The sequence below is a fragment of the Cynocephalus volans genome, chromosome 11 (assembly GCF_027409185.1).
Source record: "Cynocephalus volans isolate mCynVol1 chromosome 11, mCynVol1.pri, whole genome shotgun sequence".
NCBI lineage: Eukaryota > Metazoa > Chordata > Mammalia > Dermoptera > Cynocephalidae > Cynocephalus > Cynocephalus volans.
The window spans coordinates 92112849-92173796 of NC_084470.1; the positions used below are offsets into that span (position 1 = coordinate 92112849).

General features: G+C 49.4%; 5 protein-coding genes across 15 annotated transcripts; 4 read left to right on the plus strand and 1 right to left on the minus strand.

The window, feature by feature from the left end:
* The first annotated feature begins 1793 nt into the window (after window positions 1–1793).
* JAGN1 (jagunal homolog 1) lies at window positions 1794–4965 on the plus strand. Its single transcript, XM_063115074.1, has 2 exons — window positions 1794–2029; window positions 4017–4965. The coding sequence occupies exons 1-2, from the start codon at window positions 1941–1943 to the stop codon at window positions 4477–4479; spliced, it is 552 nt and encodes a 183-aa protein (XP_062971144.1). The 5' UTR covers window positions 1794–1940; the 3' UTR covers window positions 4480–4965.
* Window positions 4966–11408: 6443 nt separating this feature from the next.
* IL17RE (interleukin 17 receptor E) lies at window positions 11409–23054 on the plus strand. Its single transcript, XM_063114834.1, has 15 exons — window positions 11409–11537; window positions 11873–11892; window positions 12481–12599; window positions 13383–13480; window positions 13739–13898; window positions 13993–14132; window positions 15521–15589; window positions 16680–16746; window positions 18098–18273; window positions 18359–18406; window positions 18490–18535; window positions 18667–18821; window positions 20590–20658; window positions 21229–21280; window positions 21884–23054. The coding sequence occupies exons 1-15, from the start codon at window positions 11409–11411 to the stop codon at window positions 22474–22476; spliced, it is 1941 nt and encodes a 646-aa protein (XP_062970904.1). The 3' UTR covers window positions 22477–23054.
* An 843-nt stretch (window positions 23055–23897) lies between these two features.
* IL17RC (interleukin 17 receptor C) lies at window positions 23898–37671 on the plus strand. 10 transcript variants are annotated; one of them, XM_063113764.1, is made up of 19 exons: window positions 23898–24181; window positions 24469–24490; window positions 24680–24832; window positions 25080–25154; window positions 25244–25353; window positions 27091–27202; window positions 27544–27588; window positions 29739–29878; window positions 30095–30154; window positions 32662–32716; window positions 32788–32969; window positions 33067–33117; window positions 34043–34088; window positions 34247–34368; window positions 34639–34698; window positions 35159–35207; window positions 36681–36776; window positions 36893–36931; window positions 37017–37671. In XM_063113764.1, exons 1-19 carry the CDS (start codon window positions 24077–24079, stop codon window positions 37649–37651), a joined length of 2157 nt encoding a protein of 718 aa, XP_062969834.1. In that variant the 5' UTR covers window positions 23898–24076; the 3' UTR covers window positions 37652–37671. The 10 variants fall into 10 exon arrangements, with proteins under 10 accessions (XP_062969834.1, XP_062969835.1, XP_062969836.1 ...); XM_063113765.1 differs by having other exon boundaries at window positions 37020–37671; XM_063113766.1 differs by lacking the exon at window positions 36893–36931.
* A 186-nt stretch (window positions 37672–37857) lies between these two features.
* On the plus strand, window positions 37858–46696 carry CRELD1 (cysteine rich with EGF like domains 1). 2 transcript variants are annotated; one of them, XM_063114263.1, is made up of 11 exons: window positions 37858–37978; window positions 38478–38670; window positions 38903–38985; window positions 42108–42218; window positions 42562–42653; window positions 43127–43303; window positions 43388–43483; window positions 44524–44607; window positions 44786–44862; window positions 45097–45231; window positions 46049–46134. In XM_063114263.1, the coding sequence occupies exons 2-10, from the start codon at window positions 38497–38499 to the stop codon at window positions 45214–45216; spliced, it is 1014 nt and encodes a 337-aa protein (XP_062970333.1). In that variant the 5' UTR covers window positions 37858–37978; window positions 38478–38496; the 3' UTR covers window positions 45217–45231; window positions 46049–46134. The 2 variants fall into 2 exon arrangements, with proteins under 2 accessions (XP_062970333.1, XP_062970332.1); XM_063114262.1 differs by having other exon boundaries at window positions 37859–37978; window positions 44786–44881; window positions 46049–46696.
* Window positions 46697–47540: 844 nt separating this feature from the next.
* PRRT3 (proline rich transmembrane protein 3) lies at window positions 47541–51494 on the minus strand. Its single transcript, XM_063113483.1, has 3 exons — window positions 50474–51494; window positions 50117–50272; window positions 47541–49309 (listed from the first exon to the last, which is right to left on the minus strand). The coding sequence occupies exons 1-3, from the start codon at window positions 51492–51494 to the stop codon at window positions 47541–47543; spliced, it is 2946 nt and encodes a 981-aa protein (XP_062969553.1).
* Window positions 51495–60948: the final 9454 nt, after the last annotated feature.

A 60948-nucleotide genomic window follows, 5' to 3' on the forward strand; every position in this document is an offset into this window, starting at 1 on the left:
GAATCTTAAGCCCTACGGTCACCTTGGTTTAAGTACTTATTGCTCTGTTGCTGTGTGACCTTGGACAAGCCACTTCCCCTCTCTGACCCTGAGTTTTCCCTTCCGTAAGGTAATAACAAAAGTAATCGCCTCCAATAATATTAGGAGGAAGGAGTTCATGTGCATGAACATGCCTAGCATATATTAGGTGCTCAATAAATGTTGCTAATTTCTTGCTTGTCTTTCCCAGATCCCAGACATATAAACTCTCTTCCAAGTGTGAGCCCCTTGCTGGTTGTATGTGCTCTTGTTGCCCACCTCCAGAAAAATCCCAAGTAACTCACATCTGTTCCTCTCTCTCCACTGCCATTTCCCTGGCAGTAGCCTTCGCTTGATTCCTCTGCTTCACCTGGCCCCCTCCAACCCATTATACTTACAACTACTAGACCTGTCCTTTAAAAATGCTAAACTGTGTCAGGTTCCTGGTTAAACCCTTTAGTGACTCCCTAATACCCCTGTGATAAAGTGTTAACTATTATGGCCTTCAAATGCTCCAGTCACTGCGAAGTTTGTTTAGTTCTTGTGACAGCCAAGCACTCTCTGGAATCTGGGCCTTCACACCTGCAGTTCCCTCTGCCTGAAAAACTCTTTCCATCCCACCTCTTTACTCCAGCTAATTCCTACTGAGGCCTCATGTCTCTGCTTAAATGCTGCCACTCTGAGAGACTTTCCTAACCTTTGAGGTGGGGGAGAGGTGCCTGCCTTTGCTCCCTCACTTTCCTGTACTTTCGCCTCATGGCACTGACCATCCTACTTCATAGCTTCCTGGGTGTAAAGTCTTCCCCTCACTAGGCTGTGATCCCTCAGGAGACAGGGACCATGTCTGTTTCATTTCTATCTTCCCTCCCCAGGTCATAGCATAGTATCCTGGTGCATAGTAGATGCTCAGTACACGATCCCCCCCCCCCTTTTTTCAGATAGCATAACTTTTTAAACTTTTGTTTTATTTATTTTTTATTGTGGTAAAATGTACCTAACACAAAATTTACCAGTTTAATCATTTTAAGTATATAGTTCAGAAGCATTAAGTACATTCACGTTGTTGTGCAACTATCCTTACCATCCATCTCCAGAACTTTTTTCATCTTCCCAAACTAAAATTCCTTAATCATTAAACAATAATCCCCATTCTCCCCACTCCCCTTCCGCTCTTGGCAACAACCATTCTACTTTCTGTCCCTACGGATAACATAACGTTTTATTTGGAAATAATTTCTTTTTCTTTCATGGCCTTGACATTTTCTGGACAACCTGTAGAGTATACGTCAGTTTGGGTTTATACGTCAGTTCTTCACGATCAGATTCAGTTTATGTATTTTTGGCAGGAATATCACAGAAGTGATGCTGTGTCCTTAGTGAGAGGCACGAAGTGTCAGTTTGTCTCATTATTGGTCAAATTAACCTTGATTACTTGGTTAAGAATGTGTGCTCCAGGTTTCCTCTCTGTAGTTATCGTTTTCTCTTTGCAATGACTGTGATCTATGGAAAGAAGCTTTTGAGACTGTGGATATGTGCTCTTTTCCAAACATCTGTCTCTTCCTTCTGTGAGGCGGGGACTGCAGCATCTTAAACTCATATTGGAGCTTAAGAAAGTGAAAGAGCTCGGGAGGCCTTGGGGCAGACCGCAAAAAGATGGCAAGAAAGGGCATTGACTCATCTCCTGCGCGCGGCACTCCAGGAGGGGTGGAGCAGGGCCAAGAGAAAGCGAGGGCGCGTGCGCGAGGGGAGTGACCACAGAGTAGGTCCTCCCCGAGACAGAGAGGCCGGAAGTTCTCTTCCCTGAGCGGCGCGGCTGTCGGGTGGCTGAGCTGAGACATCGCGAACGGGGTCGGCTGGTGGCTTGGCACGGTTGTCGCGACAGCGAGTTGGCTTGAGGGGCTCTGGGGTTCTGGGCGGGGACAATGGCGTCTCGGGCAGGCCCGCGAGCGGCCGGCACCGACGGTAGCGACTTTCAGCACCGAGAGCGCGTCGCCATGCACTACCAGATGAGGTATGAAGTGAGGCGAGGAGCACGGGAGGCCTTCTCCATGGATGGAGCCTGCGGGGCCTGGGGAGCGACGTTGGGGTCGGCGTTAGGGTCTCACTCCCCAGCCAGCTCCCGCGTACCCGTTGAGTCCCCTCCTCCCGTGACGGCCTTGGGCCTGTCCCCAATCTCGGGAAGCCCCGTCGCCCCCGCGACCCGTTGATCGCCCTGAGGCTTGAGGGGGTTACAGCCCCGCGTGGGCTCCGGAGTCACATCGCTGCTGGCCCCTCTGTGTGACCTTAGAGACCTAATTTTGAATTGAGCCTCAGTTTCCTCATTAGCAGAGGGAGGAAATAATCTACCTTTTAGGTTTTGATGAAGAATTAGCTAAAAATTCGTGTAAAAGGGGTAGTTTAAGTCTTACCACATAATACATGTTAGCTGTTATATGTTTTTGGGGGCCGTTTAGGGAAATGTGGGCGGTAAAATTCTTTCCCTGCCTAAAATGATTTTTTTTTTTTTTTTTTTTTTTTTTAAAGATGACCGGTAAGGGGATCTTAACCCTTGGCTTGGTGTCGTCAGCACCGCGCTCATCCAGTGAGCTAACCGGCCATCCCTATATAGGATCCGAACCCGTGGCCTTGGTGTTATCAGCACCGCACTCTCCCAAGTGAGCCACGGGCGGGCCCTAAAATGAATTTTATAAACACCCACGTAACGGGTATTTCTACATTCGTTTATTCGTTCGACAAATACTGAGATTCTACCCATCACGCATTGTGTTGGGCACCGAGGATATAATAGTGAGCAAAAGCAGACCTGGTCTTTGTATGCATGTTATACCTTCAATAAAAAAGTTCTTAGAAAGAAAAAAAAAAAAAAAAACACAAAAAACAAGCGCGGTGTTGTAACACTAGGATCAAGTGTTCGGATCCCCGAACCGACCAGCCACACACACAAAAAAAAAGAAAAAAGAAAAAAAAAAACTGGTACCTCCTTCATGGAGTTTGAAGCCTAGAAGTAACTAATTATTTTTTTCTACTTTTTTGCATTTTCTGTAATAAATATTTAAAAATAAAAATTAAAAACGATTTTCCTTCCTTAAGTCTATTGAACTCTCCCAGAATGTTCTTCACATCTTTCTCTACAGAGTTTTGAAACATGATAAGCTCCTTAGACCCTCACTTCATTCTCATCCTAGGCTCCTGCCTAAGGATGCCTCACAACCCAAGCAAGTGTTTTCATGCCTGCCCAGAGCAGAAACATTGCCCTCGGGGGTAGGAGGAGGATACAGGTGGAACCTGAGAGAATGAATTAGAACTGTAAGAGGACTATGTGCTTCTTTTAGGTGAAAAATCTAATCTAGCTAGAGAATATGGGCAGCCTGAGCTGGTTTCCTTACTGCCAAAAGAAAGTCATCTTTCTAAACACAGTTCTGAGTTACTCTTCTGCCTGTAAACGTTTTTTTGTTTTTGTTTTTCGGGGTGTTTTTTTGTTGTTTTTTGGCTGCTGGCCGGTCAAGGGTTCGAACTCTGGACCTTCTTCTGCCTTTCAACTTAATTTCATAGTCTTTGCAACTTTGTATTCCATTATGCCCCTCCCCCCCTGCAGTGTATTCTTGCCATACTCAACCACTTGCTTTCTCAGAACATAAATGCTCATTCCTTTCCGCCCGCATGCTATTGCCTCTGCCTAGAGTGCCTATCTCCACCTGTCCATCAGAGCCTTGCTCAAATATCACCCTCCTCTAGATAGCCTTCTCCGATATCTCATCTTAAGCAGAATTGATTCCTCCTTCCTGGGATCCCATATATATTGGAACATATATTTACTAGAGCTTTTTCACTTCATTTGCTAATTATTTTTTCCTTCTCTGTTTCTGTGCCTAGCCTCTAGGCAGAGACTATATCTTACTCAAATTTGTATCCCAGTGTCCAGTACAGTAGCCTGGCATATAGGTGATTGAAAGAAAAATCTGAATGAAAGGTACTTCTCCCTCTGCTCTGCCCCACAGTGTGACCCTCAAGTATGAAATCAAGAAGCTGATCTACGTGCATCTGGTCATGTGGCTGCTGCTGGTTGCCAAGATGAGCGTGGGACACCTGAGGCTCTTGTCGCATGACCAGGTGGCCATGCCCTATCAGTGGGAGTACCCGTATTTGCTAAGTATTGTGCCTTCTCTCTTGGGCCTGCTCTCCTTCCCCCGCAACAACATTAGCTACCTTGTGCTCTCCATGATCAGCATGGGGCTCTTTTCCATTGCACCCCTCATTTATGGCAGCATGGAGATGTTCCCTGCTGCACAGCAGCTCTACCGCCATGGCAAGGCCTACCGTTTCCTCTTTGGTTTTTCTGCCGTCTCTGTCATGTACCTGGTGTTGGTGCTGGCAGTCCAAGTGCATGCCTGGCAGTTATACTACAGCAAGAAGCTCCTAGACTCTTGGTTCACCAGCACACAGGAAAAGAAGCGTAAATGAAGCCTGCCTTTTGGACTGCTCTACAGAGTGAAGCCTGGGCCTTCCAATGAATGGAGTGAGAGGGGTAGAGGAGCTTTTCTAAAATCACCTTTGGTGATTTTGGCAACTGTTATGTTGGCACCTAGTGCAGACTAGGTCCAAGTTATGGAAAGCCCCTCCTGTTGCCATCCACTGAGATGGCAAAACTATATTTAATTTATTCCTGTTGCCAGAACTGGGTAATTAACAGACATGAAGCAAACTTCAGCTGGTTGAAGTTGAGGCTCTTTGGGGCTCTTCAAGACTGAGTATTATTCTTGCCTCCTCTTGGTCCTTCTTCCCACTTCCATCCATCACCCCTTAGCCACAACACAGAAGGAGATAGGGAAAAAATCAAATTCTACTTCAATCTGTAGGTCATAGGGCAGGAAACATTTGGGAAGCTGCTCCCCCTGCAGGCTGTCGTTTCTACTGCAAAGCATTTTAATTAAAAAGAACCTCAATAAAGACTGCCCTGTCCACTGTGTACCTTCTGTTTGGGATTTAATAGAGTGTGAAAGGTATGTTGCTTGAGTGGCCTTAGATACTAAGAGATGGGTAAAAGCTCCCTGAGAAACCTGGCAGTGACCAGAGAGAAGTAGAATGGGTATGGGGAACCTAACTCAAAGTTGCAATTCTGCAGCTGCATAGCAAGAATATGGGCCAGACATTTAATCTCTCCATCTATAAAAGGTTCATTCTCATTTATCTAGCTTGGGTTATGTCCTCTTAGTTAGATGTTCATGTTTATCAGTGTTAACTGAGTGTCAGTTATGTGTCTCATACTATATAATGTAATCCAGAAGAATTTTTTTTTTTTTGGTGTGGTTTTTTTTTTTTTTTTTGTCTTTTTCGTGACCGGCACTCAGCCAGTGAGTGCACTGGCCATTCCTATATAGGATCCGAACCCGCGGCGGGAGCGCCGCTGTGCTCCCAAGCGCTGCACTCTCCCGAGTGCGCCACGGGGCCGGCCCAATCCAGAAGAATTTTAAAGTATCTCTGTTTGTAGGGAGCTTACAATCTAGGGGAAACAAGCTGTACCTGCTATACATGTGAAATAACCAATGAACATAGTATCTAAAGATGTGGAGCAAATAAGTTAAAAATAGAAGCGAGGGGCCGGCCCATGGCTCACTTGGGAGAATGTGATGCTGGTAACACCAAGGCCACGGGTTTGGATCCCTATATAGGGATGGCCGGTTAGCTCACTTGGGAGAGTGTGGTGCTGACAACACCAAGTCAAGGGTTAGGATCCCATTATTGGTCATCTTTTTAAAAAAAAAAATAGAAGTGAGAAAGATTTGTGATTGAACTAAAGGCCCTTCCTTTCATTCCTAAAAGTCAGACACACAGTAAATATTTATTGCATGAAAATTATGTGTCCCTTTGCACTTGCCTTTATTGTCTGTGGATGATACCCAAATCTATAACTAGAGAGCTCTGCCCTCTCCAGAGTTGTAGTCATTCTTTTGTTCTATAAATATTGTGTATGTACTCAGTCACTATTAGGTACTGGCAGTACTTCTAACTGCAGAACCTCTTCCTCTAGATGTCCTTTATCATCTCAAACTTTACCTTGCCTTCTGCCTCACTCATCGCTCTTCCTGCATCCCTGTGTTTGAATATACCAACAGCACAGTTCTGAATTATCATCCATTCCATGATCATGTCCCTAACATAAGCCATTATTTTTGGAGCAACCTAGATGCCTTAATCTCTTTTCAAGGTTTCCAAAGCGGTCCCAATCCTCCAGTTCTGCATGATTTCTCAATACTGTCACTCACTGTCTTAGTCAACTGAACCTCGTAGATCCCCAGATAGGTTCTAGGGTTTCCCAGTTTCCTTCACTTAAAAATTTCCCCTTTCAAGGGCCGGCCTATGGCTCACTTGCTGATAACACCAAGGCCACGGGTTTGGATCCCTATATAGGGATGGCCGGTTGGCTCACTTGGGAGAGCGTGATGCTGACAACACCAAGTTAAGGGTTAAGATCCCCTTACCGGTCTTTTTTTTTTAATGACTGGTAACCCTTGACTTGGTGTTGTCAGCAGCACGCTCTCCCAAGTGAGCTATGGCCAGCCCTGCATTACTGGTCATCTTTAATTAAAATTTTAAAAAATTCCCCTTTCTACTTTTACATTCCTTTATTACTTAACCTTTAAGACCCAGTTCATATGGTGATTCTAGAGCCTTTTGGTTCTTTCAAGGAGCAAGAGTTCTTTCTCTAAATTTTTATTTTACTGCTTTTATTGACAGAATTTTAAATTTGCATGTCTTTTCCACACCCCTTGCTCAGTACCTAACACATAGTATGCACTCTGAATTTATTGAATGAAGTAACTTGCCCTACTGTAGACTAAAGTCAGGGTGTATTTCACAGAGAATAAAACTAGACTGAAGCAGGGGTAGAATTTGGAGAGCAGAGAGAGGCAGAAATGGTGTGGGTAATGTAGTTACAGTGTGCACCAGACACAAATCGCTCATTTTCTTTTTATTTTTTTGGTGCCTGGCCAGTACGGGGACCTGAACCCTTGACATTGGTGTTACCACTACCACGCTCTAACCAACCAAGCTAACAACCCAGGCCTTAGATTGCTCATTTTCAGAGAATTGGGATTTACTTAAATATTGGTTTTTAAAAAGTTTGAAAGTTTTTTGGTTATTAGAATGGTACTTTATGGTCTTAGAGTACCTTTAAAGACCCATTATGGAAATGATTATCAGCAATGCAAAAACAAACAAACAAACCAGAAACAACCATTTGGTTTGTGTTAGTTTTCTGCTTGTTAGGTTGTTGAGATTCTGCTTTTCTGGACTTTTCCTATCATTTTTTCCTGCCTCATGTTGTAATGTTCCCTGAAGCAAACAAGATCCCCTTGTTGGACCTTGATTTAGTGGAAGTAAGACTGTATTTGGATCAGAAGACTGGGGTTCAAGCACTAACGCACCTACTAATCATAGGACTAAGATCAACCCTGCCTATTCAAAGATTGTTTTGAAGATCAAATAAGGTAAAGTATTGTGAAAGCACTTTGTGAACTATATAACACTATATAAATGTGAATGATGGTTATTATTCCCTGATCTTTACAGGACTAGAAAGTGTAGGAGTTGGAGGGACTCTTAGAGATCACCTAGTCCATGAAAAAGGCAGTGTGGTATAGTGGAATGAACATGGTTTTTGATATTAGTACGACCAGGGTTGGAATTCCAGCCAGATGTTTTACTAACTTTTGCCTTGAGCAAGACACTTGATCTGACACATGGGCATCATTGTAGCTACCTCCCAGGGCGTTGTGAGGCTTAAATAAATAATGTGTATGAACAGTCTCGCACGTAGCAGGGGCTTAATAAATATCAAAATGCTTTCCTTTGATGAGCAGTGTTGGCTTCCCCTCTCAGATTGGGAGTCTCCCTGCCTTTTCTCTTAGGAACTATTTCTTGCCTCAGAATTCTAGAAGTTAAAAGATAGCCAGAAAGGAGGATCTTGAATGTTATAACCACTAAGGAATGATAAATGTTGGGGTGATAGATATGCTAATGATTCTGATCAGATTATTATATAATATGCATGTATTGAAACAAGCTGTACCCCATAAATATGTACAATAAAAACAACAAGAACAACAAAAGAATTCAGGACGTTGATCCCTTCTGGAGGAGTAGAAATAAGGAAGAGACACTTGCCCACTCTTGGTTTACACTGGTCTAATTGGTTGGACCTTCCTGCTCAGGGTGCCCTGACAGTAGGCATAATCATCCCAATGGACCTTAGGAATTAGCCATTACGGGAATATTCTGGAGCTGCTGCTCCATGGTCTGACTGGAATTCATGCACAGGTAGGGACATGACAAGAAAAACAGTTGCCCAAGACCCCCCAGAGTACTCTGTACCTGAGCATGTTCAGGGGCCTGCCAGAACCTCTTGAGCTTCTGGGTTGGTCCCCAAGTAAAGGTTATTAGAGCATGAAGTCTTAGCTCATTCAGATACAAACCCCAGGAGAGAAAGGCCTCAGCCAAGAGGACAGGGCCTCTGCTGAAGTTCCCAGACACACCTGTGTTGCCTTTACTCCAGTTGGCACCTCCTATTCCAGCCGCAGAGTTATTTACTCCTCCCTTGTTGATGTGAAACACTTCCCACTCTCCTAGAAGTCTGACCACTGATAACTCACTATCATAAGACCTACTTTCCTTTGTTCTTTCCAAACATTTCAATTTCCTTCTCTACATTATTAACCCTGCCAACTATATCACACTGCTAAATCAAGTACCTTCTGTGGACTACAGGGTTCAGAAATCCTCTAACTTCCTACAGATCTCCTCAAGTGGTATGTTCTGGCAGAGAGAGCCCCAGGAAGACAAAGTGGTGAGTCCCCAGCTCTCTATCTCTTAGCTGTGTGTTTGGATGAGTTACCTAATCTTCCTGAGTGTTTCCCAGTCTATAAAGTGGGTTAATAAGATTGACCTCAAGGGTTGTAGTACTTATAAAATGAGACAGATCTCCATACTGGACAGCCACCTAAAAAAAAAGAGTAGGCAAAGCATATGGCCCACAGCCTGATAGGAGTTCAGCAAATGTTGCTCTCTCTCATCCCCTCCCCTTCCCCAGGGTGTGCTAGAATTCACCTCTGCGCTTTTTACCTTAAATCCTTCTTGGAACAGGCTCCCCAATAAATAAGTAAATGAGCAAGACAATAAATAAAATGCAGACCTCCTTTTCTCTCTTTTTCTTTCTTCCTTATCTTCATTCCTTTTTCTTTTCCATGTGCTCCTTTTCTTCCTTTTCCTCTCTCCCTCCCCCACCTCTCCTCCCCATCCTTCCCTTTCTTTCCTTCTTTCCTTCCTTTTGTCTTCATTCCTTTTTCTTGTCTCCATTTCTTTCTTTTCTGCTTCTCTTTCCATATCTTAACCAGGGCCAAGGAGCATTTAACCAAATATTTTCACTGTGAGAGTCAGATCAGAGGATATGGGGTCGAAAAGGAAGAGTATTCATTCCAGAATAGAACGAAGTTTCTCACTTCATGCCCCCAGCACTAAAAAACCCATTATTTATGTAGATCTAAACCACTGTCAGTTAGGTAGAATTTTGGGGAAGCCTCCCTAACCCATTGTGGGATGGCCAGACCACTCTCTCCTCCCTTTAGATCTTACTGATTTGTTTGCAGAGATGGACTCCAGGGCCAAAAGACAGTATTGCGTCAGACAGACCCTTCTGGATACCAAAAGCAGAGGAAGATGAAGCAGTGGAAGGGGGGACCATAGGATAATAGAGAATTGATCTGCAAGGGCCTAGCAGAAATGGAGCTCCCTGGGCTACAGACTTTGACCTTGACCAAATCACTTTTTCCCTTTGCTTCCTTATCTCTCTCTTTATGAAATGAAAACAATAATTCTCACCTTTTTCACAAGGTGCTTAGGATCAAATATGAAAGTGCTCTGTGAAATGTGAAACAGATATCCTACTTAGATGCAATGTATAATAATTTGCATTTATTCAATTACAGAGCACCTATTTCATGACATCCACTGCAAGGCACTGGAGAAACAACAAATAAAGGATTTTTTGGCGGTTGGCCTGTACTGGGATCCAACCTGCAACTTTGGTGTTGTAAAGCTGCACTTTAACCGACTGAGTTAACCAGCCAGCTCTGGTCTTTATCTTTTAATGAACTCAAAAGCTAAAGAGTATTTTTAGGATAATGGGTAGGATGGGGTCTTCAAACAGTGGACCTCAAGACTTAGGAATTGAATTGGCCAAAAGAAGGCTGTGATCAGGCTACTGAAAGGTGGTACAGATTGAGCTGCAGAGGGACAATAACAATCTCAAGATGCTTTGACCTGGTAGGTGTGCCCCAAACTTTCTTTCCACTGTGTGTGTCACCAAGGTGAGAGCTGAAGCAGCTTAAATGCTCCATGAGGGGGAGGAAGCTGTGGGATGATGGGGAGGTTTCCACAAAGACTGGAGCCTCGTCAGCCTTTCTCCAGCACCGGAAACCACAGGAAACCAGGTCAGTGCGTGGGGCTCGCTCCCTCTGCTCCAGGGCTCGACTGTAAGCTCTGGGGCTTCCTGATCAGGGTGTACTGATTAGTGGGTCCTTGAAACTGGAGGCCCCTTTGGCATAGAGCCCTTTGCCCAGAAGTGCTGGAACTCTTGCTAATGGGTAGAGGGAAAAAGCTGGGCTTTCTCCTGAGAGTCAGCCAGGTCGGGAGCCAGGGTACAAACGGGACCATGTGAGGTTTATGTGTGTTCTGTAGTGCCTTTCCCTCAACCCCTAACCCTAAATGGTACCTAAGTCACCTCTGTCTCCAGGACCCAGGACCTAGTGTGAAGCAGTACTTTATTCCTGGGTTTTTGTTTTTGTTTTTGGGTTTTTTTTTAGCACTTTTTATTTAAACCCTGGACCTTGGTGTTATCAGCCCTATGCTCTAACCAACCGAGCTAACCAGCCAGCCCAGTAGTGCTTAGTATTTCTGTTAATTCTCTAAGTGAGGGATGAAGCACGTGTTTACTGGAGACCCAAGTTCAAGTGTGTTCATGGGCGGGTCGGATCTGCAGGGTGTTTCAGGAGTAGGAGGGGTTAAGAAATGGGTGCACCTCCCAACCTTGTACTGGCCCCTTTCCTGTTATTTCTCTGCCACAGCAGGAGCCCCTTGTCTTGAGGGGGTGGGGGGGTGTCAGTAGGGTTTCCTAGGGGACAAGCGTCCCTCAGTCCCTCTGCTTGGAGGGAAAGGAATGTGGCCTGGCCGGCTGGTTAGGATCAAGGAGGAGCTTTGGGGCAGGGCGGGGTCAGGGTAGGCTGAGGCGAGGGCTTCTGCTGGTACTGTGTTCCCTGCTGCTACAAGGCAAGGCCCTGCCGCCCGCCTTCAGGCTGTGCAGGCATGTTCTGGGTGCCCTGATCCCACAGAAACCTATGGGGAGCCCCAGACCAGCAGCCCTGCCCCTGCCTCTCATGCTGTTCCTCGGTCTCTCTGCCTCCGCTGGGATTGGCGGCCCCTCCCTGTTCTGCTGGAGAACTTGCTGTCTGCTGGCCTCCCACATGGTAAGGTGCCTCTGCTGGGGGGGACACCTGCTTGGCACAGGTGTAATGCTCCCTACTCCCCTACCTGCCCTTTCCTACCTCCCCAGTTCCTGTGTTTTGGTGGCAGCCTCAGTGTGTCCTCTACATAGTCTCAAAGGGGTAGCATGGGACCTGGTGTGCTAAGGGCCTCAGCAGGGTGGAACTGAGAAGAAAAGAGCCAGAGTAGATGGCTGTTAGCTATGGGTCTGAGAATTAGGTGATTTGAGGCCAAGACCCCAGGAAGAATGCTCCTTATGGGAGTCCCTACTAATAACACTTCTCTCTCTTCTTTTCTCTACTGGGCCCTGTGCCTTCAGGATGACAGTTTCACTGGTGAGTCTCATTTCCCACCTGACTCCTCTTCCCCAGATCCCTTTTTGTTTCAGATCCCTAGTGAGCTCTCCATTCCAATTTTTGGTTCCCAGCCTGGGAAGTAGCACAGTATCAAGGAAACAGTAAAGCGTTTGTAATTAGGACAAGCCTGCTTTATATTGCAGTTCTGCCACAGACTCCATGTGTGGCCTCAGACAGTGTACTTAACCACCCAATTGACCCTCAGCTTCTGAGGAGCATAGGAGTGTGGTAAAAATGATTGTACGAGGAAGACAGTGTTGCCTCTGACCTGTGGGGAGGATTAAATAAGACACATGGGTAAATCAGTAAACACCCCATAAATGTTGCTTATTCATATTTTATGGTACATTCTAGTTTACAAGGCATTTTTCCACACATTATTTTACTTGATTTTTACAACAGCCCCACTTTATAAATGAGGAATCTGACACTTAGAGAGGGCCTATAACTTACCCAAGGTTACACTTCCAGGATGTAAGTGGCAGAGCTCAGCCACAAATCCAACTTGTCTGAGGTAGGAGGAACCTCTTTAGATACTATCATTTGGTTTCCTTTCTATTTTCACAGAAAGTTCTACCTGTATTCCTTGCCGCACCCAGTTGGCCCTCCTCCTCTCCACAAAGCTTTGGTATGCTCAGGTCTGGCACTGTCCCTGCTGTTTGTGCCTGCATCTGGTGCCAGATCTCTCAGGTATGAGAAACAGCCCTTTGGGCCATTCTCAGTGGAGATGTGAATTAGGGACATTTTTAAGGGTGCTACCTAGGCTGAGGCTTGTCATACTAGAACAGATATTTGTACTGTTTTCAACCTCAACAAGGACTTAGAACATCCTAAAATAACACAACATGACTGATATTCATGAGGGCAATTGTATGATTTTGTGAAGGTGCTAATCTTTTTAACTGGTACCAATTCTTGGGATTAAAATTTTTGAGTTCTATGATCTTATTGTTTGTTATTACTTTCTATTTGTAAAGTAGGATCTCCTTTCTTATTCAACTCGATATTTTCATTGTCCAGCTCAGTGTCTGGTATGTACTAAATACCCATACTGTGTAAGAATTGGCAGTTTCTGGGCCGAGCCCGTGGCGCATTTGGTAGAGTGCTGCACTAGGAGCGCGGCGACGCTCCCGCCGCGGGTTCGGATCCTATATAGGACTGACCGGTGCACTCACTGGCTGAGTGCCGGTCACGAAAAAACGACAAAAAAAAAAAAAAAAAAAGAATTGGCAGTTTCTAATTTTTCACTATTAGAAATAATGCTGCAATGAACATCCTTGTATATATAGCTTTTCCACTACATAAGAAATTATTCCTTTTTTTTTTAATTGCATTGTAATTTTCAGGACTAAAGAAGTTTGACATCATTATCCTCCTTGATTTAAAATGACTTACTGTTCAACACTGGGTCACATCTCCAGGTAGGAGAGGGCCGATGAGGGCTGGATAGTAAGTGTATCCTCCCCTGTGCAGGCCTTCAGTGGGGCTGGTTCCACCTCCTGGTGCAGAAATCCAAAAAGTCTTACAAGTTCAAGTTCTGTAGGAGACACAAGATGCCAGCATCTGCTCAGGTACTCTCCTTGCCAGTTCTAGCCCTACCTGTGCCTCACAGCTCTCTTCTTTCTGGCCACTAATTTTGTTCTCCAGCTTTGTGAGAGAGATGGAAAGCGTAGAGATGAAGTAGACTATTCTGTCCATTACATGGTTAGGGAAGCTGAGGCCAAAAGAGGCTGAGCAACTTGCCTGTGATACCTCAGGTTCCAGAGTCAGAAACAGAAGACAGCTTTCCTGATTCCTGGCCTGAAGCCAACCTTGTTCTCTGCCTACAGAGGAAGATGCTGGGTTGCTGTTGCCCATTTCAGAAGGGCCATCACATTTCCATCCCCTCCCCAGACATCTCCCACAAGGGGCGGCGCTCCAAAAGGACCCAACCTTTGGATCCAGAGGCAGTGGAAAGTCTCCCCAGACTGGGCTCACAAACGCATGGAGGTAGGCATGGGGTATGACAGGAGATGGGTTCGGCTAAGTAGTGGTACCGGAATTAAGGCCAAGAGACAAGACCACTGATTCCCCTTCTCCCCAGGGCCCAAGTTCTCCTTTGATTTGCTGCCTGAGGCACAGACTATTCGTGTGACCATTCCTCCAGGCCCCGAGGTCAGTGTGCGTCTTTGTCACCAGTGGGCACTGGAGTGCGAAGAGCTGAGCAGTCCCTTCGATGCCCAGGTATGGAGTGTCATCCCCCTGTAAAAAGCCAGATCACAAAGTCCTGGAGCAAAAAAGGCTTACCCATTGTACAAATGGAGAGGCTGAGGCCCAGAAAAGGAAGGTGATTGTCTAAGATCTCCTCACACAGTGAGGTGCTTAGCATTAAAACTTCTTTGGGCTGGCCAGTTAGCTCAGTTGGTTAGAGGGCAGCCTTGTAACACCAAGGTCAAGGGTTCGGTTTCCCCCTACCAACCAGCCACCAAAAAAAAAAAAGACTTCTTTGTTGTTTTTTTTTTAAAGATGACTGGTAAGAGGATCTTAACCCTTGGCTTGGTGTTGTCAGCACCACACTCAGCCGGTGAGCTAACCGGCCATCCCTATATAGGATCTAAACCCGTGGCCTCCCAATGAGCCATGGGCCAGCCCTAAAGACTTCCTTGAATAGACTGAAAAGGCAGGGGCCTTCTTACCTGGGAGGAGAGAAAAGGGAGGGGTAGGCAGACACCTGGAGCAACCATGAATGACGAGCAGAGAAATAGGTATGGTATTTGCCTCCAGTGAGAGGACCCTCAGTATGATTCAGGTTGCATTAAGCCTTTTCACCACCATTCAGGTTGCATTAGAAGTTTCCCCAAGGGCCAGCCGTGGCTCAGTTGGGGAAGTGTGGTGCTGGTAACACCACGGCCACGGGTTCGGATGCCTATATAGGGATGGCCGGTTAGCTCACTTGGAGAGCGTGGTGCTGACAATACCAAGTCAGGGGTTAAGATCCCTTTACCAGTTATCTTTAAAAAAAAAAAAAAAAAAGGAGTCTCGCCAAGAGGTTATTCCCCCTGAGAAAATAATAAAGTGGTCACATCTGTCTCAGTACCCTTCCATCTTCCATCTCCCTTCTTTTGTTCCTGCCCCTCAGAGAATGAGAGGTCTCTCATTCTCCCAGATCAGGCCCTAACATTCCACCTCAACCTCCAGTTGTCATGGATGCCATTGTATACAGTTGGGACCATTTGCAAAGACTGATGCTATACCCCTGAGGCCTTTAGCTTTCTTGATTTACAAAATAGTGATGATACCTCACAAAATCACCATGATGCTAGCATTTAATTAATTGAGTAATGCTTCTAGAACCTAGCACCCTGCTTGACATACAGTAAGGGCTCAATAAACATATTCTTTTCACTGTCTCTGCCCCCCCCACCCCTGACACACACACACCTAGAGCACCTAGAGCGAATGGTCAGACTACAGAGAAGAGACTCTGTGAAAAGAAATTTCTTGGTGAAAGAAATATGTCTCATATAAAAGAAAAGCTAGGGTGTGGTGGCCAAGGTCCCAGCTTCCTCCTGCCTTGTCTGTGGTGCTCTTTCTCAGGCATCTTTTCTCTCCCTTTGCTGCTTCATCAACAGAAGATCGTGTCTGGGGGCCACACTGCAGACCTGCCTTATGAATTCCTTCTGCCCTGTTTGTGCATAGAGGTGAGTGGAGGAAAAGGGGTACATTGTCCATGGCTCTGCTCCTTGGTCCCCCAGATAGCGCAGTTGGTCAGATATATCTCCAGCAAGTCCAGTTTGAAAAGGACTGGGTGTTACCAAGATGCTTGGGAAGACTGGTGCCAGCTTGCCTGTGAGCCACGCACTGGGTCAGAGGTGGAAGGGTCCTGCTGAACACAGGACTTTCTTAGGATGATTTCAACCTCAGCCCCACCCAAACCCAGCTTTCCCTGGCCCAGACCCGGCCTCAGCCCACAGTCAGAAAAGACAGCCACCATCACTGTGTGGTCTGGGGGGGCAAGGCATGGGTGTGTGGCCACTGCAAGGTTCCATATGCTCACAAATGTCCTCTCTAGCCCTCCGTGACAGTCTGCCTCCTCTCCTTGCAAGACTGAGATGCCTAGCAGAAAATCTTCTTTGTTTTTATTTTTATTTTTATTTTTTTAAAGATGACCAGTAAGGGGATCTTAACCCTTGACTTGGTGTTGTCAGCACCACGCTTTCCCAAGTGAGCTAACCGGCCCTCGCTATATAGGGATCTGAACCCATGGCCTTGGTGTTCTCAGCACCACACTCTCCCAAGTGAGCCACAGGCCGGCCCCAGAAAATCTTCTTTGGACTAGACAGAAAATGCAGGGGCCCTGTCACCTGGGCGACCAAAGGGAGGGTGTGAGCAGAGACCTGGAGCAACAAGCAATTGCCAGAGTGTACAGCAGTTGGGCATCTGGGCAGTCCAGAGTGAGGAGCCAACACAGCACTGGGTGTCTTGGGAATGGCTGAGAGCAGAGGCCAGGGAAGACTGAGGTTGACACTGTTAACCTCCTGATTTCCCTCTTCCTGAGGATAGTTCTCTCCAGAGAGAAGAGGAGGCAGCCTCTCACTTGCTGCGCTCTCTCCTGCACTTTGGAGTTCCTCCCCACCTGTGCCCCCACCTCTCATTGCTCCCCTCCCCAGTGCCCTGTCAGCTCTGGCAGCATGCATCACAGTACTATGAAGCCAGAATGAGTTTTAGGTCTGAGTGACATAGGAAAAGCCATTCCTCTGACCCTCCTCACCTGCTTCCCTGTCCCCCCAGGCATCCTACCTGCAAGAGGACACCATAAGGCACAAAAAGTGTCCGTTCCAGAGCTGGCCTGAAGCCTGTGAGTGCTGTTTATATGCACTCTCGTGCATTGCACACACATCCTCCATTTGTGTCTCTGTCTCTTTCTTACACACATACACACACACTTCACACCTGTATTGGAGGAAGCCCCCAGAAGGTAAGCATACACTTTCCCTGGAGTCAGGGGTTGGGGCGAGAAGGCTGTCACATCTGCCAGTCAGCCTGCCAATAAATCAGAGAGTTCTGAGCATTGTAGCATTGTGAGAGGTTCAGAAATATGAGACCCAAGGGCCGGCCCGTGGCTCACTTGGGAGAGTGTGGTGCTGATAACACCAAGGCCACGGGTTCGGATCCTATATAGGGATGGCCGGTTAGCTCACTTGGGAGAGCCTGTTGCACGGGTTCGGATCCTATATAGGGATGGCCGGTTAGCTCACTTGGGAGAGCCTGGTGCTGACAACACCAAGTCAAGGGTTAAGATCCCCTTACCGGTCATCTTTTTTTTAAAAAAAAAAAAAAAGAAAAGAAATATGAGACCCAGCAGGTGGCATCCTAAGAAGATGGGCCAGAAGACCTGGGTCCACATCCTGGCTCTGCCACTGACTCTTCTCTGAGCCTCACTCTCCTCATCTGTAAAATCATGATACCTGCCCTGCCTTCAAACTGTTTGTGAGGCTTGAATTAAATATTACATGTGAAAGTGGTCTGTGGTGTCTAAAGTGCTGTACACACATTGTTGTGCTCAAGGAGAGATAGAACACTCAGACACAAGAGGTGAATAGCATAAAGCAGCCTGCAGTACAGGGCAGAGTTATAGTTAAGGACTAGGCTGTAGGGCATGGACTCAAGAAAGGAAGAAGCCCATGAAGGCTGTTGTGAGCAGATACGGTTTCTTAGAGGCAGTGGCACATGAGCTGGGCTCGGAAAATAGGGGCTGGCCAATTAGCTCAGTTGGTCAGAGTGTAGCCTTATAACACCAAGGTCACAGGTTTGGATCCCTATAACAGCCAGCCACCAAAAAAAAAAAGAAAGAAAGAAAGAAAGAAAGAAAGAAAGAAAGAAAGAAAGAAAAGGAAAATAGGCAGGATTTAGAAAGGAAAGATGGGAGAGGAAGGCATGCCTGGTTCTGAGAGGAGCCTAAGCAAAGATATGAAGATTTTGAGTTTGGGGAAGGAGCTGGTCAGAATGGAGGCCCAGGAAAGGGAGAACAAAGAGGTAATAAAAACAGGACTGGAGAAGGGATGCTCATTTATTGCATACATATTCAGGCCAGGAACCATGCTGGGTACTTTCACAAGTGTCATCTCCTGATTCCCTGGGGATGGGGGTGACAAGGTGGGGCCAAAGCAGGGCTGAGGCCTCACCCACTGACCCTGCTGCCTGCCCAGATGGCTCAGACTTCTGGAAGTCAGTGCACTTTGCTGACTACAGCCAGCACGATCAGATGGTCATGGTCCCGACACTCCGCTGTCCCCTGAAGCTGGAGGCCTCCCTCTGCCAGAGGCAGGACAGGCACACCCTCTGTGAAGACCTCCCCAATGCCACAGCTCGAGAGTCAGAGGGGGTGAGGACAAGCTCCCCCAGGACTGGGTTGGGCAGGTCTGGGGCCCAGGAACCTTCTCCCTGACTAACTCCCCTCTCCTCCACAGTGGTATGTTTTGGAGAAGGTGGACTTGCACCCCCAGCTGTGCTTCAAGGTACAACCATGGGTGAGAGTGGACGGTAGGGATTAGTAGATTGTGCCTGGAGCTTGCTGACTTGCCATTCCTGTATTTCTCAGTTCTCTTTTAGAAACAGTAGCCATGTTGAATGCCCACGCCAGACTGGTGAGCCAATAAGTGACCTTTGCTGGGACTCCCCCTATTTCACCCTTACCCACAGTGACTAAGTCAAACTCCAGCCCAGCCCTGACTTCCCTGTCAACTGCAGCCCAGTTCCTATCACCTCCCACAAACAGAATCTCTCACATCCTGGAACGTGAGCATGGATACCCAGGCCCAGCAGCTGATCCTTCACTTCTCCTCCAGGATACATGCCACCTTCAGTGCTGCCTGGAGCCATCCAGGCTTGACGCAGGACACCTTGGTGGCCCCCGTGTACAGTGTCAGCCAGGTATGGCCTAGCCAAGGTTTGGCCCCCATTAGGTCCTATTGCTCACAGTATAGCCCCAATCTCTTTATCACCTCATTGAGACAGATCCTGGGCAGGTGGAGGCAGGCAAATCCCTGACTTCTATCATCTGGCTAACTTATTTACTTGATCAGCCTTTGTTCAATTGGCTCCTCTGTCAGTTAGTAGGGTTCTTGATGGAGCAGTTTCTAATCATTCCAGTTTCTAAACTCACAGGGATAAAAGAGGGAGGGACTGGCCCTCCCCGATTCAGCTGTTCTCTAGCTTACCCAAACTCCTGCCACATTTTATATCAATGCCTACCCTTGAACCCAGCTCTTCTCTACTACTACTTTCCTGCCTCCACAAGGCAGCTGTGCAGAAGTTCTCTATCTCAGGAGGCAGAGCCCCTGGAAGCTGAAGTACTCTTTGCTCAATACTGTAAACTACTGACAGATTTAACTCTATTTTGTGCACTAAGAACAGTTTGATTAGCAGACTCTCTTCCATGTAACTGATATAAAAACCACAATCAAACGCAGCTCCAAGCTGACTAAGCATGACTAAGCTCTTTCTAGTTCTTTGCTAAATGCTCACTTGCAGCTTGCTTATTTGTTTTGCATCCTGTGAGGGCTCCCAAGCAGACAGGTGGTAGCAAACACTTAAGATTTAAGACCAAGTCATGCTTAAGGGTTAAGACGAAGTCATGTGGGATAACCTAAAATTGAGACCTAAATTCATTTTGGTGAGCTGAGAGCCACTATATCAGCACCTACTCACAAGCTGGCTGGAGAATCGGGTCTGAGACAGATGCAGGGTAGGGCGTAGAGGGTCAAGCGTGTTCTCTAAGGATGGAGACTATAGTCAACTCCCTAACCAGCACCCAGAACACAGGGTGGGTGGGCTGGCTGATTGGCTCAGTTGGTTAGAGTGTGGTACTGACAACACCAAGGTCCACAGTTCAATCCCTGTACCGGCCAGCTGCCCACCCTCTATCCCCCAAAAAAGAACACAGGGTGGAGTCACATCCTCCCTGTAAACAGATGGAAATCAGTTCTGTGCAATTCAGCATGCATATATGGAGTGCCTACTCTGTGCCCACCCTGTATTAGGCCCTGGGAGATACAAGAAAAGTATATAACAAAGTCTCTGCCTTTAAGGAGTTCACAGTCAAATAATAGCTACTACAAAATGAATATACTCTACAGTTTATTATAAAGGGTGTTCACATGCCTATTCCCATTTGATGTTCTCAATAACAGTAAAATAAAAATGATTGTCCTCCATCTACAAAGGAAGAAACTGAGACTCAGGGAGGAGAGGTAACCTGTCTCCATGCAAAGATCACACAGGTAGGAACTACAAAGGCAATAGTTAAGTCTGAACCTAGGTCTCCTGACTCCACAATTTACATTCTTTCTAGTGGACTAGAGAGTGGAGGAGAGTGAAGGGAAGCAGCGCACAATTAGTCTCCCTGGTTTGTGAGCTGCTGGAAGACAGACAGTCTGTGCCCATCTTCTTTCCTCAGGGCTTGGCACAGAGTAGGCGCTCAGTGTGTTTGTTGATGAGCGCCTAACTGCAACAGGAGTAGAGATCTGGGAAAGATCAGTGAGGGCTGGAGTGGTTGGGAAGTTTTGTCAGAGGTGGCTCTCGGCCTTAAGCCTTGAGGGCAGTGGGGGGACAGAAACAACAGCATGTGCAAAGACTCAGAGGCTGGACAGAGCCAGCTTTGCCTACGTGAGGACAGTCATTCTGTTCTTTGTTCCTACAGACCCAGGGCTCAAGCCCAGTGACATTAGACCTCTTCATTCCTTTCCTGAGGCCAGGGGGCTGTGTCCTGGTAAGGAATCCTACCTTCACTCTGCATACATTCCCCTGCCATCTACTCCACAGGTGGCACACCCAGAAAATCCAGTCTGCAAAAATGTTTGGTTTGGCCAGCAGTGTTTTATTTCTTTCTCTCTCTCTTTCTTTTATTTTTTTCTTCAGCCAGCACAATGTTTAAAATTGGAATTAGTTGCCACCATTTACATATACTTTTTAAAAAGCTGGCTTTCTGGCTTCTCTTGAAAAATCAGAAAACCTAGTGCTCTGTGTCTACATTTTGACATGGTAACAATGGCCCGGAGCTCAGTGGTGTCTGATTGTATCAGCCAGAGGCTGTGTTCTCCAGGTCCTCACAGCAGCCCTGGCCAACTTCATGAGTTTACTTTTTGAGTTTGGCTCCTGTCACACTTGAGTTTGCCACCCTTGACCTGTGCCAGGCCGGGAGCTGGACCAGAACAAATCCTGAGTTGGAGGAACTCCCTAGCCAATGGTGACTCCCCTTCTTCACTCCCATGCTTCATTCAACTCCCCTTGGGATGAGGGGATGCCCTGGCTCACAGAGGTGGGGGGTCTGTACTCTCAGGTGTGGAGGTCAGATGTCCAGTTCGCCAGGAAGCACCTCTTATGTCCGGATGGTGAGTTCTTGGGCTGGAGGGAGGTAAGAGGGAGCTTGGGCACTGAGGAGCTGGGTTTGGCCTCACCCTGCTTGGCTCAGTCTCTCATAGACACCTTGGGCTTTTGATCCTGGCACTGCTGGTCCTCACCACCCTTCTGGGCGTTGTTCTGGTCCTCACCTGCTGGCACCCATTGTCAGGTAAGGTCACTGGGGGTAACCTGGGTATTCAGACCTGCCCAGCTCCTAGGTTAGTTGCCCCCTTCCCTTCCCCTGCCTAAGTTCTCTGCAACTGCACCCAGTCTCTGCTACCTAAGGGGGTGAGCCTCACGCCCCCTAGTGGGCAGGAATGGTTAAGGCAGTGCTAAAGACCCTCAGTGCTCGTTGTCACTGTACCAACGTTCTGGGTGAGGGGCTAATGGGGCGGAAATCCAGCCTGCACTGCACCGCACTTGTCAAGGCTGGCGCCCTGGCCCTTGCTCTGGAAGAGGCTCCCTTATTAGCCCACAGGCACCCTGTAGGTAGGGCCTAAAGACCAGTGCAGATATGGGGCGGGCGGGAGGCGGGGACGGCACCCTAAGGTGTAGCACAGAGCCGAGAAAGAGAGGGCTGGGCTGTCACTTAGTCCCCTACCCTGTTCATATGTTGCTCCCGTGCCCAGGCCGGGGCCGAGCGCGGCCGGTGCTGCTCCTACACGCGGCGGACTCAGAGGCGCAGCGGCGCCTGGTGGGAGCGCTGGCTGAACTGCTGCGGGCCGCGCTGGGCGGCGGGCAAGACGTGATCGTGGACCTGTGGGAGGGGACGCGCGTGGCGCGCGTGGGCCCGCTGCCGTGGCTCTGGGCGGCGCGGGAGCGCGTGGCGCGGGAGCGGGGCACGGTACTGCTGCTGTGGAGCGGCTCCGGCCCCAGCTCGGCCCGCGGCCCCGACCCCTGCTCCGTACCCGCGCGCGCCCTGCTCCGCGCTGCCCCGCGCCCGCTGCTGCTGCTGGCCTACTTCAGTCGCCTCTGCGCCAAGGGCGACATCCCCCCGTCGCTGCGCGCCCTGCCGCGCTACCGCCTCCTGCGCGACCTGCCGCGCCTGCTGCGGGCTCTGGACGCACGGCCTTCCACCAAAGCCACCCACTGGGGCTGCCTCGGGACTCAGTCGTGCATGCGGGGCCGCCTGGAGCTGTGCCGCCGGCTTGAACTCGAGGCCGCCAAACTTGCAGACCAAGGCTGAGCGGAGCTGCACTGCAGTCCCGGATGTCTACGCCTCAGAACGTAGGGGCCTTCTTCCTACCCTGGAATTGTTATGATGCCCGCTTAGGACTACTGGCCTAAAAGCCTTATTCCCTGCCTCCCAGCCCGGGAGTCCCAGCTCAGTACCCACGCATGTCCGGCCTACTCTTTATGCTTACCCTGCTTCTCAGGATCTCTAGAAAGAGAGTTATTCCTTATTGAGAGCCCCTCTAACCGCCCCCACCCCGACCCCCGCCGCGTTCTGATGGAGGAAGGGCGATCTTCTTCCCACTTCCTCTCTCCAAGAAACTCCAGAAAGAGAGCAGTCTGCACATTCTCCAGCCCAGGCTGGGGAGGTTGGGGCAGGAGTGGAGCTATGTCAGTCCTGAAGGAGGGTGGTTCCAGGGGCATTGGGAGAAAACCCCCCTGGGAGCCAGGGATCTCCCTTTCCCAGACCCAGGCTCTGCCCAGAGGGGTAGGGAGGGAGGACTCAGGACCCAGGAAAAGAGCGTTTGGCGCTGGGTGGCCAGGACAGAGGAGGAGCAGGAGAACAAGATCCAGAAAGATGAATAAAGGAGAATATGGTAGATAAACTAAGAAACACAATGTGCTTCTCTAGTGTGGCTGTGAGTTGGGGGGAGGGTCAGCACTATGCTGCCTGGGGTTTGGGGGTTGTTACACAGCAGTTTGTGGGCCCAAATCCTGCATGTCCATACCCGAAGCTGCATCCCTCACATTCTCACAAGCATATGCCTCTGAAAAGCAAAGGAGGACCCTGCAATCTCCTTGACCCTCACTGTGATTCTTCCAAGAGAAGAAAGGAAAACACAGAGATTCAAATTTAAGTACTTTGTCCATTGTCACACAATCAGCCCACAGCAACAGCACAAATGGGACCCCTGTCTGCTGGGCTCTGGGACCTGGGTTCCTTCCCCCTCATACCACACTTGAGCCTAGGCCAGGCAATGGTGAGAAGCCCACTTTCTGGTGCCTTTTGGCCCTGTCTGAGAGCTCCTGTCCCACAAAGGGTCACTGAGGCCCAGAGAAGTATGTGAAGGGATCTTGGGTGCCCAGTAAGAGGGGACCCAGTGGGTCCCAGGATCCCAGGGTCTGTGTCTAAGGGTCACGTGGAAGCAGAAATGCCCCCGGATTGCCCAGTCCCTGGGATGCACTTAGTCGGAGCCTTCCTCCTTAGGGACTCCCAGGGTAAGAGCTCCCTTACTCAGGCCAGAGCCTTCTCCAGGGGCCCCTCCCAGCCAGGTGTCAGCAGAGGAGGAGGAGAGGCAAGAAGGAGGAGGTGAGGCCACCACCCCAGTCCGAATCTGCTGGCTCCTAGGCCTGGTATTTGTGGGAGGGATAGGGTGGGGGCGGGAACAGCCAGCTGCCTGCTGGGAGCCAAAACGAAAGCACTCCGGCTGGAACTGGGACGGGAGTAAGGAGTGAGCAAGCTATCCAGCGCTGGGACCCCGGAGGCTGCCTAGGAATTCTGGCCCCTGCCATCCACAGACCCGGGGCTGAGTGGAGGCAGGGGTGGAGTGTCTGCCCCCCCCTTGGGGGGGCAGGACAGGGCCTCAGGCCTGGGTGCTACTGGCACCTGGAAGATGCCTGTGCCGTGGTTCTTGCTGTCCTTGGCGCTGGGCCGAAGCCCTGTGGTCCTCTCTCTAGAAAGGCTTATGGGGCTTCAGGACACTGTCCGCTGCTCTCGGGTGAGTCTAGGGCCCTGGAAGGATTGGGGAAAGCTCAGGGTTCAGTCTGTGGCTCATCAAAGCCATAGCCTGGCTTCTGTCACTGCTGCCACAGTCAGAACCGCCCCAGCTGGTCTGTCTGGTGCTTGGGGGTGGGGGTGGGGGTGAAGGGGCAAGAGACAGGACTGTCTTCTTCTGGGAAGGGGTTGGAATGGGGAGCCCCAGACAGAGGTGGGCAGGAGGTCAGGAAGTGAAGGGAGCTTAGATTTGAGGGCATCAACTTTGACTCTTCGTGCCTTCCTTCCCAGGACCTCTCCTGCCACCTCTGGGGTGAGTATCCCTACTTGTAGAGAGAAAACAACTTCCAAGGTTGGTGGAAGCAAGGGGAGCTGTCCCAGTCCCATGCCCTCCCCACCCACCCTTGGCCCAGGAAAAGCCAAGCTCCTTGGCCCTCTGGGAGTGTAAGGTGACACCTAACTCTGGGTTCTGAACAGCTCCCACCCTACCCTTCACACACAGAAGGTGACATGCTCTGCCTGCCTGGGAGTATCGTGTCCACTGTAGGCCCCGTGCTGGTCCCTACACGCCTGCAGACAGAGCTGGTGCTGAGGTGCCACCAGAAGACAGACTGTGACCTCTGTGTGCGTGTGGCTGTCCACTTGGCTGTGCATGGTGAGTGAGTCATCCTGTGACTGTGCATACCCACATGCAAGGATGTCTGGGGGCAAGAGGACTGGGGAATCTGCTGAGCATCCTCAGTGTTCTCTTGGAGGACGTGGCTGAAGGACCACCCCAGACCAGCTTGATCTCTCCAGGCCTTGCCGCTGCTTCCCAGCCCTGGGCTTTCTAGAAGGAAGCCGAACCCAAAGCCAGCCCAGAGCAGCGGGCCTGACCTGGGCCTTGCTTCATGTCCTTCCAGGGCACTGGAAAGAGCCTGAAGATGAGGAAAAGTTTGGAGGAGCAGCTGACCCAGAGCTTGAGGAGCCTAGGAATGGTGAGGAGAAACCGGCTGGCCCAACTGCCCCTCCCCAGGGCCTTGCCCATGCCCCTGGGCCTGACCAGCCCCTGCCCTGTTGCTCACAGTCTCTCTCCAGGCCCAAGTCGTGCTCTCCTTCCAGGCCTACCCTAGTACCCGCTGCATCCTGCTGGAGGTCCAAGTGCCTGCTACCCTTGTGCAGCCTGGCCAGTCTGTGGTATGCAAAATAATAATAACAGTAATAAATAACCACCTTCTAAATATGAAATCTATGAAACACTTTCACATGCATTATCTAAGTCCTGATTCTGATAAGAGCTGTGGGCAAGTCCTTTCAGCTCTTTTTTTTTTTTTCCAAAAAGGTGACTAGTAAGGGGATCTTAACCCTTGACTTGGTGTTGTCAGCACCACGCTCTCCCTAGTTAGCCACGGGCCAGCCCCTTTCAGCTCTTTATGCCTCAGTTTTTCTGTCTGTAAAATGGGGACAAAAATAGTCCTACCTCATATGTTTGACTTTGTGAGAAACCACCAAGCAATTTCTGGGGTGGTTCTACTCTTCTTTTTTTTTTTTAATTTTATTTTGTCGATATACAATGTGGTTGATTATTGTGGCCCATTACCGAACCTCCCTCCCTCCTCCCTCTCCACCCTCCCATCCAACAATGTCCTTTCTGTATGCTTGTCATGTCAACTTCAAGGAATTGTAATTGTTATGTCTTCTTCTCCCCTCCGGTTTTTTTTTTTTCTTTTGTGTGTGTGTGTGTGTGTGTGTGTGTGTGAATTTATTTATTTATTTTTATCTCCCACCAATAAGTGAGAACATGTGGTATTTCTCTTTCTGTGCCTGACTTGTTTCACTTAATATAATTCTCTCCACTCCTATCAGCTGTGTATGAGAATTCCAGTTACTTCCTATCTTTACTAACACTTGGTGTTGTCATTTTAAATTTTAACCATCCTACTATGTAGTAGTGGTTTATCATCATAGTTTTAATCATACATCCTTGATGACTGATGAAATTGAGTGCTTTTTCACATGCTCATTGGCTATTTGCATCTTTTTTTGGGGGGGTGGCTGGCTGGTTTGTCATTGGCTATTTGTGTAACTTCCTTTGTGAAATGTCTGTTAAAGTTTTTTGACCACCTTAAAAAAAAAAAAAAAAAGAATAGTCCTACCTCATTTGGCTGTTCTGAGAACTAAATAAGTTGATACCTGTAAAACACCTGGTGTAATGCCCAGTGCCAAAGGGTCTCAAAAAATTTAATTTTTCCTTTCTTTTACAATCCTCAAAACTACCCCACAAACTAGGCAATATTTTTCCCTCATTTTTCAGATAGAGAAAGTTGAGGCTTGGAGAGGAGCAGTCTGTGGGCTGGATTCACTTCTCTGGACTCTTGGACTAGTGTTCTTCCTATCATACATGGTATTCACCATGGTGCAGGCTATTGGGGCTTCTCCCTGCCTCAGGAGGCCACATGTAGTTGGGGCCAAATCACTCAACCCTTTGACTTCTCCTCCAGCCACCAGCCCACAGCCAATATTCTCTTATCTGGAAAACTGTAAACTAGGAGAACATCTGCTTGGCTCACCCTACAAGGCAATCGTGAGGACCACTGAGGCAGTGGGAGTAAAAACCATTTCTGTGGGGAGGGGTGTTCCACATTTGTGTTGGGGTGTCTTATCCCCTTAGATTTGGCCAGGTGATCCAGGACAGCAGAGGTAGGGGCAAGGGCTCAAAAAGCTGGGGCCTATTCCTGCCCTGCTGACACCCTTCCTGAGGATGTTTACTTTAGAATGGAGGACCCTTGAAGGAAACTTTAATGGTAGTAAAAATACACTCATTGGTTGCGGAAGAAGGGTGGTGCACAGAGTGGTCCTCGCAGAGAAGCCCACAGCCCTTGGCCTGGATTCTGAGCCCTCCGGCACCACCTTGCCCCACCGCTCTTCTCACAGGGCTCTGTAGTATACGACTGCTTCGAGGCTGCTCTGGGCAGTGAGGTGCGAATCTGGTCCTACACGCAGCCCAGGTACCAGAAGGAACTCAACATCACACAGCAGCTGCCTGGTGAGTGGCCCCAGAGCCTCAGGGCCCCTAAGTCCTGGCCTCCCTAGTCTCTGTCCCCTCTCGCCACTTCCCTCCTGCATTCACCCTCTTCCTTGTCCTGTTAACTCTCAGGCAGGGGTCTGAGCTTACATACTTCTGAGAGTCAGTCCCTTGGGCCTCTTCTCCCAAGGTGACATGGCTTTCCAGCTATTGGAGAAGGGGCTTTGTGCACTGGATAGATGTGGGTGGTATTTGGGGACAGGGACTCCTCCCCAGTGCCCTCCCCCGCCCCCGGTTGGATCTCCCCTCTTCTTTCCTTGGCCTCCAGCCCCACTGGAGGCTTTTCTGTGATCTCTCCTCAGACTGCAGGGGGCTCGAAGTCCGGGACAGCATCCAGAGCTGCTGGGGTAGGGGCTAGGGTCAGTGGGCTGGGAAGAGGGAGGGCAAGGTCTGGAGTGTGAGGGACCCTTGGAGCCAGCTTCAGATCTGGGCTGACACAACCCGGAAGCTCACAGAACACATTCATTCATTCTTCCATCCATCCATAGCACATGAAGTGCAGTAGCTGCTACTCTGTGCCAGACACTGGGAATATAGAGATGAATCTCTCACTCCTTATAATAAATATCTATTCGTAACCAGGAACTTCTAGCAGACCAAGGCATTGTCAAGTTTTGGTGCCCCCTTCTACACAGCAAAATTTTTAAAATATTAAATGTGAAATAAGGGCTAAGAAAGTCAAGGTTCTTATTTTTTCTGTTTTGTTCATTCTTTGTTTTGTATTTTCTTTTTTGTTGTGAATAACATACACAGAAAAGTGTATAAAGTGCATTAATTTTAATGTCCAGTTCAATTGTTTAATTTTTGGACTTTTTTGGTCAGCCGGCCAGTAAAGGGATTGAACCCGGGACCTTGGTGTTATCAGCACTACGCTCCAACCAACTGAGCTAACAGGCCAGCCCCAGTTGTGTTAGTTTTTACATATATATATACTTGCATAATTAGCACCAAAATCAATATATAAACACTGTGGGGCAGGCAGTGGCTCACTCGGGAGAGTGTGGTGCTGATAACACCAAGACAAGGGTTAAGATCCCCTTACTGGTCATCTTTTAAAAAGAAAAAAAAAAAAAAGATATAAACACTGTGATTTTTTTTTGAACTATTAAATTTTTTCAACCTCATTTTCTTTTGGGTTCTCTAAACATAAACTTGGCCTGCTTCCTTGGCAATCTATGAAAGACTACTCAGCACCAGAGTTTTGAAAACACAGATATACATCATGCATTCCATTTCTTCATTCATTCAGTAAACATTGCTTAGGGCCAGCCCATGGCTCACTTGGGAGAGTGCGGTGCTGATAACACCAAGGCCACGGGTTCAGATCCTTATAGAGGGATGGCCAGTTGGCTCACTTGGGAGAGCGTGGTGCTGACAACACCAAGTCAAGGGTTAAGATCCTCTTACCGGTCATCTTTAAAAAAAAAACAACAATAAAAACCACATTGTTTTACTTATTCAACAGATATTTATTGAACAAATACTCTGTATCAGGTACAGCCCTAGACATTGGCGATAAATCAATAAACAAGACTGACAAAAATCCCTGCCCTCATGGAGCTGGGAGTTGAGGCTTGGATGGGGTTCAGGAAGGACACAATAAACACATGGAGATGTGAAGCATACAGTAAGTGAAGTGGTGACGAAAGCTATGGAGAAAATCTGGGGAAGGGGAATAGGAAGGTTGAGAGTTGCAGCAGTCAGGGATGGCCTCACTGGTGAGCCAAGACCTGAAGGAAGTGAGGGAGGAGCCATGTGAGTATCTGAGGATAGAGGAAATAGGCAGTGCAAAGGGCCTGGGGCAGGGGTGTGTTGAGTGTGTTTAAGTAATAGTAAGGTGACCAATGTTGTCTGCAGCAGAGTAATTAAGGACACTAGTACTAGGAGATGAGGTTAGAGAGGTCACAATGGCCAGATTTGGTAGGGCCTTGCAGGCTAATGTAGGGACTCTAGCTTTTACTGGGAGTAATATTGGGGCCATCAGAGGGTTCTGACCAGAGGAGAAAGATTTGTTTTATTTTATTTATTTTTTATTTTTATTTTTGAAAGATGACCGGTAAGGGGATCTTAACCCTTGGCTTGGTGTAGTCAGCACCACGCTCACCCAGTGAGTTACCCGGCCATCCCTATATAGGGATCCGAACCCGTGGCCTTGGTGTTATCAGCACTGCACTCTCCCAAGTGAGCCACGGGCTGGCCCTGAAAGATTTGTTTTAAAGACCTTACAGGATCCTTCTGGCTGCAGAGGGAGAAAGAGGGAGAAGAGCTGTCCCAAGACCACATACTGGGGTCTCCACAGACTCAGACCTGTGCCAGCTGCTAGGAACAAAGTTTGGTCTGAGATGGGGACACAGGCTCTGCCCTCCAAGGCCCTCCCAGTCTAAGGATTTTTAAGGAAACAACAAAGAGTCATTTGGTGGGTCTGGCCCAGGCTTGAGTGTGCAGAAGAGGTGAAGGAAGTCTAAGCTGTCCTCTTTTTCTCTACTTCCCCCATCAGCCCTGCCCTGGCTCAACATGTCTGCAGATGGTGACAATGTGCGCTTGGTTCTGGATGTCTCTGAGGAACAGCACTTTGGCCTTTCCCTGTACTGGAATCAGGTCCAGGGCCCCCCAAAACCCTGGTGGCACAAAAACCTGGTGAGGACTCCCTCTCCCCAAGTCCATTCTCACTTGAGGCTAATGCCTATGCTAAGGGTGCGCATGCATTATCAAAGGGGATCTCGGAAGAGGACATACCCAAAGCAAGGGGACATTGGTGGGGGAACTTCTGCCTGCCTCAGGTCCTCGACTTTGCTCTCCCCTTCTACCTTTTCCTTATCTTCTCCAACTTCCCTCTTTCTGCTTGTTCCACAGACTGGGCCGCAGACTATTACCTTGAACTTCACAGACCTAGTTCCCTGCCTCTGTATTCAGGTAGGTGCAGAGTACAACTGGGTGCCAGGGAATTAGGGAGATTAGGAGGGATGCGGTCCCCACCTTCCTGGTCTCACCACCATCCACACTCCTCTTTGAGGTAGAGCCCATGGCTCCCTGTGGTGGCTGGCCCTCTCTTGACCTTTGCTGTCCTGTGCCTTCTGCCTCTTCCTATTCTTCCATCCACAGGACTCCTACTTATGCTTCATAGCCCCATGTAGATGTCACCTCTTCCTTGAAGACTTCCTCTACTCCTCCAATTCCCTCTCTGTTCTCCCCTGGAGGGCAGAGCATGTGCTGTGGACTCAGATTGGTTTGAATCCTGGATCTTGCCATTTTTTAGCTGTGTGACCTTGGGAAAGTCACTTTACTTGTCTAAGCCTGTTTTCTATCTGTAAAATGGGAATAATAATAGTACCAGCCTCATAGGGCTGTTATAGGGAAGTGTGCCACCTCCAAGCTAAAACATGTTGGCTCTTTTCTCTCCCTCTTATTGTACATTTAATTGGTCATCAAGTCTCATTCATTTTACCTCTGACACTAATGTCTCTCATTCTCTTTCCCCCTCCTCTCCATTTCAGTCCAGTTTGGGTCTCTACCATCTCTCCTTTAGACTGTTTCAGTAACCTCCAGCCCCACCTCCTTGGCATTCTGGGCCCCATAGTCTGCCCCCAGCTGCACCTTTTTCACTATATTTTCCCCACAATTTCCCTTCATGGGACTTTGTTACATCCAACAGAGCTACTAACCAAGATATACCCACCTCTCTGCCTTTGCTCAGGCCATTCCTACTACCTGAAATGCACTCACCCCTTTTCCATACAACCAAGTCCTCCCAGTTCACATGTTACCTCTTTCTCAAAGCTTTTCCCTAACCACCTGGCCTCTCCTAGCTCCAGGTCCCCTTGTACTTCTGTCCTTCCTTGTCCATTTACCACTTCCTTTCTTATTTGGACATCTAATTTCTTCTTGCACACAACAGATGCTCAATAAATATTTCTGAAAAGTGACTGATTTACTAATTTATATACATGTTTTATCCTTACTATAACTGTGAGTTTGTTTCTTTTTTTTTTTTTTCAAAAGATGACCGGTAAGGGGATCTTAACCCTTGGCTTGGTGTGGTCAGCACCACGCTCAGCCAGTGAGCCAACTGGCCATCCCTATATAGGGTCCAAACCCGTGGCCTTAGTGTTATCACCAGCGCACTCTCCCGAGTGAGCCACTGGCCGGCCCTAAGTTTATGACTTTCTTGAAGGCAAGTAAATCATATCTAATTCAAGTGTAATGACTTTGCCAGAGCCTTGCACAGTGTCTGGCATACAGTGGGTGCTAATTGTTGAATGAGTGAATGAATCTCTACTGCCTAGTACAGCAATAGAATACATAGCAGATGTTCATGAAATATTTGCTGTGATTTAAATGTCCTTGAGGGCCAGCCTGTAGCTCATTTGGGAGAGTGTGGTGCTGATAACACCAAGGCCACGGGTTCGGATCCCTATATAGGGATGGCCAGTTAGCTCACTTGGAAGAGCGTGATGCTAACAACACCAAGTCAAGGGTTAAGATCCCTTTACTGGTCATCTTTTCAAAAAAAATTTAAAAATAAAATAAAAAAAAAAATGTCCCTGAGATGAAGCACAATGCCTGCTACATAGTAGGTGCTCTTAAATAAAGGTTTGGGCTGGTTGGTTAGCTCAGTTGGTTAGAGAGTGGCTGTATAACACCAAGGTCAAGGGTTCAGATCTCTGTACCGGCCAGCCACCAAAAAAATAAATAAATAATGAAAGGTTTGATGAATAAGTTAAATTATCTAGAGTGCTTAACACAGGGCTAATCACATAATAGGTGCTCTTAAAAAGTCTGTCAAGGGGGCGGGCTTGTGGCTCACTCGGGAGAGTGCGGTGCTGATAACACCAAGGCCACAGGTTCGGATCCCATATAGGGATGGCCGGTTCACTCACTGGGTGAGCGTGGTGCTAACAACACCAAGTCAAGGGTTAAGATCCCCTTACCGATCATCTTCAAAAAAAAAAAAAAAGTATCGAGGGTGGCTAGTTAGCTCATTTGGTTAGAGCTCAACCTTGTAATACCAAGGTCAAGGGTTGGGATCAAGCCAACGAAGAAGCAAAAAACAAACAAAAAAGGTCTATTGAAAGATTGAACGAATATGTCTTTAGTGTCTGAAACAGCACATAGGTGCTCACAAAATGACTGTGGAATGAATTGAAATTAATTACCAAATGTCCCCTGTGCCTACCATACTGCTAAGACACATAGTGGGCACTTATTAAAAATTTGTCGAGATAAGATGTTGCCAGTGTTCGGAATAGTGTTTGCTGGAAGAATAAATGTGTGTCCCTCTAGGGCTTTGTAAAAGGCGAGGAGACCCTTGTGAAATACCGGCTGAATGAATGCGTCCCCAGTGCTTAGCAGGGGCCTGGCACATACTCATGCAGGGTTGGCTAGGTCGAACTGACCTGAGCCGAGCCCTGTTTCCTTTTCAGGTGTGGCCCCTGGAGCCCGACTCCGTCAGGACAAGCATCTGCCCCTTCAAGGATGGTGAGTGAACTGGCCGGAGGCCAGGGTCGGTGGGTGCGTGGCTCGCGGTGACCCGCACCCTCTCCCTGCAGACCCCCGCGCACACCAGAACCTCTGGCGTGCCGCCCGGCTTCAGCTGCTACCTTCGCAGAGCTGGCGGCTGGACGCACCCTGCTCGCTGCCCGCCGAGGCGGTGCTGTGCTGGCGGGCACCGGGCTGGGGCTCCTGCCAGCCGCTTGTCCCACCTTTGTCCTGGGAGAATGTCACTGTGAACGTAAGAGATGCGGTCTGTGGCGCCCGGGGTTGGGGGGAGAAAGGGGAGCCCAGGGGCCACCTTTCGTGACCCCACCCATTCCCCTCGCTTTCTACAGAAGGCCCGCAAGTTCCCTGTGCTGAAAGGCCACCCTAACCTCTGTGTCCAGGTCAGAAGGGGCGCCAGAGCGATGGGCTGGGGGTGGACCTCGCACAGACCCCCAGACAAGTCACTGTCCTCTGCACCCACTTTATTCTTGGGCCCCTACTGTATAGTGGTTACGGCTTCCTTTCTGGGAGTTCCACTATTTACTTTAGCAGTGCATGGGACCCTAAACAAGTTGCTCGACCTCTCTGAACGTCAGCCTCTTTATCTGTTTAATGCAGATGGGCGATAGTTACTAGGCCTCAGGGAAGTGCTTGGAGAAGTGCTTCACCTTAGGGACTGGCACAGACTAAATGCTCAATAAATGTTAGCTGTTTTTATTATTGCTATCATCATCCTGTTTCCCAATCTGTAGAATGGGTTGCTCTACCACTTCAAAGGGTGATTATAAAAATATTCATTTGTTCAAGATTTATTGAGCATCTACTATGTGCCAGGCACTGTTTTAGGCACTTGACAGTGACTAAAACTAATAAATGTCCCCACCCTCATAAAACTGATTATGTTCTAATGGAGAAAAATGGACAATAGACATAGTAAGTAAATTATGCAGTATGTTAAAATTGTATGCAAATACTACGGGAAAATATGGAGGGATAAGGAAGGATTGGGTTTGCAATCTTAAGTGGGGTGGTCAGGTGAGAAGGGAATCTTCTCTTTGAGAAGGTGGTTAGATGCGAAGGGAATGTATAAAACGCTTCATAAGACATGAAAAGAGCTATAGCACAGATGACCTCATAAAGCTGAGGCTGAGAAAGGTGGAGTGACTCCTAATTATCCAGCCTTGAACTCACATCTGCCTGTGGTCAGGTCCAGAGAGCAGACTCCCAACCCGACGGGCCTCCTCTTGCCTGCCTCTTCCCTTCTGGTCTTTCTGGCCTTGGCTCTTGCTTTTCCTAGTGCCTCTAACCCCGGCCCCTTCCAAGCAGGTGAGCAGCTGGGAGAAGCTGCAGCTGCAAGAGTGCTTGTGGGCTGGTAAGTGGGGCCTGGGGGAGGCTGGGGCAGGGCTGCTGCAGTAGGGGTGAACCCTGGAGGTGCCGGCTCCTGGCAGTGAAGGTCAGGGCATGGAGGGGGGACAAATGGCAATTCTTAGCAAGGCTGGGCCTCACTTAGAGTGGCCTCTCTCCTTCCAGACTCCCTGGGGCCACTGAAGGATGATATGCTGCTGGTGGAGACACGAGGCCTTCAGGATAACAGATCACTCTGTGCTTTGGAACCCAGTGGCTGTATTCTACTGCCCAGCAGGGCCTCCACGGTGAGGGTTGAAGGACCCTCCTCCATAGACCTCTTCAGTTCCATCTCAAACCTGGTCTCAAATTGTACTCCATCCAATATTCCCCTATTCTGTGCCAGGCTTTGTGCTGGTCTCTGGGAACATGGGGGTGACTCAAACCTGGACCCTATTCTTGGTGGCCTCTCAAAAGTCTCCCAGCCCTTCCCCTCACCCCCATTCTGCCCAGCTGTAGCCTGGTGGTCTCCTCAGTGGTGCCCCCAGGTGACAATCCCCCATCCCTTGGCTTGGCAGAGGGCAGCTCGCCTTGGAGAGGAGTTACTTCAAGATCTCCAGTCAGGCCAGTGTCTGCAGGTGAGTAGGTGGCAGGAGGACCCTGCCCCAATGCCCAAGGGCAACAGGCCTAAAGCTAGAACTCATCTACAATCTATTTGTACTTATTTTGTGTCTAGGTAGCCCTGGGGACATTAAGAGTAGAAGAAGCACAGTTCCTGTCCCCAGGGAGCTCACTGCTGACTAGAGACCAGTAAACAGATAATCAGTCACATCCATAGGTGCTAAGTGTTGGGTTCCAGAGAGAGCTTCAAGGAAGGATTCTTCCTGCGGGCCAGGTTTGGTATGGAGGAAGTCCTAGCCCAGGCAGCAGCACAGCATAAGCAAAGGCAGAGAAGCTGCAGGAACTGGCTGTATGCGAGGGGGGTGGGGGGGACATGCATAGTTGAGGATGGGAATTGGAAATCAGGCTCACCAGAACTTGGTGGGTATTGAACAACAAGCTGGAGGCTCTGGACTTGGTTCTGTTTGTATCTTACAGCTATGGGATGATGACATGGGAGCTCTGTGGGCCTGTCCCATGGACAAGTGTGAGTATTACAGGAACTGCCCTTCCTTTCTGTACCAGGAGCTGGAATCTTGACAGAGACCACTCCTGGGGGCAATGACCTTGTCCTTCCCAGGCTCAGATAAATCAGGTCTTCCTTCATTGATTCAAAAAACATGATGAGGGGCCAGCCTGTGGCTCACTTGGGAGAGTGTGGTGCTGATAACACCAAGGCCATGGGTTTGGATCCCATATAGGGATGACCGGTTAGCTCACTTGGGAGAGCGTGGTGCTGACAACACCAAGTCAAGGGTTAAGATCCCCTTACCGGTCATCTTTATAAAAAAAAAAAAAAAAAAAAAAAAAAAGATGAGAGCCTGTAGGGATTCCAGGATCACCAAGAAGATGCATACAATTCCTGCTCTCACCCACAGAAAACTAGAAAGACATGAGCCAAACAATCACTACTTATATTTAGTAAGTGCGAGCTATTGAAGCATATACAAAAGCATGAACTCAAAATCATGTGAGTTATTGAAACACTATAAAGTGTTCAATGCTATAAATGTGTAAAATAAGGACTTGACCTTGGTGGGGTGAGGAGGAAAGTTTCCAGCCACACTCTAAGGTTGAGCTAGGTGAAGTGGGTAGAGATGAATTTTTGTGGAGACTGTGGGGTACTTTTTTGATGAACTCCAAGGTGGCCAGTGTGGCTAGGGCAGATGGGCCTGTCATGAGATGAAGATGCAGCAGTTATGAAGGGAATTTGGATTTTATATTTAGAGCAGCAGAAACTTCCCAAAGAGTTATAATCAAATATATACAACATATATATATGTTATTTTTTTTGCAGCTGGCCAGTAACAAGCATATTTTTATTTTTTTTTATTTTTTATTTTTTTTAAAAGATGACCGGTAAGGGGATCTTAACCCTTGACTTGGTGTGGTCAGCACCACGCTCACCCAGTGAGCGAACCGGCCATCTGTATATGGGATCCGAACCCGGGGCCTTGGTGTTATTAGCACCGCACTCTCCCGAGTGAGCCACGGGCCGGCCCAACAAGCATATTTTTAAAAGCTCTCTGGGTGAATGGAATGGATCAGAGACAAAAAAGACAGGGCAGGGACACCAGTTATGAGGCTATTGCAGTCATCCAAGACAGCAAGGTCAAGGGCCCAACAACCCTAGGGTTAGGGGACAATATTAGCTGCCACTTGAGCACTTAACTATACTCAACAATAAGTGCTTTATGTGTATTAATATATTTAGTACTCACAACAACCTCATGAAGTAGGTACTGTTGTTATCCCAAGTTTACAGAGGTGAAAACTGAGGCAGAGGTGAAGTCACTTATCCAAGGTCACCCAAACAGATGAGCTATGTTCACATCCAGGCTCTGACGCTGTGTTGTGGACTTTGGGCAAATCACTTTATTTCTGTAAGCCTGTTTCTCTCCTCTGTGGAGTAGAAGTGTAGGGTTTCTTACTAACTCGTCTTCTTCCCTGGGTCTCCCAGACATCCACAAGCGCTGGGCCCTGGTGTGGCTGGCCTGCCTACTTTTAGTCTCTGCGCTTTTCCTCCTCCTCCTTTTCAAAAGGGACCACGTGAAAGGTGAGCGCTTCTCGGCCCCCGATCCCCAGGGGCATGACCAGAATGGGCCTGGGAGTTTCTCCGAGGGAAGGCGGTGGCCATGCTCACTGGCTGCCCCCATCCCTCTCCCCTAACAGGGTGGCTGAGGCTCTTGAAGCAGGACATCCGCTTGGGGGGTGAGTGTGAGCAGGCGCGGGGCGGGGGGCCGCCGCCCGGGCCTCTGGCCATCTCACCCCCTCCCTCCTCCTCTGTTCTCTCTAGCAGCGGCCGCCAGGGGCCGAGCGGCCCTGCTCCTCTACTCCGCCGATGACGCGGGCTTCGAGCGCCTGGTGGGCGCCTTGGCTTCGGCGCTGTGTCGGTTACCGCTGCGCGTAGCCGTGGACCTATGGAGCCGTCGTGAACTGAGCGCGCAAGGACCCCTGGCCTGGTTCCACGCGCAGCGACGCCAGACCCTGCAGGAGGGCGGCACGGTGGTCCTGCTTTTCACGCCCGGGGCCGTGGCGCTGTGCGGCGAGTGGCTGCAGGACGGGGCGGCCGCGCCCCGGGCGCACAGCCCGCACGACGCCTTCGCCGCCTCGCTCAGCTGCGTGCTGCCCGATTTCCTGCAGGGCCGGGCGCCGGGCCGCTACGTGGGGGCCTGCTTCGACGGACTGCTCCACCCGGACGCCGTGCCCACCCTTTTCCGCACCGTGCCCGTCTTCTCACTGCCCTCGCAGCTGCCCGACTTCCTAGGGGCCCTGCAGAGGCCCGGCGCCCCCCGCCCCGGGGGGCTCCGGGAGATGGCCGAGCAAGTGTCCCGGGCCCTTCAGCCCGCCCTGGTCAGCTGCTTCCAGCCCTCGGGTATTCCGGGCCCGGATGCGGGAAGGGACCTGGGGCGGGGAACAGGACTTGAATAAAGGCAGACGCTGCTTTTCTATCCACGTTGCCTGCATGTGTCTCTGCGGTGGAGCGGCTAGGCTGACAAGATGAGCTCCCTTGCCCCGCGGCCCTTTAAAGCTGGGACAGGTGCAGCCCGGCGCCGCCTCTGGTTGGCTGGCGTGTGGTGACGTAATGGCACATGGCCTGCCGCCATTGGCTGGGGGCGGGCTCCGCCCCGCGGGCTGCGGCGCCGGTGGAGGCCGTACGTTTTACGCAGGCGGTGGCAGAAGCTGCGTTGAGGAGACTGAGCCGACGGCGCCCGCGCGCTGGGGCGGTCGTTTCTTCCTCTTCCGCGCTCTATGCGGGTGTGGATACTCCCCTTACCGGCTTGTGGGCCTTGCCTCTACCCGCTTGCGAGGCTCCGAGCCTGATCCTTTCTCTCCATATCCGGATCCGGGCTCTTCCCCCCAGGACCCGGTTCCGGACTCCTCCCCCAAGACCGCCTGACCGGCCTCCTCTCCCTAATACTTGGAATCTGACACTTTCTCCCTAATTCTGCTGATCTGGCCCGTAATAACCTTCTTCAGACCCTAAAACAATGGGCTGACTCCTGCCCCCTTGCCAAGAATCCAGGTCACCTGCCCCCCGGTAACGGGGATAACGTTTCCCTCCCGGAATTGAAGATTAGGCTCCTTCTCCCACCACCTCATTCCCCCTGCCTCTGCAGTGCCCCAGTCTGGCCTCCCCTACTTTTAATAACGCAGATCTGGGCTCCAGCCTCACGGCACCCCAGAACCGACCCCATTCTTTCTCACCCGGGGTCGAGCTTCTCCAGTGAACCCACGCCACGCCCTCTATTTGCAGGTCGCCGGCCTGGGAAAAGATGGCCCCACGGCCCCCGAGGGGCCTGGTACCAGCTCTGCTCTGCAGCCTGAGCCTCTTCCTCAGCCTCCCACGCCTCGTGTGGCTCCAGCCCTCTCCGCCTCCCCAGTCTTCTCCTCCACCTGAGCCCCATCCGTGTCGTACCTGCCGAGGACTGGTCGACAGCTTCAACAAGGTGGGTGCACCGGCAGCCTCGTGGGAGGGGGCTCAGCTACTACAGCACAGCGGTTGAGAGTGGGAAGCTCTGGGATGCAAATCTGCATTCAAATCCCCTCTTGGTCGCTTACTAGCTGTATGGCCTTGGGCAGGTTGCCTGTGAGTGCCTCAGTTTCCTGTTGAGTAAAATAGTCAAGCGCTAGAATGTGCAAGGCATGTACTTAGCTATTACTAATTTTCTCCATTTTCAGGGCCTAGAGAGAACCATCCGGGACAACTTTGGAGGTGGAAACACTGCCTGGGAGGAAGAGAAGTTGTCCAAATACAAAGACAGGTAAGGGACTGGGGGGTGAGGGGGAGGGTTGTACACCTCTCAGTCTTTTTTTTTTTTTTTTTTTTTCAAAAGATCCGAACCCGTGGCCTTGGTGTTATCAGCACCGCACTCTCCCGAGTGAGCCACGGGCTGGCCCATCTCAGTCTTTTCTCTATTGGTTGGGGGCTGGGGACTCTTGGGGAGCACTTAGTCATTCAACAAATATCATTGAACATCTGTAGCACAGCAGTAAACAAGACAAGCAAAAATCCCATTTTCATGGAGCTTTCATTCTAGTAGAGGAGACAAGCAGTGAGTAAGTAAATAAATATGTCAGGTGAAGAACAGTAAAGCAAGATAGAGTACAGAACAACAGGAGGCAAGGTGTTCAAGGAGTGACATTTGAACAGAGACCTGAAGAGGAGAAGCAAGCTATGTGAGTCAGGAAAGGGATTTGGGCAGATGGTGGGACTGAGCTTGGTGTATTTGAGAAGTGGCTGAAGTGGAGTGAGCAAAAGGGAGGGTGGTAGAAGGTGGAGGCCCAGGCCTTGAAGGCTACAAAAAAGGATTGTAGAGTTTATTCTGAGTGTAATTGGAAGCCACTGGAAGGTTATGAGCAGAAGTGCTGTGGTCTTGTCTATACCTTTAAAAGATTACTCACACTGCTATATAGCAAAGAGACTATAGGGGGCCAGTTGGGGAGGCTAGTGCATAGTCAGGCATGAAGGTAGCACGAGCTAGCATGGTATCTAGTGGTGGATGTGGTGAGAAGGGGTGCCATTCTGGGTATATTTTGCAGATAGGCCAATAGGACTTGATGGTGCATTCATTATAGGGTATGAAAGAAAAAGTAGAATAAAAGATGTTTACTAGGTTTTGGCCTGAGCAACTGGGTGAATAGTGGGGCTATTTTCTGAGATGTAAGACTGTGGAATGATAAGGTTTAGGGGAGAGGAGGAATCAGGCACGCTCTTTGAACATGTTGGGGTAAGATGTCCATTAGAAGTACAAATAGACTCCATCCAAGTCTGATGTTCGGGGGAGAAGTAGGAACTGGAAACAGGAATTTAAGAGTCATCAGCAATTAGTCAGTGTATAAAGCCATGGGAAGATACGAGATTACATAGAAAGCCAAGGCCTGAGCCCTAGGCCCTCCAGCTTTTTTTTTTTTTTTTTCTTTTTTTGGTGGCTGGCTGTTCAGGGCATCCAAACCCATAACCTTAGTGTTGTATAAGGCTGCACTCTAACCAACTGAGCTAACCGGCCAGCTGTCTCCAGCTTTTCAAAGTCAAGTTGTAGAGAAGTCAGCAAAGACTTGGAGTTAGACCTGGTTGTCAATTATTTTCTTTTCTTTTCTATACTTTTGTTTTTTAAATCTGGTTGTCTATTGTTACCATTTGTAACCTAGGGAAGGTCACTTAACTTCTCAGAGCCACAGTTTCCTCACCTATAAAATGGAGATGTTAATACCTGCTTTGCCTATTTCATAGGATCGTGGTAAGGGTCAAACTGTGATGCCCAGTAGGAATGAAAGGTTTTGCTATTATGTAACATTGGTCATTCTTTTCCCACTTGATGGGCCTCAGTTACCTCATTTAGGAAATGAGAGGATTGGCCAAGATAACCCCAAAGGCACTTCCAGCTCTATAATGGCTCCTGGGATGTTTTTAAAAATTTTTTTTATTATTTATTTATTTATTTTAAAAGATGACCGGTAAGGGGATCTTAACCCTTGACTTGATGTTGTCAGCACCACGCTCTCCCAAGTAAGCCACGGGCCAGCCCTGGGTTGTTTTTAATAATCTTCTCCTATATGGCAGGTACTCTGTCAGGTGCTTTAAATACATAATATAATATGAGGGTACATTAAAAAGTTTGTGGAAAAATTGAATTAAAAGATAATATGAATCTTCCTATGAACTTTTTGTGTTGTTTTTTTTTTGTCTTTTTGTGACCGGTAAGGGGATCTCAACCCTTGGTGTGGTTTTGCCTGCACCGCGCTCAGCCAGTGAGCGCACCGGCCATTCCTATATAGGATCCGAACCCGTGGCGGGAGCGCCGCTGACACTCCCAAGCGCTGCACTCTCCCGAGTGCGCCACGAGGCCGGCCCTTCCTATGAACTTTTTGAAGACCCCCTCATACATCGTATATTTATATGTTTATTTATTATTTTTTAATTGTGGTAAAATGCACGTAAAAAACTTAACCAAAGGGACATTTAGTACATTCACAATGTTGTGCAACCATTGCATCTATCTATCACTGTCTAGTTCCAAAATATTTTCATCACCCCAAAAAGAAACCGCATATTTGTTAAGCTCCCGATTCTCCCTTTCCCCCAGCCTTTGGCAATCACTAATCTGCTTTAAACAAGCAGAAATCTCTGTGGATCTGCTGAGTCCACTGGAATCAAACAATATGTGGTCTTTTGTATCTGACTACTTTCAATTAGCATAATGTTTTCAAGGTTCTTCCAAGTTGTAGCATATGTCAGTACTTCATTCTCTTTTATGGCTGAGTAATATTTTGTTGTGTGGATATGCCACATTTTGTTTATCCATTCATAAGTTGATAGACATTTGGGTTGTTTCTACCTTTTGGCTGTTGTGAATAGTGCTGCCATGAACATTGATGTACAGGTTTTTGTTTCAACACCTGTATTCCATTCTTTTGGGCATATACCCAGGAGTGGAACTGTTGGATCACATGGTGATTACATGTTTAACCTACTGAGGATCTGTTTTTCCACAGTGGTTGCACCATTTTGCATTTCCACCTGCAACGTAGGAGGGTTCCAATTTCTCCACATCTTTGCCAATGCTTGTTATATGATATCTACCCAGCAAGGGTATTATATTCCATTGTTCAGATGCAAGAACTAAAATGCCTTCCAAAAAACCTGCAGGGGAGGTACTGTTGTCCCCATTTTACAGATGAGAAAACAGAGGTTCAGAGAGGTTGTCTCTGAAGGTCACACAACTATATTTGAACCCAAGTCTGTTTGGTTCCTGAACCAAAACCCCTTCCATTATGGCCCACCACCTCTCCTTGGATGTTGTCATGGGCATGAGGAAGGGTGGAGAGAGACCTGAGGAGGGGTTGGGTGGAGCCTTTTCTCACCACTCCTGCTTTGTCTGGTCAGTGAGACCCGCCTGGTAGAGGTGCTTGAGAGCGTGTGCAGCAAGTCGGACTTCGAGTGCCACCGCCTGCTGGAGCTGAGTGAGGAGCTGGTGGAGAGCTGGTGGTTTCACAAGTGAGTGGTGTGGCACCTTCCCTGGGAGTAGGACAAAGGCGGGGCCTAGTGTTAAGGCCTTGGCTTGGCCAAGAACCACAGGGTTGTATGCTGGGGGCCATGTCCTGGTTCAGCTCCTTCCAAACCCACATCTGCTAAGGACATGCTGGGTGACCAGTGCTCCAACTTTGAGCCTCAGTTTACCCTTCTGCCAAATGGGGAAAGGGCATTGAACAGGTGGCCTTATGGGTCTTATGCCGAAGATGGGTTGAATCTCAGATTCTGTGGGAGGTAGGGGAGGTGGGCAGCACCTCTGACACTGTCAGTGTCCCTTCCTCAAGCCCTCTCCCTGCCCCTGCCTCAGGCAGCAGGAAGCCCCAGACCTCTTCCAGTGGCTCTGCTCAGATTCCCTGAAGCTCTGCTGCCCATCAGGCACCTTTGGGCCCTCCTGCCTTCGTGAGTTTTTCCAAGTTCCTCTTGGGGAATGGGAGGGGACTGCTGAGGCCAGGGATCCAGCCCTGGCTCTGCCTCTAGCTGGCTGTGTAAGCTCAGGCAACTCAGATAACTTCTCTGGACCTCAGTTCTCGCCTGCCTCACAGGGCTAGTAAGAAGAGCAAATCAAGGGGGAAAGGCTTTGAAAAAAGATGCAGGGGCTGGCTGGACTGACATATGGTTGTGGTTATTATCATGTATTAGGGAAATGCTGGCCCCCGGGCTCTTTGATTGTCCATGCCAGATCAGATTTGTAAATAACCTAATTGCGTAATAGGCTGGTGATTAAATAAATTTCTTGCAGTTTTATGACAAAATATTATGTTGTCATTAAAATTAATTTTCCTCTCCAAAAACTTTAATAATATGCAGAATATATATTCTCTTATATATCAGGGTTGTATATAACATCTCACTGGTTTGGTGTCTGCCTACAGCCTGTCCTGGGGGCACAGAGAGGCCCTGCAGTGGCTACGGGCAGTGTGAAGGGGAAGGGACACGAGGTGGCAGCGGGCACTGTGACTGCCAAGCCGGCTATGGGGGTGAGGCCTGTGGCCAGTGCGGTCTCGGCTACTTTGAGGCAGAGCGCAACACCAGCCATCTGGTATGTTCGGGTAGGTAGCCAAAAGGTGTGGCGCTGGGCAGGGACAGATGGGGCACCCACCTGCCCATTCTCATACTGCCCCCATTCCACCTAGCTTGCTTTGGCCCCTGTGCCCGCTGCTCAGGACCTGAGGAATCAAACTGTTTGCAATGCAAGAAGGGCTGGGCCCTGCATCACCTCAAGTGTGTGGGTGAGTGGGGCTCTGCCTGGGTCTGGGGAGGATGGGAAGAGCCCAGGCTTGGTCCCTCTTTCCCTCAATTCATACATGCCCAGGCTCGACCAGCATGGTCCCCATCTTCACAGACATCTCAGCCTGGCTGGGAAGGCAGAAGAGTAACAGCTACTTATAGTACAGACTGACCTGTGTATGGTGAGGGATGGCCCCGATACAGCTCAGTGGAGGTGGTGGAGGGAATCAGGAAAGGCTTCTTGGAGGTGTCGTCACTTCGGCCAAGTCGTGAAAAATATGTTTTTTTTGGTGGCTGGCCAGTGTGGGAATCTGAACCCTTGACCTTGGTGTTATAACACTGCACTCTAATCACCTGAGCTAGCCAGCCAGCCCAAAGTCTTGAAAGTTGAGGAAGGGTTAAGCCAGGGAGATGATACTAAACTTGGGGTCAGGAAACCTGGGTTCAAGACTTTGGTCCCTTCCTAGCCACTTATATAGACCAGGGTCAAAGCTGAACTGCCGTCACAAAAAGATTCCCAAAAGACTACCACTTAGAGAATGTAGGGGTTTATTTTTCTCTCATATCGCAGTCCCAAAGTGAGTGGTCCAGGCTGGCAGGGAAGTTCTGCTTGTCACAGTCATTCAAGGACCCAGATTCCTTCTATATTACTGCACATTCATCCCCTTTGGTGTTGTCTGCATGGTGGATGCCAAGTCACAGGCACCTCCACGTTCCAGCACTCAGGAAGTGAGAAGGGGAAGAAAGTACATGGAGGATTCCACGCCCGTTGTTTTAAGGCTAAGCTACAGGGGAGCACAGTCTTTCCGTTTACATCCTGTTGGCCAGAATTCAATCCCAGGCCACACTTCACTGCAAGGCAGGTTGGAAAAGGTAGTCTCTGGCTGGAGTCCAGCTGCTCCTCTACTTCGGTATTGGTGGACAGCTTGCAGTCTCTGCCACACCATTTAATCCTGGGCAAGTCCATTCCCCAACAACCCTGTCTTCAGCGTCCCTGTTAATTAAATATGGATTGAAATTCCCACCCTGCCTGCTTCTGCAGACATCGACGAGTGTGGCACAGAGCGAGCCAACTGTGGAGGTGACCAGTTCTGCGTGAACACAGAGGGCTCCTATGAGTGCCGAGGTCAGTGTCCGCTTCTGCAGAGGAGTGGCCAAGAGGGAAGAGGAGCCACTCCGTGCCTGTCCCTCCACACTTCCGCCTTCTCAGGCTCCAGAGCTCCACCCAGTCCTCCTCTTTCAGAGCACGGCTCCCCCAGGCTTAGGGGTAGCTCTCATCCTCTTCTCTCCTGTCCCTTCTTCAGACTGTGCCAAGGCCTGCCTGGGCTGCATGGGAGCAGGTCCAGGCCGCTGCAAGAAGTGTAGCCCTGGCTACCAGCAGGTGGGCTCCAAGTGTCTCGGTGAGTCTCCCACCATGGGGCAAAGGCACCTGGGAGCGCCTTGCCCACCATGCTTTAAGAGGGAGCTGCAGTATGGCCAGCGCAGGGGAAGAAGGGGTGGAATGTCACCTGGGTAGCAGCAGAGGGGAGTGTCAGGATGTGAGTGAGACAGAGTCGGGTGCTGTGTGGGGGACCCTGGTGGTCAGGACCCTGACCCCTCCCCACCCTCTCTCAAGATGTGGACGAGTGTGAGACAGAGGTGTGTCCAGGAGAGAATGAGCAGTGTGAGAACACCGAGGGTGGTTATCGCTGCATCTGTACCAAGGGCTACAAACAGGTGGAGGGCATCTGCGTGAAGGAGCAGATCCCAGGTGAGCCCTGGGGAGGGGTGGGGGAGGTCCTCATCTGGGGGAGGGCGGGTAAGCCCCTTCTCCAAGTAGCTACAGGCTTTCCCCCACCTGCACTGCCACCCAGACCTCAGGAGGATACACTGAGACCTGGACCATAAGTCTGATCTCCAGGTTGGCATTTGGTGGCCTCACTCCTCCCACAGTAGAAAGAGAGTTGGACTTGACATCAAATCACTCTGCCTCCCTAAGCCTGTTTCCTCATCTAATGGGACCAGTCCTTGCCCTGGCCTGCTGAGAGCTGTCGTAGGCCCTGGGTGTGGTGAGGTGAAGGGTAATCCTAGCAATGATGATAAGGGACCATTTCTGCAGCTCTTACTATGTTAGATGCTTTTCCAAGCACATTACACGAGCTCACTTATTTAACCTGGGACAATCCAACGCCGGAGGTATTATTCTCATCCCCATTTTACATAGGTAGAAGCTAAGATGTAGAGAGAGAGGTGAAGTCACTTGCCCAGGGCTACATGGCAAGTAGGTTGCAGAGCTGGATTTGAGTCCAGCCCGTCTGGCTCTGGAGCTGGGCATATAATTTGCTCTGCCCATGACTCGCCCACTGCATGGCTTTGGGCAAATCCCTTCACTTTCCTGAGCCTCAGTTTCCCATTCAGTGACACAGGGATAACTAGTCCTTGCGGAGTTGTTCTGAGCAGTAAATGATGTTATGTGCCTGCTGTGCTGGGCAGGCATGCCAGCAGTGATAAACAGGTGTGTGGGAGTCCTGGAGAGGCACCAGGAACTGGGCTAGGAGTGACAGGCTGCATCTGTTGCTCGTCCACAGAGTCGGCGGGCTTCTTCTCGGAGATGACAGAGGACGAGCTGGTGGTGCTGCAGCAGATGTTCTTTGGTGTCATCATCTGTGCACTGGCCACGCTGGCTGCTAAGGGCGACTTGGTGTTTACTGCCATCTTCATTGGGGCTGTGGCCGCCATGACTGGTTACTGGCTGTCAGAGCGCAGTGACCGTGTGCTGGAGGGCTTCATCAAGGGCAGATAATCCCTACTGCCACCTGCTGCCCTCACAGGTCAGGCCTCCTCCCTGCTGGACACTCAGGGCAGCTTGGTTTATTTTTGAGAGTGAGATAAGCACCGCCTACCGGCCTTACAGAGCAGCCCAGGCACCCAGGCCCAGCAGACATGGCCTCAGGTGAAAAAGTAGCCCAGTAGGTGGATGCCATGAGATCTTCGCCTGGGGGGCACTGGGCAGGCTTCACAATGTGTGTGAATTGTAAAAGAAAAGTTTCTCCTTATGGTGGCTGCTAGTGAGATTTGGCCCCTGCCCAGGATGAGGGGGTCCCCACAGGGGTAGGGCCATCACAGCCCCCCTCCTGCTAGCTGCATGCTGCCAGCTCCTGATCTGTATTCACCCCATACCCCCTCAGCCATTGACTTATTTATCTCAGGAAATAAAGGTCTTGGAAAATGGAGAAGCTTCTAGTCTTCCTATCCCCACCACCACTACCACTTTGGGGGAAGTTTTCTAAAGCCCTGGGAAATTGAGGGCTGCCCTGATGGAGGAGTAGAGGGAGGACAGAGGAAAGGCTTGGCCCAAAACTAGCATTAGAAGAAGGGGGATAGAGGAACCAAGCTTAGGAGTAGAACTTTCTGGGTTTAAGACCAGCTGTCATTTGCCCAAGGACCCAGACAAATGACTTTTGCCCCTGAACTTCACTGTTGCATTCCACTCAGGCTTAATATGATGATTAAATGAGGTGATGAATGAGAATAGCTGGATAGTTTACAACAAATAGATATTCAGTAAAATATTGGTAGCCATAACTACCAAAGCCTCTAAGGGTCAAGCAACCTTTCCTCTGGAAGTGCTCCTCTCCCCATACACAGGACATGGAATTACTGTGAGGCACGGCCTATCTCCTCGCGGGGAGTACAGGATACTGGCGTGGCTGGAGAGAGGCATGAGCCAAGTCCTAAGGGTTTATTTCTTTGGCACAAAGAGGACAGTCAATCTGGATAAGGTAGATTAATCTCTCTACACTGGGAAGTCTGGGACACTGGTCCCAGTTCCCCATGCCCAAATCCATGCACGTTCACCCTGTATTCCGCATAAGTCACGGTCTCTGTGCAAAATACCCACTGAAAAAAATAGAAAGATTTAAACAAAAAACGGGGATGGGGGAGGGACTGACGCCCGATTGTCCCCGGGGACTGCAGTCTGGAGGCCCGGGGATGCCAGTTTTTCAAACGCTTAACTGTCCCAGTCAGCCATGCTATGCGAGTATCCAGGGCAGGCTCCTGGTCCTGCGTCAGGACCCCTCAGAGCTCGATGGTATCACTGGAGGCGCTACGGGAGTCCCCTGGCTTGCAGCGCGGCTGGACCTCACCCTGGGGCTCCCCGGGCCGAGCTTGGGCAGGGGCTGGGGTCGGGGCAGGCAGCAGTTGCACCGTGCTGGGCAGCTCATCTAAGGGCAGACTGTCCACCGACGACAGCCCATGGCGCCAAGGGTTCCAACTGATCTTGAGCGAGCCCCTGGAGAAGCTGTCTAGGGAGCTGCCAGAAGCCGCCGCGGCCGCAGAGTCGGGCTCGTCCACCACGTGCGATGGGACCGGGCCGCGCACGCGCACGTCGGTGAGCGACCGGCACCGGCCACGGAAGAGGGAAGAGCCGGCGCCGTCGAGCTCGCCATCGGGGTGGCTGCCCCGGCGCGGCCGCAGGGTGCCCCCAGGCGGCGGGGAGGTCAGGCCGCGCAGGCCGCAGCGCCGGAAGATGCTGTCTCGCACCAAGTGCTCTCGGAAGAGCGCGGCGTCGATGCTGCGGCTCAGGTTGATGGGCGATGGCGGCCGCAGATCCAGCTCGCTTAGCGACGGCGCCGGCCCCACGCTGCTGCGGGACGGTCCCGGGCCTCCCTGGGCACCGCGACCCAGGGACGCAGCCGAGCCCCAGGCGCCTGAACTGGGAGTGGCGGGCGGCCCGCCCTCCGCCGAGTTGCGGATGAGGCTCTTGCTGATGTCCAAGCTGCCTGCGCCGACGCCACTGGGCCCCGCGCAGCAGTTATTGGGTCGCTCGGGCACCTCGCTCTTACCAGACGGCGCGGGGCATGCCAGGCGCAGCAGCTTAGCCCAGCAAGCGTGCTCCGTGGGCGCCCTGGGTCGCGCGGCGGCCACAGCGGCCAGCGCCAAGGCGAGTGCCCATGTCAGTTCCAGCAGGCGCAGCCAGAAGTGGACGCCCCACCAGGCCCACGAGAAGCGGCCCACCCGGTCTGGGCCCGGGTACAGCCAGAGCGCAGCCGCCAGCTGCAAGCCGCTGGCCAATAGCCCCAGCGCGCCCGCCACGGCCAGCAGCCGTGGGCCCGGGCTGGTATCCCAGCCGCGCGGCCCGTCCAGCAGGCGGCGGCGGCACAGGCAGAGCGTGCCCAGAGCCACGGCAGCGCCCCAGGCGCACGATAAGCCCTGAGCCAGGAGGTTGAGCACAGGCTTCACCGACAGCAGGTCTGTAGCGAGCAGCCCCACGCAGTGCGCCAACGCCAAAGCTCCCAGCAGGAGAGGGTTCTGCAGCTGCTGTGGCAGCCCCGCGCCCAGGCCTAGCAGGCTTAGGGCGGCCAGAGCCGTGAGCAGCAAGGGGAAGGGCAGATTGTACAGCACCAGGCCGGCGCGGACGCCAAGGCGCGCCTGCGAACCGTAAGGGTCGGTGAGCATGTAGGCAGATCGCAGCCCCGAAGCCACGAGCACCAGCACTGCGGCCACCAGTGCTAGCCGGGGCCCCGCAGGGACGGCTGCCAGCGTGGCCAGTGCCAACAACGCAGGCAACAGGAAAAGCACCCCCACCCCGTAGACGTGCAGCTCCCAGGAAAAGCTCAGCACCCGCCGCAGGGGCCCCCAGCGCAGGGGAGGTGCGGTCGCGTTGGCTGGGGGGCTGGAGGCTGGGGCTGAAGCCATGGAGCTGGCTGAGGGCTCCGGAGGGGGAGGCTGGCCCAGGGCTCGCTGCGTAGTGACTCGAATGAGGCCCCGGCGTGACGTCGAGGGGGCCTGGACTGGGGGTGCTGGGGGATGGCTTTGGGGGCGCCCGGGCCACTCCTCGGCATCATCTGCAATAATAACAATATTAAAATAGCCCTTTGAAAAGTGCTTTTGATTTTCCACCATTCTCTAGTGTGGTGGGCAAGTTATTTTAACTTTCCAAGCACATCTGTAAAATAGAGATGGTAACAGCACCTACCTCATTGGGTTGTGCAGAGGATGAAATGTTTAGCATCATGCCCAGCACCCAATAATTGCTAAATGGATGCAAGCTATCATTTTTATTAATGATACTATTAGGAAAGTAATACCCCAGCAGTTCTCAACTTGAGCTGCATATTAGAATCACCTGGAGATCAAGGAATCACAATTTCTTGGGATGTGGCCTGGATACTGGAATTTTCTTTCTTTCTTTTTTTTTTTAAAGATGACTGGTAAGGGGATCTTAACCCTTGACTTGGTGTTGTCAGCACCACGCTCTCCCAAGTGAGTAACCGGCCATCCCTGTATAGGGATCTGAACCCGTGGCCTTGGTGTTATCAGCACCACCCTCTCCCGAGTGAGCCACGGGCTGGCCCTCAATACTGGAATTTTCTAAAAGCTCCTCCAGTGATTTGCCAGAGTTGGAGAATCACTGCACTAAATACATCTGTGTTATATTTAAGAGCACTCTAGCCCCAAAGGGGCAAATGACTTCTCCCAGAATACCCAGTGAGTATTAGTTTATTATTCTAAGTTGTTTGAAGGAGGTCCTGGCCAGTTCCTCTAAGCAGGTGTTTGTCCCCATTCACTCCCCACTCTCACATATACTTTACACAGGTTCTTAATTATTGGGCAGAGTATTCCCTCTCCCCAGCCCCTACTCATGCCCTCACCTGGCTGCAGGGTCCCCACAGGGCTTTCTGTTTGGTTTGTAGATGGGCCAGAGTCCGAGGGACCAGGGATGAGGGACTTGGGGGTACCTGGGGTCTCCAGTGCTCCTCTTACCCGCTGGGGGGAGATAGGGTCTGCCCCATTCATTGCTGCTATCTCTGAAATGACAAAAGCAGTTATCAACTTGCCTGACCCTCCAGCGGTCCCCAAATCCAATCCCTCAAGAGGAAGGCACAAGCACCCTCATTTGCTGGAATGAGGAAAATGGGACCCGGAGATCACACAGAACCAGGGCACCCAGCTGCCCTGGAACACCGTCGCCTCCCAGCCCTGTTCAGCATCCTCACTGTGATACTCACCTGGCTTGGGCTGCCCATCAGGAGCCTCTGAGGCTGGAGGACCTGAGGGTTGGGGTCCTGGTGAACCCTTAACATCGGAGAGGTCAGCTTGCTTGGCCGGGGGACCTGGGGAGCTGACTTCCCAGGTCTCTCCAGCTCCAGTCTTCTCGGGGGGCTCAACTGGCAGCTCCTCAGCAGGAGGAAGGCTTCTGGCCAATGCCAAGTCTGGCTGGGCCCCAGGCTCCTGAGAGGATGCCACCTCAACTGGGGATACTGAAGCAATATCAGGAGCTGCTGGATCTTTTTGGGTGAAGAGGGGGCCTTGAGCTGCCTCCTGGAAGTCCTCCTTATCCCCACCCTGTTCTTCCAGCATTGGCCTTTTGATGGTGCCTGAGTGGGGCACAAGAGTGTGGGCAGGGTGCTGGTGGTCCAAAGGAGAAGTCTGTGAGATCTCGGACTTGGCTTTGGCCTTCAGACCATCATCTCTTTGTGGTCGCTGTGCTGCTTGACCCCTAGGCTCCTGTGGGGAGGGAGGAACTGTAGCTACCCTGAGTTGAAGTCTGGGAGCTGTGGAATTGAAAGTGAGGTGGGGGAACCCCACAGGGTGGGGGGCCAGTGCTTCTTGCTCCAGAGGCTCCTGAGAGTCAGGAGGTCCTGTCCAGCCCTGGGAATTTGGCTCTCGAGCCATTTGGAGGTCATCAGTTACTGGGAGTCGTTCTCTCTGAGTCCAATGGGCTGCTCTGGGCCCATGCAGGGCTGGGCCAAGGAGAAAGTCTACAGGCCTCTGAGGCGTCTCTTCAGCAGGGGCCTGGGAGACAGCAGAGTTCCTGGGGTTCTCATCTCTAGGGCTCTCCCAGAGGAAGTCAAAGTCATGGGGCTCTGACCCCACAGGGCCATTGGGGTGGGCTCCTGGGATCAGGTGGGTTTGTGAGTCCTCAAGGGCCCTAGGAAGGCTCCTGCCCAGGACAGGGCCAGCCCCCAGGGACGGCAGCAGCAACAGCAGTAGGAGGCCACATATAAGGCCCCATGGGCTGGGGGTCATGGTCTACTCCAATGCCTGGGCCTAGAACCCTCAACTTCTAGTCCTCACTGGATGAGCCTATAAAAAAGGAGAGGGGAAATGATACATGAGCACTGGGGACTTCCATGGCTTCCCCAAGGGGCTAGTGGGAAAGAAAAGAGCAACAGCCTGCTTTTAAAACTTTTAAATCTGCATCTCTGGTCATGCCACTTGCCCTGCTTCAAACCTTCAGTGGCTCCCCACTGCCCTCAGGAGAGAATACAAGCTCCTCTCCTGGCCGTCCAAGGCCACAGCCACACCAAGCTGCTCACCTATCCTCCAACACCCACTGGAGTGTCCTGGTCCCCATGTCTTTGCTCATGCTGTTCCCTCAGCTTGGAATACCCTCTCCCTTCTCCTTCACTTGCTGAAATCCTATTCTTGAAGGCCCAGCTCGAATACCAATCAGAAAGGTGGAGAGGTAGAGGCACATGGACATGCCTTTGAGGAGGGACCTGAGTTTGAATCCCAGCTTCACCATTTCCTGGGTGAGTTCCTTTAGCTCTCAGGTTTTCCCATCAGTAAAATGGGGATAATAAATATACCTAACTCAAGGGGGCTCTTATAAGATTTAGAGAACAGAACACATATAGCCAGGTCCAAAATAGGAGCTTAATAAGCAGTAGAGCCCTTTCACTTTTCCCTTTGTCCGGAAAGCCTTCTCTTTCTCATTCCCCTTAACTATTTCAACAAATAATTTCAACACATACTTTGTGCCAGGCCCTGGGATAAAGCAGTGAAAAAGATCGGCAAGATTGTTCTCATGGAGCTGGCATTCTCGGTAAGAAACAGACAATAAATACTTTTAAATAAGGTTAGCTATGAAGAAAATAAAATGAGGTTAAGAGATAGAGGGATGAGATGTATTTACACAGGGGGTGCCAGGAGGCCCTCTCTGAGGTGACATTTAAGCTAAATGCTGAATGATGAGAAGGAACCAGTCATCTGAAGATTGGGGGGGAAAGCATTTGGCAGAGGGAAGGGCAAGTGCAAAGGCCCTGAGGCAGGAGCGAGCTAGGTGTGTTCAAATAAGAACACTTGTGTGGTTGGGGCACAGCAAATGAAGGGGAAAGTAGCAGAAGGAGATGAATTCAGGAAGGCAGAGGCTAGATTGAAAGGGGCTTTTAGGCCACAGTAAAGCATCTGGATTTTATTCTCCATGCCACAGGAAGCCACTGAGATGGCAAGCATGAAGTGACAAGGTCTGATTAGTGTTTTAAAAGGGGGAGAGAAAGGCCAGGGCAAACTCCCAGGTAAGATATGATGGTGACTTGTTTCAGCTTAGACAGTCCTCCTCCAGGAAGCCTTCCTTTCCTGACCCTCCTGGGCACTGGTCACATTGTGTAGTAATTTCTCTCCCCCACTGGCCTGGGTTCCCGCCTCTTTCAATTCATACCTCCAACCTCCTGTATACACCTGGCCCCCATATTCCCTCTAGGTTCCTGTTCCCGAGAGTCCCTAGGTAGGCAGGGGCACAGTGGCTATGAATGCTGAGGCCTGGGTGTGTTTGGGCGCAGAGGCCATGCTCTTTCCCTCTATGGGAAGCAGCTGTCCACAAAGCTCCCTGGCTCCTAACCCTTGGTGACTCACAGACACCTTGAGAAGCCGCTGAAAACTCCAGGTGTTTCTCCCTGGGAAAATGCCCGGGCTCACTAAAGCTTGTGGACAATTCTAAGGGGTTTAAAGACCTCTTAGGACTATTCCCCAAACCTAAGTTTAGACTCTGCCTTAAAGCTTTGTTAGTTCATTTCACAAACATTCACTGAGCCCCATGCTCTACTTCTGGCCCAGGCTGGGGACCCACAGAGAGGCCTCAGCTCCAGGGTTGGGGAGTAGGGGTGATGTGAGGGGGAAGGACTGAGGCCCCTAATACAGGTACTGGTTAACAGTAGTGCTCCTGTGTTGAGCTCTTACCCGGTAGGCTCCTGTGCTAAGCTCCCAGTACAAGCAGATGTGGGTATACCCATTTCACAGGGGAGGAAACCGAGGTTCAGAGAGGTTCAGCAACTCGACCAAGGTCACACAGCCAGCTGAATGGACACACTAGGGGTTGTGAAGCCTACAGTGGCTCATCTTGCACAGGCGTCTGAAAAGCTTTGCAGAAGAGATGGTTGAATTGGGTCTTCAGTGATAAACATGTCATCTGCCCACCACCCAAACCAAGATTTGTGGGCACCTGCGGACGAGGTGAGGGTTCGCCCAGCCGCGGGGTTCCACTGCTGGAGAGATTTTCGGGGTGAAGTGGGGGTGGGGGGATCTCGCTGCGCAGGGACTGGGGAGAGGCTGGCTTGGGGGCAGGGCAGGGCCTCCGCAGGGCAGTCTCCGGGAGCTGGTCCATCTCGGGTTACCTCTCCTCCTCCTCCTCCTCCTCCGTCTCCTCTCTCCCTGGCTCCGCGCCTTTCCGCAGTGTCCCGGGCGGGGGTGGGCGCCGAGCAGGCCTCGAGGCCCGCGCCCACGAGGGGGCTGCAGGCCGTGCTCCCCGCCTGCCCCCGCCCCCGGCCAGCTCCTCACCTGGGCGCCGCAGCCCCGCGTTCACCTTGCGCGCGTCCCTGCAGCCGCGGCCGCGCCGCATCCTCCCGGGTGCTCAGACTGAGCCTGCAGAGCCCCGCGCTGCCGATCGCGGGCCCGCCCACAGCAGCACCAGCCCCGCTTAACCCTTTCCCGAGGCGCGGACTCTTCTCCCAGTCCCGACCTCCCCTCTCTCAGAGAGTCTCAGGGCTGAGAGCGGAACTGAGGTCATCTCCGAGGGACGTGGAAGTCCCTTCTACAGCATCCCTGCAAACCTGGACAGCCAGCTTCTGCTTGCATACCTCATGGGACGGGAAGCTCACTGCCTTTTTATCTATCTAGGGATATACCTATATCCTTACAGGAATACATGCATACTTACACCTGTGGGTATCCTACCTATGGCTTGATGGTATCCTTCAGATCTTTTTTAATGCAGTTACACATACATATTATACAAAAATGAGATCATGCTGTACATATTGTTTCTGTAACTTGCCTTTTTTTCCTTCACTTTACAGTAAATCCTGGCACATTTTTCATGTAAAGATCTACCTCATTTCTTGAGTCTGCTGCTCAGAATTCCAGCATATGGTCATTTTTATTGAGCCTGTCCCCTGTGGCTGAACACTTAAGTTGTTTCTAGCCTTTTGCTGGCAGGAATAATGAGGCAGGGGTCATTCTTGCATAGACATCTCTGTGCACATGCACTATGATCCTATCAGATAATTTCCTAGCTGAGGTATGGTTAGATCTATGGGTCTGCACATTTGCAGGACTGATAGACACTGTCAAAATACCCCAGGTCCCTCTTTGGATAGCTCTTAACGTACTAAACATCCATCATGAGGTTCAATCCGTTAAGGAAAACCCACACAAGAAATTCATGTGGTTATCAAAAATTACGTAGAACCTTTAATGGCATGGAGAAATTTCCAGGGAAGGTGGTTATTTATTTAAATTTTAGTCATTTGAATTATAAAAGGAACATATGCTGACTCTTAATTCTCATAACACGGAAATGTTCAAAGAACGAGTTAATTGTCTTATCCCTGGCCATTCTAACTCTGTCCCCCACACGCACCCACTGTTAGCACCAATCCTTTGCTTATGAAAACACACATATGCATACATATTTTTATAAAAAGGCGATCACACTATGTATGTTATTTTACAACATTGTTTTGCCTTGAACAATGCAAATATAAGGGCCAGCCCATGGCTCATTTGGGAGAGCGTGGTGCTGACAACACTAAGTCAAGTGTTAAGATCCCCTTACCGGTCATCTTTAAAAAAAAAAAAAAAGCAAATATATGTTGGAAACATTTTGAAGGCAATACTTGATAAGCTCCACACTTTGCATGGTGAGATGTACTGTCATTTACCCAAATATTCCCAGAATTTCCCTATTGATAGGTAATCAAGTGGCTTACAACTTTTTCTTTTCTACTAGAAACAAAACTTCAGTAAACATCCTTACATGCCAATACATACATCCTTACATGCTTATACTCTAATTCTCTGAGTTAATTATTTGTATGACCCCTTTTTTGTTAATATCTACCAATCTATCTGTCCATCCATCCATTTCATACCTAAATATTAGAAGGTAAATAGTGGCTGATGTGATTTTTACCTAATTTTGCTTTTCTGTTTACCAATATTCTGTACATACAACCATGTATTTCTTTTGTGATCAGAGGTAAAAACTATAAATTTCACTAAAAAAAGAAAAAGTCGGGTTAGCTCAGTTGGTTAGAGTGTGGTGTTATAGCAACTAAGGTCAAGGATTTGGATCCTTGTACTGACCAGCCACCAAAAAAAAAGGAAAAGAAAGAATAGTCTTTCCAGGGTTGAGCTGAAATCTCCCACCCAGTGGTTTCCTACCTCTGGCTCTCACAGAAAAGGAATACTCAGCTCTCAGTGTGTCTGACATGTTGCAGTTGGAAGAGTGTCTAGTCCCTAATAGCTGGTAAATGGTGGGGCCTACATCCAGTCCTCCTGACTCCGGGAAAGGGTGTGGGCTTTTCCCATTTCACCATAACTTCTGACCAGCTCTACTGTTTTCCTTGTAGGAGCCCCTTCAGGATTGTAAAAGGGTTTCTCATTTCTCTGGTGTCTTCTCTCTCCAGGCTAAACACTTTCAATTATTTCAGCCTTTCCTTGTAGGACAGGATTCTGGGTTCTCACCATTGTGGCATCTCTCCTCTGTTTGATTCTTACCATCTCAACAATGTCTCCCTTAAAGTATGCCTCTTAGAAATGAACCCAGTTGGAAATAAAGCTGAACTTTCACCTCCTCTTTCCTTGATTCTACTCCTCCATTAATATGGCCTCACAATGAATTAATGTTTCTGGAAGCCACATCATTATGTTACCCAATATTGATCTACTAGGTCTTCCTCATGTCTTTACATGTAGTTGACCTTAAATGTAGGATTCTACATTTGTTGTTTATTTTATCTTGTTAGATCTAGCCAGTTGTTGTCTGGTTCTGATTCTATATATAATAGATAATTGACATTTTGGGGGGTTGTCCAAGATCCATTCCCGTTTCTGGCAGCAACCTAATTTCCTCTGGGGGACCTACATCTTTTCCCCCATGGGCACTCTTGGTGAGAGAGCAGTCCTAGGGGCCCACTACAGAAGCTGAGGGGCCCAGATCCCTTGTGAACTCTCTGATGAGCCTCTTTTGGAGATGTTGAGATTCCCTCAGCAGGCTCGGATATGGCCTGGTTCCCTTCCTCAGTTTCTCCTGAGGAGGGCGGGTGTGGGCCCAACCCCCATCCACATAGGACTTCCTACTGCTGCCCTCTTTGGAGCCAGAAACCCAATCCCATTGTGTTTCCAAACCACCAATTGGCAGGGGTTCTGAGATTCCAGACAAAGGCAAGAGAGATTATGATCCCTTTGGCCAGAGGCCAAGATGAAAGCTGATCCTAAAAGAGGAAAGAGGAAACTGGCTGGGGTGGAGGTGAATGTAAATGGGAAACATGAGGCACCAGGTGTCTGGTGGGCATTATCTCAGCTCCAGAAGGAGCTCCCAGCATCATCCGGGAGACTGGGATGGCAGGGATGGGTGGGAGATGATTCCAAGTATACAGCTGGTGGTCAATAGCTCCCATTTCCCAGACACTTAGTCTATCAAGAACCATGCTACACACCTAAATGCATTCTTCTTCTTCTTCTTCTTCTTTTTTTTGGCTGCTTGCTGGTATGAGGATCCAAACCCTTGATTTTGGTGTTGTAATTCCAACCAACTGAACTAAATGGCCAGCCCCTGCATTAGTTTGCATTAGTCTAAGTCCTCATAATAACCTTATGTATTGTTATACTCTTCATTTTACAGCTGGCAAGCTGAAGCTCAGAGAGGTTAAATAACTTGTTGGAGGCGATACTGCAACTAAGAGGCCAAGCCACAAGTCTGACTTTGGAGCTAGCGCTCTTAATGGTGATGACACCATCCTGCCCCTCTAAAAGAGGAGAGAAGGGGAGATTAAAAAAAAAACCCCGGGCTTCCACGTGGCCCCTGCTGTGTTAGGAGTTGAATCTATGAAAACAGGCCCTCCAGCTTGGATTTCTGTTGAAAGGACTTCAAACCGACAGAGTTGGAGGTTGTTGGGCGCTCCCACCCAGGAGTACCTTGCAAGCTCCCAGGGAAAGAGAGAGAGAAGAAAAGGCAATGGGGAGGTGGGTGGCAACAAGGAATTCTCTGCTTAGACAATGCCCAGGACAGTTGGCTGGCATTTTCGTTCTGGCTGGTTGCTCTGGCAGGCATGAGCAAATAAACAAAAGGCAGAACAGGTGGAAGATGGTGCAGGCTGGTGAACTTCTCAGTGCTCTGTCTACTGTCCTGAACTCTGAAGGCATGAGAAGTTATACTGGTACACTCCACTGGTCAAATTAAGCCTTAATGGTTTGCCAGCTGCCAAAAAAAAAAAAAAGTAAAATAAAAAATAAATAAATGAATAAATAAAAAAATCTGATCCCTACTTTATTTTTTTTATTTTTATTTTTAAAAGATGACTGGTAAGGGGATCTTAACCCTTGACTTAGAGTTGTCAGCACCACACTCTCCCAAGTGAACCACAGGCTGGCCCTGATCCTTACTTTAAAATCAACAGTTCCTTACCACATTCCCTCTCACTCTCAATTCCCACTCCTTGGAAGCAGTCATTTTCAACACTTTCTGGTATTTCTGGTTATGTCTTCTGATATTTGTATCTGTTTTCTAAGCATCAGACTTATACTGCTAATGTTAATTTCATTCAGTTTTAGGTTTTCTCTATTGATTACTATGAAGATAATATGAATATTTAGCTCTTATATTACTTTCCACATTTTCCTGTACATTTTTGTGTATATTATTATCTGCATTTACAATACTAGAACTGTGAAACAATTATTCAAGCTAATTCAAGAAATGCACTGTGATTATAATTCCTTTTCTAGATATCTTGTTTTTCCTGCAATATTTTCCAGTAAATAATGCTTGGTTTTTCATTGGCTTCATTTTTTATACATCAATCATTAATTCATTCCTCAGTCTTTCTTTAAAGTAAAAAACAATCTGGAAATTTGATTTCCCATGCAGTCAAGAATATTTTCAGAGATACACAGAATTCTACAGAAGGAACAAATAACGTGGTTCCTTCAACAAATGAATGCCTTGAAAAAACAGGTAGGGGGAGGGAAACTGTTATAAAAGAGATTTAAGAGACATAGCAACCAAATGCCACGTGGGAGCCTTGCTGGGATTCTCATTCACACATACACACTATAAAAAGACATTTTAAGGCAGTTGGGGAAATCTGAACATGGATTGGGTATTAGAACACATTAAAGAATAAGCATGTATCAGGTGAGATAATAGCCTTGTGATATGTTTAAAAGATTTCTTACCTGTTACAAATAGCTACTAAATATTTGTGTGTGAAATGATATAGTATCTGGCATATTAAGATATCCCAGCCCCCCTGCCCAAAAAAAAAAAAAAAAAATGTGGGTTTGGGAGATACATGAAGGAAGATTGGCAAAATATTAATAATTATTAAAACGGGGTGATATGCACGTGGGAGTTCATTATACTACTCTTTCCATTCTTGTATGTTCGAAATTTCCCATAATAAAACATTAAAAATAAAAAAAGATTTAAAAAGAAACAGGAGAAAGAAAAAGATTGCAAAGAGCTGGCTCAACCATTTTGTGAGCAGGATGCAGAAATAAAATGTTTTATTTATTAGGCACCTGCCATTCTTGGAAGTGGCACTGTGCAGAACCCATGTTGCTGAACCCTGCTGAGCTTCCCAGGCTGACTCCAGTGAGGTAGAGGAGCAGAGAGAACAGGAAGGGAGACAGAGAGGTGGGGCCAGGGTGGAAGCAGGGCCAGCAGGAGGGGTGACAGGGCCAGGGTGAAAGTGCATGAGAGGCTCAGGACCATGCCAGCTGACCCCGAGTGCCCTTTGCACTTGGCAGTTGCAGGTGTCTCCCTGATCTCCTCATCTGCAGTCTGGGATAGCCTACAAGAGCCACAATCATGAGAGACCTTGATGCCAGCTGCCAAGGGCTTAAGGCCCTCCCCTACTGCCTCTGCCTTTTTTTTTTTTTTTTTTTTTAAGATGACCGGTAAGGGGATCTTGACCCTTGGCTTGGTGTTGTCAGCACCACGCTCACCCAGTAAGCGAACCGGCCATCCCTATGTAGGATCCAAACCCATGGCCTTGGTGTTATCAGCACTGCACTCTCCCGAGTGAGCCACAGGCCAGCCCTCCCCTCTGCCTTTGGAACAGGTTTGAGATCTAATCTACAGGCCATAAGTCACCTATTTGAAGTGGTTTTTAGTATACTCACAGAGTTGTGCAACTACTACCACATTGTTTTAGAACATTTTCACTACACATTAGCAATCACTTCCCATCCTGCTTTCCCAAGCCCTGGTCACCACTAATCTACCTTCTGTCTCTGTGGATTTTCCTATTCTGGACATTTCGAAAAAATGAGATTATGTATGTGCTCTACTGAGATTGGCTTCTTTCACTTATTATAATGTTTCAAGGTTCATCTGTGTCGTAGCATCAGTACTTCATTCTTTTTAATGCTGAATAATATTTCATTGTATGGATATACCATATCTTATTTATCCATTCTTTAATACATGGACAGTTGGATTGTTTCCTACTTTGAGGCTATTATGAATAATGCTGCTATGAATATTTGTGTGTAAGTTTTTGGGTGGACATGTGTTTTCATTTTTCTTTACTCATACCCTGTTGATGGACATTTAGATTATTGCCTCTTTCTCCGTGCCCGCCTACCTTTCATTTACTGTTTTTGTAATTATTACACAGTTGCAAGAAATATTCTGGTGTCTTCCTCTTAGAGCAGGTCTACATGGCAGCATTTACTTATGCTTGAGCTGTTCTGGTGACATCAAGTTATTAAAGGCAATAATAAGTCCCCGTTTCAGTTTCTGCATTTAAAACTCATACACAGACAGAAATATTTTCTTTAAAATAAGCCAAGGTTGGGCTGGCTTGTTAGCTCATCTGGTTAGAGTGTGGTGTTATAACACCAAAGTCAAAGGTTCAGATCCCAGGACCAGCCAGCTAGCAACCAAAAAAATAAAAATAAAAAATAAAAATAAGGCCAATTTGAGTTTCTAAGTGAGCAGATGAATTGGTTCATCATTTAGCCACTTATCATTCAGCTCAAGATCAGCAGTACCTGACGGTTTTATCTACCTAGGAGTGGACCTGCTGGGAATTCCACATGGAAACTTGATGTTTTAGCTTTTGAGGACCTGCCAGACTTTTCCAAACTGGCTGCACCATCTGATCCCCTTTTGACAGATGGGGAGACCAAGAGAGGGGAAGTGCCTTATGCAAAGCCATGCAGTGAGTGCAAGAAAGCAGGAGCCAATTGTCCACAT

What these genes read in the sequence shown, in the direction of transcription:
- PRRT3 (XM_063113483.1), bottom strand. Translation starts at nt 51,494, where the DNA reads ATGACCCCCAGCCCATGGGGCCTTATATGTGGCCTCCTACTGCTGTTG. An exon ending in TGATGGGCAGCCCAAGCCAG is followed by an intron (nt 50,273 to 50,473) that starts GTGAGTATCACA and finishes TTGTCATTTCAG; the next exon opens with AGATAGCAGCAATGAATGGG. An exon ending in TGTGGGGACCCTGCAGCCAG is followed by an intron (nt 49,310 to 50,116) that starts GTGAGGGCATGA and finishes TTATTATTGCAG; the next exon opens with ATGATGCCGAGGAGTGGCCC.
- JAGN1 (XM_063115074.1), top strand. Translation starts at nt 1,941, where the DNA reads ATGGCGTCTCGGGCAGGCCCGCGAGCGGCCGGCACCGACGGTAGCGAC. An exon ending in GCCATGCACTACCAGATGAG is followed by an intron (nt 2,030 to 4,016) that starts GTATGAAGTGAG and finishes TCTGCCCCACAG; the next exon opens with TGTGACCCTCAAGTATGAAA.
- IL17RC (XM_063113764.1), top strand. Translation starts at nt 24,077, where the DNA reads ATGCCTGTGCCGTGGTTCTTGCTGTCCTTGGCGCTGGGCCGAAGCCCT. An exon ending in TGTCCACTTGGCTGTGCATG is followed by an intron (nt 24,833 to 25,079) that starts GTGAGTGAGTCA and finishes ATGTCCTTCCAG; the next exon opens with GGCACTGGAAAGAGCCTGAA. An exon ending in ACCCTAACCTCTGTGTCCAG is followed by an intron (nt 33,118 to 34,042) that starts GTCAGAAGGGGC and finishes CCTTCCAAGCAG; the next exon opens with GTGAGCAGCTGGGAGAAGCT.
- CRELD1 (XM_063114262.1), top strand. Translation starts at nt 38,497, where the DNA reads ATGGCCCCACGGCCCCCGAGGGGCCTGGTACCAGCTCTGCTCTGCAGC. An exon ending in TTGTCCAAATACAAAGACAG is followed by an intron (nt 38,986 to 42,107) that starts GTAAGGGACTGG and finishes TTGTCTGGTCAG; the next exon opens with TGAGACCCGCCTGGTAGAGG. An exon ending in GGGCTCCTATGAGTGCCGAG is followed by an intron (nt 44,608 to 44,785) that starts GTCAGTGTCCGC and finishes TCCCTTCTTCAG; the next exon opens with ACTGTGCCAAGGCCTGCCTG.
- IL17RE (XM_063114834.1), top strand. Translation starts at nt 11,409, where the DNA reads ATGGGGAGCCCCAGACCAGCAGCCCTGCCCCTGCCTCTCATGCTGTTC. An exon ending in TGCCCTGTTTGTGCATAGAG is followed by an intron (nt 15,590 to 16,679) that starts GTGAGTGGAGGA and finishes CTGTCCCCCCAG; the next exon opens with GCATCCTACCTGCAAGAGGA. An exon ending in CCAGAGCTGGCCTGAAGCCT is followed by an intron (nt 16,747 to 18,097) that starts GTGAGTGCTGTT and finishes CTGCCTGCCCAG; the next exon opens with ATGGCTCAGACTTCTGGAAG.